Source organism: Drosophila ananassae, assembly GCF_017639315.1.
Source record: "Drosophila ananassae strain 14024-0371.13 chromosome 4 unlocalized genomic scaffold, ASM1763931v2 tig00000073, whole genome shotgun sequence".
NCBI classification, from domain to species: domain Eukaryota; kingdom Metazoa; phylum Arthropoda; class Insecta; order Diptera; family Drosophilidae; genus Drosophila; species Drosophila ananassae.
Genome location: NW_025319042.1, coordinates 1,051,024 through 1,123,112, shown reverse-complemented (window position 1 = coordinate 1,123,112; position 72,089 = coordinate 1,051,024). Strand labels below are relative to the sequence as shown.

Here is a 72,089-nt window from a genome sequence, read left to right as displayed (position 1 = left end):
CCCAGAAAATATTCCGCTGACAAATAACCACGCTGAACGGCAAATTCGGCATTATGTCGTTTATCGCAAAAACTCATATTTTACACAATCAAAGCGGGGAAATACATTCCTTGAGCGGATAATTTCATTATACTTAACTTGGAAACAAAGGGGTCTCAATCCTTTCCAAAATCTCCTATCTATTGTTTCTTAAACCACTCTCCTGAACGGATACGGTAAATTTCTTAATGTTTATGGCTAAACGACAACCGTCATCCCGCTACTTGTTAGCGCCGCGGCGGTATGACGTAGGACTGCTGTCATCCGAGTAGCTGACACTGGGATCCAGTTGAGCTATTTCAACAAAAATACTGCATTTGAGATGAACGTTCCAGACTTATTTATAAATATAACAATTAAAGTCTGGATTCCAGCGTCAAGCACTGGAATAATATCGTTTACTATGTCTATATTACAATATTTGTGCAGTTGTGTGTCAACTACTTTTGTGGCACTGTTTGTTATTCAATCTTTATGCTAGTTTTACTAAAAATTATAGTATTTTAGGTATAATTGCAATATCTAAATTTAAGGTATAGAGATGAACCCTAGGAAAGTTTTTAATATTCTTTTTATAGTATTATTTATTTCTTTTTCTCATGTTGGGAGTGCTGCCGCTGACACTAATACTGATACAACTGCTCAAGTAATATGTAACATTATTGGCTACGTTTGGGGAATAGGCGGACCGCTTATGACCGTAGTGATAATAGGTGCAGCTTTGCTTGCGATATTTGGTAGAATGCCATGGCCAGCTCTTTTTGCACTCGGTATATTTTGTGCTGTATTTTTCGGTGCTAAAACTATCGTCATAAAAGTAATGGGTGGTATAGGCAGCACTGGAAATACTTCTTTGATGGACCAATGCGGAACAGGAGACACAAAAAAGAACTATTTTTTTCTAAAACAGACCTGATGCACGGCTTCAACTATATCTTCCACTTGCGGTAATGCTTTTTTTTCTAGATTTGCAGCGTAAGGTAAGGGGATGTCCTTGCCAGTTACACGTACAACTGGAGCATCAAGGTAGTCAAATCCTTGTTCCATAACAACGGCTGACAGCTCTGCTCCTATTCCTGCAAATGGCCATCCTTCTTCTACACTAACTAACCTATTAGTCTAAAATACCTCTCTCTGACTAATAATAAAAAAACAAAAAAAAAGAGAATAATAATCATTCTACTCTGTTTGAACAGATAAGAGGAGGTACTACGTTAAAAAGAGTGAGCAGCAACAAAATTTTACAAATGAATTGAAAGCAAAATTAGAAAGTAGTGGGGGCACTGACAAAAAAGAAAGACCAGAAGAGTTTGCTGCAAGAATAGATAGGGAGCAAGCAGAGAGAAAGAAGTCGGATGATAATGATTCAGAGTGGACAAAGAGACTTAAGGAGAGAGCAGCAGTCATGCGATTCTCAGATAGTGAAAGTGAGCATTCTGATTCTATTAGCGATTCAGATTGGACTACAGGTGAAAGCAAAGACACACAGAAAGAGATAGAGCAGGAAAAAGAGGAGCAGACAAAACACACAAATCCCCCATCAAGCAAGGAAGAAAGAAGCAAAAGTTCTGACAGTGGTATAGAATCTAGAGCCACATCTCCGATACATCCTGAACAAAAGACAGAGGAGTCACCAAGTTCGTGTGTTGATTCACCACAAGTAAATAATGTTGACCCAGTGGATAATGAGGTGCAAGATCCACCTCCTCTTTCTGTTGAGGATTGCATAGCACAGTTTGGTGGAAAAGCGTTGCCATGGCAAAAACAATTTGTTGCACGAAGACAATGAGCTATATGAAATGGTCAAGACGCACTTCCCTTCTTTTTCAAAATAAGTTTACCTACAGGTCTGATTGTATTAAGATTACTTAATACAATCAGATCTATTATATGCGTTTATCCAAGTATTACTTACCAACTCTAAAGGAAAAGCCTGCCCATGCTAAAATTATCTCCCATCAATATTCTTTACGTGCAGGTTTAATAAAGCAGATAGCATCTGGCATTTATTCCTGGTTACCACTTGGTCTCTTAGTGCTTAAGAATATTGAAGACATCATCAGAGATGAAATGGATAAATCTGGCGCTATTGAAGTGTTAATGCCTTGTGTCCAACCAGCAAATCTTTGGCGAGAATCAGGGCGTTACGATGATTATGGTAAGGAAATGCTACGCATAAAGGATAGGCATGAGGAAGATATGCTTTTTGGTCCAACGCATGAGGAGGTAGCAACTGATTTAATTAGAGATGTGGTAAAAAGTTACAAAGATTTGCCACTTTGTTTATACCAAATTCAATGGAAGTTTCGTGATGAGGTAAGACCACGTTATGGTGTTATGAGGGGCAGGGAATTTTTGATGAAGGATGCATACAGTTTTGATGTAGATTACGAAGGTGCACTGAATTCATATAATTTGATGTACAAAACTTACATAAAAATCTTCAAACGCATGGGACTTACCCCAATTGGAGTGAGAGCTGATACGGGGCCAATTGGAGGAAATTTGAGCCACGAGTTTCATATATTGGCAAACACTGGTGAAAGCACTTTATATTACGACAACAAATTTTCTGAGTTGCTAGAAAGCGAAGATGTTGAAAGTTTGAAGAGTATATACGCAGTTGCAGATGATATGCATGATCCTGAGACTTGCCCTATATCACAAGAGCAGTTAAATGTTAGTAAAGGTATTGAAATAGGGCATATTTTTTATTTTGGCGACAAATACTCAAAGCCTATGAAGGCAAGTGTTACTTCTCAAGATGGAAAAAATGTCAATATACATATGGGTTCGTATGGCATTGGAGTTTCAAGGCTTGTCGGTGCAATAATAGAAGCTTTTCATGATGATAAAGGAATTATCTGGCCAGAATCGGTGGCTCCTTTCAGAATTGGTTTAATCAATTTACAAACGAAAGTAACGGAGGCTGCAGATAAAATATACAAAGCTTTGAAGAGCGATGAAGTGCTTTACGATGACACGGAAGGAAGTGTAGGAGTAAAATTTTCTAGAATGGATCTGATAGGCTTGCCGTGGCAAATAATTGTCGGAAAAAAGGCAATAGATGAAAAGATAGTTGAAGTAAAAAATAGAGCAACTGGAGAGGTAAAGGAAATGCAGATTGAGGAAGCAATAAATCACTTTAGCACAAAATGATACACGGTATCGGCACTGACATAGTATATATACCAAGAGTATCGAGGATATTACAAAAATACGGGGAAAAATTTCTCAATAGAATCTACACTGAGAAAGAAATAGAGCTAAGTAGAAAGTATAATAGTCAAGAAATGCGAGCAAGGTATTTCGCTAAGCGTTTTGCGGCAAAGGAGGCTTTTGTTAAAGCACGAGGTAGTGGTCAGGGTATTATAATGAAAGATATAGAAATATACAATGATGTAAGAGGCAAGCCATATCTTACCGTTAGCAAGGATTTTATCTCCAAAATTCATCTTTCTCTGAGTGACGATGGAGATTACGCTACTGCATTTGTTGTAATTTGCGTCTAGCAGATATTGTTTCAATTTATGCAGTTGACTTTATGCTATCTATATAGCTAAACCGACTTACAACAATTTGAAAAACCGTCATCCCGCTACGTGTTAGCGGGATCTATGCCGAGATACCGCGGCGGTATGACGGTTCGCGGTGGCATGACGATAAGCTCGTCATCCCGCTACGTGTTAGCGGATGAGATACCGCGAATGAATCGCGGTATGACGTAACGACAAATTCGTCATCCCGCTACGTGTTAGCGGGATCTATGCTAAGAGATACCGTGACGGTTCGCGGTGGCATGACGATAACCTCATATCCCGCTACTAGTTAGCGGATGAGATACCGCGAATGAATCGCGGTATGACGTAACGACAAATTCGTCATCCCGCTACGTGTTAGCGGGATCTAGAGATACCGCGGCAGTATAGCTATAGCATATGCAACAACTAAAAAAACATAGCGGTTTTTCTATGATTTTAGTATAATTCTAGCTTTACCTAAACAAAAAGATGAATTATTTAATGGACTGTGTTTTAACGTCTCTTTCCTTACCATTTTCAATTACCGAGAATTATTTATTAATTACTGCGTTGATTCCACTTTTAAGTGCGTTAGTTATTTTTTTTACTGGTAAATGGCCCAGAGTGAACAATAGTATTACTGTCACTTCTTCTGTACTTCTGTTTACGTATACGTGTCTGTGCACTTTATATTGGGTATATGGTGATCATTCTCAATTTATTCTCATGGATTTTGGTAATAATTTGCACATTAGTTTAAAGCTAGAGTCTACCGGAGTAATATTCAGTTTATTAATATCTTTTTTATGGATACTAACCAGTATATATGCAATATGTTATATGCAGAATAACTATGCTGATAGCAATCACTCAAGTTTTCTATGCTTTTTTTCAATATCGATTAGCTGTGCAATGTTTATTGCTTTTTCTGGAGACTTGCTCACTACATTTGTCTTTTATGAGCTTCTAACTATTAGTACATACCCTCTGGTTACTTACAACTCAACAAATGAATCAATGATTGCAGGACGCTATTACTTTGGCGTGCTATTTTTCTCTTCTTTGGTATTGTTTTTTCCTGCAATAGGCCTTTTATATAATGAATTTCATACTTTAGACTTTGTAAGCGGTGGAATATTCAAATTTGATACTTCACTCATCACTTTCATTGCAGTGTGTTTTGCTATGCTGATTTACGGAATAGGAAAAGCTGCATTAATGCCAATGCATTTTTGGTTACCAAAAGCAATGGTTGCACCAACTCCTGTGAGTGCACTACTGCACGCTGTTGCTGTTGTGAAATCCGGAGTTTTCATCATCATAAAAGTTATATTATACACTTTCGGCGTCGATAACATGCAACGTTTTGTGCAGCAAAATTGGTTCACTGGAGGGTGGCTTCCATACGTTGCTGGATTTACTATTATTACTGCATCATTGATTGCATTAAAGCAAAAAGAATTAAAGAAATTGCTTGCTTACTCTACCATCTCTCAATTGTCGTATATTATATTATTTGCTTCAATTTTTAGTGAGCTCAGCATGAGGGTTGCAATTTTTCAATTAGTTTGCCACGCATTTGCAAAAATCACTTTGTTTTTCATTGCCAGAGCAATAATAACGAGAGCAGGTGAGAAATATATAGATAAGATTTACGGTATAGGACGCAGTATGCCAATTAGCATGACAGCATTTGCTATAGGTGCATTGTCTATGATAGGGGTGCCGCCTGCTCCGACTTTTTGGGGTAAATTTCTCATTTTTCAAGCTGTTTTCAACTCTGGCAATGTAATACTTTCTGTGTTTGTAACTTTAGTGTTAATTGTTAGTACTATACTCAACGCTCTGTACTTTTTGCCGATAATCTACAACGCCTTTTTCTTAAAACCTTCTCAGAATTACTTTATTAAAAAAACGCCAATTCTTCTAGTTTTACCTCCAGTTATTACTGCTATGTGCACTTTGGTTATTTTTTTTAGCTACCAAGTAATATTTTAAAATCTGTATTTATAACCATTAACAATAAATTTAAATGGTATTATACCAGCCAGAGTTGCTTTTATATTCGACAAAGTGAAGCTAATCTCCACAGTATCCTCCTTATTTTGCTCGGTTGTAAAAACTACAGTAGCATTTCCAGCAAATGTAACTAAGTCCTTGGTCGATCGATCAATAGATAATGTTATTACATTTATGTTGGCGATTTTTCTTTTAGATAAAGACAAATTACCAGCTTCATTATTCGTTTTTTCCTGAAAGCCTTGATAGATTTTATGTATAGAATTGTTTCTTATAAAATTTTCTTGGTACTTCGGTTCAACGGTCTTAATGGACTCGTATATTTCAATGTATTTACTTATTAAGTACCTCGCTGTGGAAGTGTATTCATCTTCCTTTTTACTGAAACTAAGCTTATGCATTGCAGAGAACTCATCTTCTGTGTGGTTCATATACTTCACAAAATTTAAATCTTTTTTAACAGGAAATAACAGGTATATGTTTAATGTTAATAAACATAAGCATACTAGGAGAAGCGATACTATTAATGCCATCCAAGATCTTTCTGCTACACAAAACAGATACCTATGGCAGTACCATTCGACTGCTTTACTGAAATAACTTTTGTTTTTTACTGATTCAAGCAATTTATCTTCCATAACACAATGCTACCAAATCCAATTATAATAACAACAAGATTAGATACTCTAAAAAACTTTAAAATATGTCTAAATTTTCCAAAATAGGATGAATGATTATATCACCTTGTTCCGCAATAAGGTAGAATTTATCGATTTTGCTCACATCTATATTTATCATTTTTACACTGAAATTTTCAGGATCATAAGTATTACTTTCTACACTTTTGTGATAATTATAATAATGTAATTTATTTTGATCATCAAAATAACCAAATTCATCAGCAAAGGTTCCCACTTTGCTACCTTTACCACTTTTGACTAGCTCAAATAGATCAATTACATGGTTTTGGGATCCAGGCTCAATAGGCCCTTCTGCAGCAAAAAATTTAGGTGCATGACCAATGTATTCCTTAAATTTTAGATTATGAGTCTTTTTTACACTACCAAAATCCACAAATTTATATTCATCTGAAATACCAGAATATTGTGGATCATACTTTTTATATTCAAAAAACTCATTACCTAAAAAATTACAAAACGTTAATTTATAATTATCATGATCGGATTTAACGACTTTAAGGTAATGAAAATCTCCAGGAATCTTTACTTCCTCTTCCGTAATATGATTACGTACAACAAGCTCACCATTTAGCATATGATAGCCAATTTTTGGCAAAGTAGCTATATTGATTGTCTTGTTTAGCTTAAAATTTGCTTCATAAATGCCACTTAACAACTCCTTTCCTTTTTCTAGGGTTATGTCTTGATCTGAAGCTATATTCTTAATTAAGCTTAATTTTTTCTGCATGTTCAATATGGCTTTCGTCAAAACTTCTATTGATTGCCATACAGTTAATTTATTATCAGTCAAATTATATACTTCGAGTATTAAATTAACAGAATTTTATCATGAATTTATGTTAAAAGTATTATACTTTGTAAACTTATGTCATGATATTAACTACATTAGCTAAAACATGCTTTTTATCTAAGTGGAGTTGCTTTGCGGCAACGAAAAGTTCATCTATTTTTTTCCACTGACTTAGCAGAATTTCAACACCATTTACCTCTCTCTTTATGCTTTCTAAAATGAAGGCCTGAATTATATATGATGCTAGTTCTAGTTCGATTTCGCTATTAATTACTTTATTAATCATATTGGGATTCTTTAAATCATGAAGAAATTTATAAAAGCATTTGTATGCTTCATAAGCATCACTACTTATTGTATTTATTATCATTCCTGGCATTCCAGGAAATAAAGTAATCATTTCGTCAAACGTTTGATTATCAAATTTACATTGAGATGAAACAACTTGCTTTGTTTCATCATAAGTTAATGGAAGTAAATTCAGCTGAAAGCACCTACACAAGATAGTGGTTTGTATATCATATGGCTTATGGCTAATTATAAATATCTTAGAATTTTTTGGCGGCTCTTCTAATATTTTCAATATTGCGTTTTTAGCGTTATTAGTCATTGCCTCTAAGCTATCTATTATAGCTATTTTGTGTTCTGATTGAATGGGACTTAAGTGTAGAAAGTTTTTCATTTCTCTGACTTTTTCTATTCCGATAGTATCACCTTCAACAATGTGTAAGTCCAATGCTACTTCATTATAGTTTTTTATGAGTAACCAATTGGAGAAGGATTTTGCAAGTGTTGCTTTTCCTATACCTTTTTTACCACAGATCAGCCAAGACTGAACAGATAAGTTGTTCATTATTTTTTTTTTGGCTTGGTTGTGGCCTATTACTTTTTTCATTCTTTCTCCTATAGATTTTAGTTTGAAAATGCGTTGTTTACTGTTTGTAATGAAATTGCACCTTCCCTTAAAACCTTAATCTTATCTTCGGTTAAGTCAATAATAGTAGATTCTATACCAGAAACTAGTTCGTCATCTTCAATCACTACAGATAAATGTTGCTTAATGGATTGTGGTATATCGTTTGCCTTACATACACTTTCTTTTCCTGAAATATTTGTACTAGTTGCAACTATTGGAACTTTCAGTTTGTTTAGTATTGAAATTGCAATAGGATGCTCAGGAATTCTGATACCTATACTATCTTTAAAGAATTCGTTTGGCAATATGTTGTTGTTTTTAAGTGGTAAAATATAGGTAATTGGTCCAGGAGAAAAGTGGTTTATTAAATCAATATATCTTTCCTTTACCTTTGCTATTTTTGTCAAATTGTAAATATCACTAACAAATATAGACAGTGGTTTATTTTGAGAGCGTTTCTTTATCTGATATATTTTTCCTATAGATTCATTATCTAGTGCATTACAAGCAAGAGCATACACTGTTTCTGTTGGAAAACACACTAATAAATTGTTCTGTATTGCATTTATTATTTTAGATACCATATAGCTAAAAACTTATTCATAACAACTAGATCAGTTTTGTTGCACTGTATCTTATATAGTAACTGCTAGTTTTTGTAAACGTAATGCAACGCAGCTTACCATTTGTTATGCAGATTTGCTACAACCCAAACTCTTCATTGACTTTATCAATTATTGCCTGTGGTGGATCCTCTCCCCATCCTGAATACAAAATCTCTCCATAGTCTGCAACATCTATAGAGCCAGTTCTGCTTTTTGCTAGAAACATTTCTCTTTTCTCTTTATCAACTAATACATAATGCCACGCTGATTTTCCACGATCTTTACCACGGACTAAGTATATAAGATCTGACCTACTTCTTTTTGTTGCATCAGCAAAAGATCTTTCATTGACAGTTCTGCTTTTACTTTTTATGCCGCCACTTTCAGAAAAAGCTTCCTTGGATTCGGTTTTTTTGCCTGCTAATTCAGAAATTTTTCCTTTTTCCCCTAATGCCCGTTCTTTGGTGTTTTGAGACGAATACTTACTGGAAAAACCTTCCCCTGTACCGCCAGGAGTCCTGTTTGTGAAACGCTTAGTAAATGAATTATTGTCGTTGTTTTCTGCCATAAAAATCTCCAAACTTTAGATTGTAGAATCCAAACTTTTACTACACTTTATCATATGTTAATTAAATTAATATAAATGAAAAATAATATAGTAATTATTACAGGAATTACGGCCTCAGGTAAATCAGAATTATGCGATAACCTGATAGAAAAATATGGAAATATTAGTATAATAAATTGTGATTCAAAGCAGGTATATGAAGAAATTCCCATAATTACTGCTCAACCACCAAAGCAAGAAGTATTTTATAAACTATATGGTTATGTTTCAGCAAAAGAAAATTATTCCGTGGGTCTATGGTTAGAAGATTTAGAGAAAGAAGTTAATCACGCATTAGAAAATGCTCAAATACCTATCATCACTGGAGGAAGCGGGCTTTACATCAGCAGTTTAATCAAAGGCTTATCATCAATGCCACAAATAAGTCAGAAAGTGAGAAAAAACGTAAGTGAGCTCAGGAAAAATTTAAGTAAAGAGGAGTTTTACAAATTAGCGCTAAGCAAAGATCCAAGGATTCAAGGTAAAGTGTTCATGAATGACTCGCACCGCCTTTCAAGGGCACTTGAAGTTATCACTGAAACTGGCAAGTCAATTTTTGTATGGCAAGAGAATAGACAGCCTCCTTTATTCAATAATTTTAAGATATATACAATTCTGCCTAAACGTGAAGATGTATACCGAAAAATAAATTCTCGTTTCATTACAATGATTGAAAATGGAGCAATTGATGAAGTAAAAAAGCTACTTAGCATGAACCTAGCCCCACATTTGCCAGCTATGAAAGCACACGGAGTGCCAGAAATTATAAAGTACTTGAAAGGTGAGATTACTTTAGACGAAGCGATACAAATTGCTCAAACAAACACAAGACACTACGCGAAACGTCAGTATACCTGGTTTAAAAAACAATTTCTAAATGCTGAAGTGATTGATTGTGCAAACAAGCTCAAGATATTTTAATTCAGGCCGTGCTCATTACTACGAATAGGGGGTTCCATATTTTCCAGATGGTCGCTTACTTCTAGTGGATCGCCTAAACCATGCTCTATTTTTATTTTAAAAAATCCAAGCCTCTCGCAAAATTTCTGAAAACACTCTTTTATAACGTCAAACAAGTTTTTATCACCTATATTATAGTCCTTCAGTCTCTTAGGAACAGTAAGTGACAATTTACCATCTTCATATGTTACATTTTTATCACCTTGAGACTTAAGTGTGAATTCTAGCGAGCTATCCAATTTACATAATTCTTCTTCTGATTTTGCTAAAGTGCAAACTGCAATTTTTTCTTCAATTCTGATTGTTGCATGACTTGGATCACTACAATTAATATGTGTTGTATGACTAGAACCGAAAACTAACTCATATGCCATAGCTACATGAAAAAGAGGTTTATCTTCAGCGTATAATGCACCTACGTACCCTGCTTGATTACAATTGATAACCAGTTCTTCCAAAATAGAATCACTTGGAACTTGAGCTTCAGCATATTTAAATATTTCCTTAAAAACTTCTTTTGCAAACGCACGATAACTCTTATTTTCATCTTCTTCTTTCGTTAATAGGTTAGTATATCCTTTACCTATATTGTAGAATTTTTCAACTTCCTCTTTATACCGATCAGTTTCTTTATCATTAGAAACCTTCAGACCTTCGCAATACTTTTCCCAAAATTTGTCAAATTCTTCTTTATCTCTATTTATTAGTGCTTTAATCAAAATTGTGTCTATATTTTTCTTGTTAATAACAAAATTCATTCTGTCAAAATCCTCATACATCTGTTTACCAGAGTTCGCTGAGATATCCTTTTCATCAGCTCTTAACTTACTAAAATCAAACTTTTCTGCTTGAGCTCTTAGTGTAACTATTGGATTTTCCTTTTCTTCTGATATAGGGCTACTCATTATTAGTACCTCAATATAGACTACTGTATAATAATACATGAAAATGATTAATAAGTCAATAAAATACTTTATATAAACGCAAGTTCTATGACAAATATAGTTAGGGGCAAATATAGTTAGGCAAATATAGTTAGGGGTAACTTAGGCTTACCGACGATTTTAAAAACGACAAATCGTCATTCCGCTACGTGTTAGCGGAATCTATGCTGAGATACCGCGAATGAATCGCGGTATGACGTTAGAGAGCTGTGCTAGCTATAGTGCATACCTGACCATAAGGTGACAAGATTTTAAAAAGGCTCTATAACAGTTTACACATGTATGAATCTCAATGAGCAATCAGATTTTTCTAAATAGCAGGCTGGAGAATATACCTAAATTTCATTCCACAATATTACCTAAACTTTGTGGTGGAGATAGAGTAATGGACTTGCTATTTTATAGGCCACTTAGTTATGTGGATAGAAGTAAGTCACTGCCTGATGCTCAAGTTGGAGAATTTATAACTTTTATTGCAAAAGTTTATGAGCATCAGTCGCCCACTTTTAGAGGTAGACCATATAAAATAGTTGTTGAAAGTGAGAGTCAGTATATATTCATAGTCTTTTTTAATTACTCAGTTAAGTATTTATATAAGTTATTTCCAATTGGAGCTTCTGTAATCATCAGTGGTAAACTCGAAAAATTTGCTGAACATTGGCAAATTACTCATCCAGATTACGTGTCGCTTGACATCAACCAATTTAAAAAAATAGCTTGCATAGAGCCAGTTTACCAATTATGCCGTGGCATTACCAATAAGCGCATTGGGAACATAATAAGCTCTAATCTAAAGGAATTGCCTGATTTACCAGAGTGGATAGATGATACATTAATCAAGCAAAAAAAATGGTTAAGTTGGAGGGAAAGCATCATAAAGTTGCACAGACCAAGCTCATTGGCGGAAGCTGAGGTTTGTAGAAAAAGGCTTGCTTATGATGAATTGTTTGCGTATCAGCTAGCGCTGAAACTTGCAAGAAAAAATCATGTGAAAGAAAGGGGAAGAGAATTTATAATATTGAGTAAATACAAAGAGCAAGTTTTAAATGAATTGTCGTTTCAATTAACAAATGATCAAACTCGTGCAATAGATGAGATCTCAGAGAGACAAAAATCCAAGTATCGCATGATAAGCTTGCTGCAAGGTGATGTTGGTAGTGGCAAAACCGTAGTTGCACTTTTTGCGATGATAAATGTGGTAGAAAACAACATGCAGGCAGCTCTAATGGCACCGACTACTATCTTGGCGGAGCAACATTATAATTGGATTGAGGAAGTTTTATCCTGTACCGATATAAAAGTTGCGCTGCTTACTGGTAAAACTTCGCGCAAGGAAAGAAAGATTATCATGAACGAACTTGCAAGTGGTGTTTTAAATATAGTGATTGGCACTCATGCACTATTTCAAGCTAACGTTACATTTAAAAATTTAGGGCTTGCAGTCATAGACGAGCAACAGCGATTTGGAGTGATGCAGAGAAATCGCTTGGTAGGAAAAGGAGAAAATGCCGATATACTTTTCGTTACTGCAACTCCCATTCCAAGAACCTTGCAGCAAGCTATGTATGGTGATGTTGAATGTTCAATTTTGAAAGAAAAACCAAAATCCAGATTGCCAATAAAAACTGTAACTATGAACATTAGTAGGGTGCCAGATGTTATTGAAAAGCTAAAAGGTGCTATAAACAGGGGCGAAAAAGCATATTGGATTTGTCCATATATAGAAGAAAACGAAGAGACCAATATTGCTGCAGCAGAGATGCGTTTTCAGGAATTACAAAAAACATTTCTTGATAAAGTCGGGATAATACACGGAAAATTGACTCAGGAGCAGAAAGATCAAGTTATGTTTTCCTTCAAAAGGAATGAATTTTCTCTGCTTGTTGCAACCACTGTGATAGAAGTTGGTATAGATGTGCCAGATGCAACCATCATGATTATAGAAAATGCAGAGCAATTTGGGTTATCACAATTGCATCAGTTAAGAGGCAGAGTAGGGCGAGGAAACAAGCCATCTTTTTGTGTATTATTATACGATAATTTAAGTAAAAGCTCATCTTCAAAGTTAAAGATCATGTGTGAGTCACAAGATGGATTTTACATTGCTGAAAGGGATATGATGCTAAGAGGCAGTGGAGATATTTTAGGCACAAAACAATCAGGATGTATGGAATTTAAATTTGCTGATTTATATCAGGACAAAGAGCTGCTCAATCTCGCGTATAATAACGCAAAAGGCGCAATGGCTGATTTTGAATTACTGCTTGATATATTTGAATATAGGAGTAGATTACATTTTTCAAAATTTCAGTAGGAAAACCAGGTAGCCCGCAGAAACGAAAAAACTTCCTTGACAAACCTCACCAGCCCCCTTATCATGAAACTGAAGCTATTGTATTTGCTTTCGCCAATCTGCAGATTAAAAGGTAAGGATTACTTAATGTATCGGCGTCTTATGTTCAATTTTTTGCAGTATATAGATACTGTATGTCTTTACAAAACTTCATCTACATCTAGATTTTTATCTAAATAAGCTGAACGCGCTTATAAAGCGTTACAAGACATCAAAAAATGCCAATACTCGACAGAGATAGTAAAAGACTAGCTAACTCGGGGATTCTTTGTCTTTTTTTCTGCTTAGTAAACTTCTTAAACATTTGCAGCGTAAGTTAGTTGCAATTAAAAGCGGCTGAATCTCGCTTGTCAAGCGTTTAAAACATAAAAAACGCCAATATTTTAAAGCGGATAATAACCACGGGGCTTCTTTTGCCTTTTTTTTCATTTGGTAAATTTCTTAATGTTTATGGCTAAACGACAACCGTCATCCCGCTGCTTGTTAGCGGGATCTCTTGTTAGCGGCTGAGATACCGCGAATGAATCGCGGTATGACGTAGATTGCTGTCATTCCAGTGCTCCTTTTTTTGTCATCCAAGCAGCCTCCTATGGTGTCATCCCAGTGCCCAGACACTGGAATCCAGCATTTCACACAATCCCATCAAGAACGTTGTATTTTACATAACACTTTTATGCTTACCAACCCAGTGTCCAATCAAAATTCCTGGATCCCAGTGTCTGGGCACTGGGATGACATCATAGGGACACTGGGATGACACCATAGGGGCACTGCCGTCATAAAGGAACCAGTGTCAGCTACTTGAATGACATCATAGGGGCGCTGGCCTGACAACCGTCATCCCGCTGCTTGTTAGCGAGATACCGCGAATGAATCGCGGTATGACGGTGTAATGACGGTTAAGTAATTCGTTATCCCGCTGCTTGTTAGCGGAATCTGCTGTGGCGACATAAACTCAAATCATTTCAAATTTCAATCCAAAGAGGTATCATTATGTCAAACAACTTCAATTTTAAAGAATTTTTTAACCACTATGAAACAAATAGTACGTCAGATGATATACAAAGGTATTATTTGCTGTGGAAATCAGTAATAGCGCAGGCAATGATTGATGCAGCAAGTCACTGCAAAAAAACAGAAAGCTTGGTAGAAAAACGTAAGGCAATTTCTTGGTTGTCAGACTTTAGTCAAGATTTTGTGCACACATGTATATTGGCTGATTGTGATCCGGTATACGTAAAAAATAAAATACAGCCAACCTTAAAAAGCCTTACTAGATAAAGCCTTTTTATATACTTAATGAGGTTTACTCCTTTTACCGAAAAAAATATAATTCAATCTCCTATCTATAGTTGCCTCTATATCTTTGATTAATAGCTGCTTTATCATGTTTACTTTTCGCTTTGCATCTTGAGCTTGACGCTCATTGTTACCACTGCTATTGCTGTAATTATTCTTATTACTATAACTACTGCCACTTGGTTTGCTACTGTTACTGAACTCACTACCCTTTTTTCTTCTTGTGTTGAGTATCTGTATTATCTTTTCCTTTAAAAAGGACTTCCAGCCTGTGCCAAGTAATAATTTATAGAGAAAATGCGGAGTAAGAAACGCCACTAATATTCGAATAGAAATTCCGTAACCGAGATCTTCCCTATTTTCATAATACCACTTGCAATATTGAAACAAACGGTAAAACGCATTTTTGAAAGAGCAAAATTCTACAGCATACCAAAAACCATTGCTGAGAAACATGAGCACAATGCTGAATGTGTAAAGATACATTGTGAAGAGAAACAGTTTCACAATTATATCTTTTAGACTACCTAATATATAATTCAATAATCTTAATTTATAGAAAAGTGATATCATTTCACACCCACTTCAATATGGCTGGGGTGGAAGGATTCGAACCTTCGCGTGGCGGTATCAAAAACCGCTGCCTTACCACTTGGCTACACCCCAATACTACTTACATCAATAACACTATTAGCCCAATTAGTAAAAGATTTATTTGCTTTTTCTATGGGCATCACAGCAATAGCTGGCTGATCATAAGAATGCATTGCTTCGATTTTTTCTACAATTTTATCAACTTGATCATTCCTGCTCTTCATAATTGCCACTACTTCACAACCACTGTTAATTTCACCCTTCCATAAATACAGAGAATTTACTTCAGTTACACATACAATTAACTTCTCGTTTAACAATTCTTCAGAAATAGTTTTAGCCTCATTTAAATTTGAAAAAGTTGAAAACTAAATTATTCATTAGAATCTATATAAACGCATTGCTACTATACTCCACTCAGGTTTATTCATCAAGAGAAAATAACGCCAGCGCGTACTGTATGAACATTTGTTTGCAAAGGTAGTATGTTAAGTGTTATAGCTAGTTTGCCTCAAACGTAAAGGTGTCATCCCAGTGCCCCTGTGATGTCATTCCAGTGCTTGACACTGGAATCCAGTTTTCCATATAATCTCATCGAAAACGTTGTAACCACTTTCTATGCTAGTTTGCTTGTAAACAAGCAAACTTTCCTGGATCCCAGTGTCAGCTACTCGGATGACACCTTTCCTAGCAGAGAAATCACAATGTTCATACGGTTGTACGCATACCGCTGGGATCTAGGATTTTTCTATAGTTTAAAAACAAAAAAGGATGTTACTCATTGAGTAACATCCTTTTGGAGAAGGTGGATAGCTTTGTTTAGTTCGTTTTCACAGCTGTTTGTGCAGCTTGCTGTTGAACGTCAGTGTCAACAGCTACTTTCGTAGAAGGCTGTCCCACCAGTTTGTCCAGATGACCTGTCTTTCTTAAGTCAGCTTGGGTTTTTGCCTTGCCATTTTCAGTAAACATTGTATGTGTTGGAGAAGAAGTTGGTGAATTGAATCCACTATCAGAACCATTACGATTACTAAAAGAATTGTGTAATGTAGATTCAGTTTTAGCACTTAAACTAAATTCTTTTAAGTCTTTCTCCATTGCTGCCCCAACTTCATCTTTACTGAAAGATTGGAACAATCTTTCTAATGAGCTTGTTGGTGTAGAAGGACCAGATGAACCTCTTGCACTATCAAAAGAATTACTGCGAGTTAGAGTTCCTTTATTCGAATTACCAAGATATTGGTTTACTTTAGGATCACTGAGAACATCTTCACTGAAAGAACTTTGTCCATTTAAGTTAGTCAATGAGGCGCTTCTAGTTGGTACTTCTGGAGTTTCTACCCTAGTAAGGTTGCTAGTACTATTACGTCGTGCAACTCCTGGTCTTCCTCCTATTGTTGCAGTTTTATTAGTATTCTCAATTGGAGTAGGAGTATCAACGTAAAAAGTGCTATTTCCTATTTTTCTAGGCAACGTGTCTGATTCAGAAAGAACTTGATATTTAACTTCAGAAGTTTTTTCTGACTTTTTGCCACTTTTGAAAGGTGATGAAACCTTATCCCAAAGTGAAGTAGCTGTTTTCACTTCTTTATGGTTTGCAGGATTTAACAATTCCGCTTCACTGCTAATGGTACTGTCAGTACTTACAGAATTTAGAAAACTCATTGAACTGCTTCTTGATGAGCTGTTTTCAAAAGATTGCATTGAACCTTTTCTGATACCATACTTTCCTGCTACTTCATTAAGGTTCTCTATAGAGTTAGAAAGTTTATGCTCTGTTTTGCATTTTTTAATAATCTCCTTAATTTCATTATGATGTTCAGAGAAAATTTCATAAAGACTATTATTATCCTTAGACAACAAATTTTGCAACTTCTTAGCGTCTAATTTATTGACAAAATCTACTTGCTGTCTCAACCGGTTGATCAACTGGTCCTTTTTGGCACTTTGTTGACCATCAACAGAATAAGCTTTCTCTAATATTTTTTCTCCCAGCTTAGAAAATATTTCCTTAGTTAAAGCAGCGTTATTTACGGCTTTGTCTTCAAGAACTTCCTTAATAAACATCTCCTTTACACTATTGAAATTCCTTATTTTTTCTTCTGTTTTCAAAACAACAGTTTGACCTTCGTTACCTATTGAATATGGGATGCCGTCTAAACTAGACATACTTTTACTTAAATTACTTAAACTGCGCCCCATTTTTCCTAACGTAGCACCAGTTCCCTCTCTTGTTGCTCGTCCCACAGAACTTATAGCTCCTTTTACTGAATAATAACCTTCTCTTGCTTTTTCTGCAGTATATACTGACGCGTCCTTAACTTTCCCAGCAGTATATTTCGCCCCATCAACTGTTTTTTCTGCTGACCACTTGAGCCCTTTATATCCAGATTGAACTGCTTTTACAGCAACTTTTACAGCGAAATATAAAGCAAGACCAACTATAGCACCTGGTATAGCAAGTGTTGCACCAACTGCCAAAAGTGGTAGTACTGCCGTAAATAATCCACTTGCTGCACTTACTACAAGAATCTTATCTCCTTGTTTCATCTTAGAGAATTCTGTATCCCCTTTTAACAGGTCAGTAATTCTTTCTTTTAGCTTCTTGGGATCCTTAGCAGCCTCTAAATTTAATGAATCTTGCGTCGTTTTATTCAAACCAAGATCATTTCCTTGTTCAGTTACAACAGAATTTTTTTCATTAGGTGACATTTTAAACCTCACTATTAATTAAATATATTATAATTGTATTCCTTGATTCTTAAGTTAGTGTTAAATTGATTGCCAGTATTTATTTGTCTTCAAATAATTTCGCTTGACGTGTTTTTTGATAGTGTGGAAAATTAGGTCAAGAAGCTGCAGCATTTATGAGGTATAGAAAAAGAACACTCATCTTTTTGGCTGTTATAACTTTAATAATAATGGTTTTATTATTCAGCTATCATTTCCATTTTCACGAAGACGTAGTGCACTTAAAGAGTGACAATAAAGAATTCAAAAAAAAGCCAGAAAATTCCATAGAATCGACCATATTACATAGGGAAAAGGAAGTGTATGATCATGTCCTTCGCTCTGATAATTAATTTGTAAATAAAATAGTTTTGCATTTTCTTATAAGATGAGTAATATTAGCGTATTAATTATAGAATCAATCATTATGTTTGATGAGAATAATCCTTGGAATTTGGGAAAGAAACCGGTAGGGAACAAAACTCCTAATAATGAAGATATTTTAAGTAAAGCTGTATCTGATATAGGGTTCTTTCTTAATGGATTAACCAAAAACAGGGGCAAAAAACCTTATTTCATCATTTTCATTATTTTGCTACTCTATGCTTGTACAGGCTTTTACATTGTTCACCCAAGTGAAGAAGGCATAGAACTTACCTTTGGTAAATACTCTAACACAGAAATGTCCGGTTTGCGTTATCACTTCCCCTACCCTATTGGCAAGGTTTTTAAAGTGAACGTTAAGGAAGTAAATCGTGAAGAAATTGGGGTAAGTAGTTCTTATGGGCGAGATACAGATCGCGGTGAAGGCGTGATGCTAACTGGAGATGAAAATATAGTCAACGTTAACTTCGAGGTTCAATGGCGCGTTAGAGATGCTAAGGACTATTTATTCAAAGTGCGGGATTACAAACCCGGTTTCAGTGTTAAAAATGCTGCTGAAAGTGCCATGAGAGAAATAATAGGTAAAAATACGATCTCTTTTGCACTTGGTCAAGGCAGACCAGAAATTTCTAGAGATACTAGAATTCTATTGCAGCAGATTCTTGATGGATACCAAATGGGTATAGAGATTTTATCTGTTCAAATGAAAAAAATTGATCCACCAGAAAAAGTAATCAGTTCGTTTAGAGATGTACAAAGTGCTCGTGCAGACAAAGAGCGTACTATAAACGAAGCATATGCTTATAATAATGATATTATACCTCGAGCAAAGGGTGAAGCGATAAAGATAAAATTAGATGCACAAGCATATGAAAATGAAGTAATAAATGAAGCAAAAGGTAATGCAAATCGCTTTTTATCTCTTTATGAGGAATATAGACAGAATCCTTCTCTCGTTAAGAATCGTATTTATCTTGAAACTATGGAAAATATTTTCAGTAAGGTAGACAAAGTTGTTGTAACTGATGATCTGAAAGGTATGTTTTCTTATTTACCTCTTACAAATTTAGGAAAATAACCATGAGTAGTAATATTAAAATTGTTTTTGTTTCTGTATTTGTTGTTTTATTGATTGTTTTATCTAATTCAATATTTGTTGTGCAAGAAACAAAGCAAGCAATAGTTATACAACTGGGTAAAGTTGTAAGGGATGTTAGGGAAAGTGGCTTATATTTTAAGTTGCCATTCATAAATAGTGTAGAGTTTCTTGATAAAAGAGTTTTAGATTTAAGTCCTGATAAGATCCCAAGGGAAGTGATAACAGCGGATCAAAAACGTATTATAGTAGATGCGTATGCAAAATATAAAATAACAAATCCTGTTACTTTTTACCAGGCTGTGAGGAATGAATCAGGTCTGGTTAGAAGATTATATCCGGTTATAGAAGCACACATAAGAGAAAATATAGGCAGATTTTCGTTGATTAGCTTGTTGAATGAAAAAAGATCAGAGGTTATGCAATTGATTCAGCGTGGAGTTTATTCTGAAGCTGAAAAATTTGGCATAGAAATAATAGATGTAAGAATTAAGAGAGCAGATTTACCAGAAGAAAATAGTTCTGCAATATTTCGCCGTATGCAAACTGAAAGGGAAAAAGAAGCAAAAGAAATTAGAGCAGAAGGAGAGCAAGCTGGGCAGGAAGTTAGATCAAAAGCTGATAAATTAAAAAGGGAAATTATCTCCAGTGCAGTAAAAGAATCGTACGAAATAAGGGGCCGTGGTTATGCTGAAGCAACTAGAATTTATAATGAGGCATTTAAAGTTGATGAAGAGTTCTTTAACTTTTATCGCTCTATGAGCGCTTACAGTAAATCATTTGCCGAAAATAATACTAAATTTGTACTTTCACCAAACAATAACTTTTTAGATATTTTAAATAAAGGATGGAAATAATTTATGAAAAGTAAGGCATTTATTTTATCTATATTTGCATATTTTCTAATTGCGTTTTCTTCGTATGCTAATATGTTTGATTGGAATGCAAAAAAGGTCGTTGATGCTAGCACTACTGCATGCAACTGTAATCAAGGACTTGCCGATTTAGTGGAAGAACTCATTCCTGCGGTTGTAAATATTTCAAGCGAACAAATCATCAAACAAGAAAATAACAGCAGAACTAGAGTTCCATCTATGCCAGGAAATAATTTTTTTGACGATTTTAGAGAGTTTTTTGAGCATTTTGATCAGTTTTTTATGGATAGGGGCCCTAGTGTTAACAAAGAGGTGGTGTTGCTTGGTTCTGGGTTTATTATAGATAAAGGTGGAACTATAGTAACCAATTATCACGTTATTAAAAACGCCAAAGATATCACAGTTACTATGAACGATAATACTTATTTCAAAGCAGAAGTTTTAGGCTATGATGCAAGAACTGATCTTGCTGTGCTTAAGATTAATTCTGATAAAGATCTTTCTTCTGTTGCATTTGGTGATTCTGATAAAGCAAGGGTTGGTGATACGGTTATGGCAATAGGTAACCCATTTGGTTTGGGTGGCTCTGTAAGCACAGGAATTATATCTGCAAGGTCCAGGGACATTAGTATTGGCACTATGAATGAATTTATTCAAACTGATGCTGCAATTAATAGGGGTAACTCTGGAGGACCGTTATTTGATTTAAATGGAAAAGTTATAGGTATTAATACTGCTATCTATTCTCCATCTGAGTCTGGCGGCAACGTGGGTATAGGTTTTGCCATACCATCTAATTTAGCTATGTCAATTATTGACACATTAAAAAGTGGCAAAAAAATAAAACATGGTTGGCTTGGTGTGCAAGTTCAGCTTATAACGAAAGAATTTGCTGAGTCCTTGGGTTTAAAAGATATAAAAGGCGCATTGGTTGCAAGTATAGTAAAGGATAGTCCTGCAGAAAAAGGTGGGATTAAAGTAGGTGATATATTATTAGAATTTGACGGTAAAAAAATCGATAGAATGACACAATTACCTCAAATGGTTTCAAGAGCTGGACCTGAGAAAAAAGTGCAAGTTAAGTTACTTAGAAAGAGCAAAGAGGTTAATATTAAAGTTGTGATCGGGGAATCTACAAATGATGGCCAAGATAACAATCAAGAAGAAAATAAATCAACATCTGATTATGTAACCGGTTTAACTGTTTCAAATCTGCCAAAAGAATCAAAAGAAAGTAATCCTACAAAAGGTGTGATAGTTACCAATGTAGATAGTAACAGTAATGCCACGTTGCGTGGTATTAAAAAAGGAGACATTATTATCCAATTAGATGGAACCGATATAGAAAATACTAATGATTTTCAAAAACAAGTTGATTCAGCAGTAAAGAAAAACGGTAAAGATTCAATAATGTTGCTCATTTACCGCAATGGAAATCAATTCTTTACTTCGATAAAGTTGAAGAAGTAATTTTATTCACTAAATTTACAAAACAGTAGTGTTGTAAGCTCGCTACTGTAACACTTCAATCTTATAAAATAAATAAAAATCTACACTAGATTTCTTGCATAACCATATAAAAAATCAAAGGATGTCATTCCAGTGTCAGCTACTTGCATGACGCCGTCATAAAGGAACCAGTGTCGGCCACTTGGATAACACCATAGGGGTTACTTGGGTGATACTATAGGAGGTCTAACATGAACTTTCTAAAATTCATTGAACTGTGCTTTCAAACAGTAGTGCCGGGATGTGAGTATAATGATTATCAGTACATAAAAGTCATAGCAGACAGGCTGGAAGCAGCGAATGCTGGCGAAGTAAGGCGCATAATATTCAATATGCCTCCGCGTTCAATGAAGTCCATATGTATGGGTGTTGCGTGGCCCGCATGGATACTGGGCAACTGCAAGAATAATAGTTGCAAGTTATTCTAAGTTGCTTAGTGAAAAACATTCGCTTGATACCAGGTGCATAATGCAATCTGATTGGTATAAAGAACTATTTCCAGAGGTAGAACTATCCAAAGACCAGAACACTAAATATAAATTCCAAACAGTGCAGAGAGGATTTAGAATCGCAACATCAGTTGGAGGAACATTAACCGGTGAAGGTGGTGACTTTATTATTGTGGATGATCCGCTTAACCCTGCTCAAGCTTTGAGTGAAACATTTAGAAAACGTGCCACAAACTGGTTCGATCAGACTTTAGTAACGAGACTCAACGATAGAAAAAAAGGAGTAATTGTGCTTGTGATGCATAGGCTCCACCTGGAAGACTTAACTGGGCACCTCTTATCTAAGCCAAAAAACATATGGCATCACATTTGTTTGCCAATGATTTCTGAAAATAAGGAGGTTATTTATTCAATTAATAACCATACTGGTGTCATTCCAACCCCCCCTCCTGTCATCCCAGTGCCCAGACACTTGTATCTGGGATCTCGTTCCTTAACTTTATAGTGTAAATTATTTCAAATTGTGTCTAGCTGCAAGTATAATAATTTCCATTTATAGATAAAGTATGTTGCAAATGTTATGCCAAAGAGTATAATAAAATCTATATCAAATACTTTACAAGAAAAAGTGGTGATAGAGGCAAAAGCAAATATTAATAAGGATAATTTAAGAAAAGCGCATGCTAGAGTTTGAAAAAACAGCAAGAATAAAAAATATTATTGAAAGGTTAAATGGCGTATGATATAATATAGTGTAAAGATATAAATAATTTTATTGACATCTTTACATTAATAGTTCTTAAATATTTAGTACTGTAGAATTAAATTATTAAGTTTTATGAAGGAAGTAAAAATGGTGGAAAGCTTTTCAGGTAACAACAAAGGCAGTAATTTTATTGAGGAAGCAAAAATAATGGAAAATTTTTCAGATAATAACGGAAACGGTAGCTCGATCTTCCAAGGAAAACTCAGGGAGCAAGATTTCTCTGCAGAGCAGAAGTTAAATGAACTAAAAGCAGCCATAGAGGAGCTCACCAGACAAGATTTGCTCAGAAGGCTCGAGTGTGAGCGTCAGGCTTCTAGTTGTATCGATGAAATATCATCTCAAGCAGAGCTACATATCGGAGAAGGTGATGATGAGGATTACTTCACTGGTGAAAAAGGAAGAGTACTCGGAGATTTCTGGAATTTCTTTGAATCTCTCTTTACCCTTTTTGAAGTAGATGTAGATGATCCGAAAATCTACCAAATGCTCAAGGAGAAGAAAGAAAAAAACCTGATTGCTGCGATAATGAAGTTTTTGCGTGATAAGCTTAAGGAGTTAATCAAGAAGATTTTTGCACGCGATTTAAGTTTCAATCAGAGGTTGGACAAAGAGATAAAAGAATTGCAGGAGAAATTAGGCAGTGGTGAGTTATCAGAAGAAGAGTTTACAAGGGCGTTAGAAAGATTAACTGCATTGCAAGATCTGAAACTCAGGTTACAAATGGCCGTTGTCGGATGGATTGTTACAATGTTCGCAGAGATGTTTGGAGTTGAGTTGGCGGCTGCGGTAGCGGCATCTACAGAAAAAGAAGATAAAAAAGCAGAAAAAACATCATTAAAGGAAGAAAATAAAGAAGTTTGCGAAAACGTAGAAATGAAAGTGGATGAAAGAGAAAAACCTAAAGTGCCAGTTTTCCTTTTTGACGTTTCACCAGGATTTGTAAGGCCAGTCCCTCTGAGCAAACCAGAACTTGATCTTTTACCAAAGCCTATAATGCCTTCTATATTTAAGGAGGTTATAAACAATGAGAACCGCGAGGTAAAAGAAACAAAACCAAAAGTGGAAGAAGAGAAAAAAGCGAAGCAGGAGGAACCGAAGAAAACTGAACCTGCACTTAAACAGAAAGCTCCAAAGAAGGAGCCAGTAATTTTTAGAGATACAGGGCAGTCTAGTGAAAGAGGCCAATGGGAAAATGATGCCAGCAGACAAGAGATACCAACAATAGGGTCAGTTGGTGAGCAAAATATGAGAAATAGCGGTAATATTGGCAAAGAAACAATTGATATAGATAAAATTTGCGGTGAATTATTTGCTGGACAGGATCAAATTTCACCAGAATCAGAACTTAATTCTATAAATGTTCAACCTAAAGGAGGTTATAAAGGGAAATGAAAAAAAAATTTATAAAAATGCAAAAAAGTTCTTGCACTTATGATTTATTTATAATATATAGATTACATAATATTTTTATTAATGGAGGGTATTATGGATAAAAAACAACAAGCAAGCTCTAGTTCACAAGGGGATCCTCGTTTTAAGGTAGGCTCTGGTGGGTATGATTCTGCTGCTTGGATGGCAGCTAATCGTGGAACAGGGGGTGGAGGACCGGACATGCATAAAGATCCTAGTAAGTTTGATAGGTGTTATAACTATCCTTATACAGGGATGAGTGATGCTAAAGTTGAGAGTGCTCAAGGTAGTAATAAAAAAAAGTAATATTTGAATAGGGGGGAGTTATGACTAGTTTAGATTTTGTTAAGGAGCTGGTTAATGCATTTAACGTTAGTAATTACGGCTCTAAAGTCAACACTAATTTTGTTGTCGAAGGCGATAATATCGTCGTTAAGTTTAACTGTGGTCGGCGCTCTGCAAAGAGGTACTTATCACAGATGGCAAGAGACTTAGTAAGAGAATATTATTCTGATGAGTCTGTAGCGCGTTACGCTTTTGATCTTGGATCTTTTCCATTTCACTTTGATAAGCAATGGTTAAAGTATGATGGGAAAACAAGAATAACTAAGCTTACAGTTCCTATAGACTCTGGAGTAATCTTTAATCTCAAGGTGCACTTTGCTGAGGAATTCAAACTGGACGTGAAAAACCAAGTGATTAAAGCAATTGATGAAAAACATCATCTTGGTAAAAAACACATTGAAGAGATTTTAAACGCAAGTATAGGGCAGGTAGAAATAGATTCGTTCTCTGGTTATATAAAATGTCTTTTGTTTAATAGTCCAAATCTGCAAACGTATTTTATAGGAGCACTTCAAGAACAAATAAAGAAGCATGGTTATAACTACTCAGGTTTCTATGATATTGATGACAATAAAGTATATTTTAAAGACGTTGAAAATATTGGTTTTGTAAGAAGTGTAACAGAGACTTCTAAAAAGAAGACAGCGTATAATTTTAATCTTCAAGGAGTTGGTAATTTGAAAGTGAAGGCTGAGCGCTACAAGGGTGCTATGGGCGAGCTAATCTTTCGCTTAGCTGGGGTATCAATTTGTGGGTACTATCGTGATAATTTTATTAGCGAAGACAGGATAAGTAATGGAGATCACTTTGCTTTTATACCTATGGTCAAGGAAGGTAATAGTTTAAGGTACCTAAATTATATGGAGGCAAATAAGATTAATGCTAAATTTTCTCATGATCTTTTCACTAATGTTAGAGGTCAAACTAAAGATACAGAATCAAATGAATTTGATGAGGTATATGCTTTGTCCGATAGACAGATTGCTCTTTTAATTCCTGTAATTATAGAAAACTCTGTAATCAATAAAGATGGTCAAATAGAGATTGATCCTGGGCTTCCTCGAACGCTATTAGCTGAAGCATCACCGACACAGGAGTTTCCCACGCAGAGTCAGGGTGTAGTAAAGGATTCTTCCAGGCAAGGATCAGAAAGAGAGGAAGGAAAAGGGGGGCTGTTTCAGTTGGTGCCGGGGAAAATAGATTCAAGTCAATCCACTGGTGATCAATCACAGCTATCTTTATCGATTCCTTCTCCTACAGCATGGAATGATTCAACATTCTTAAATCTTGAGGGTTCTAATGAGGAACCTGAAAAACAGCAAGTTACTGATGAAAGTGATCGAAAAAGTAGTGATGAGTGTTCTGAAGCAAAGTCACAAGATAGTAAATCTCCGAAGAAACATGGGGGTGGTGTTCAAAAAATGAAAAAATGGCTCTCTTCAACTTTTAGTAAGCAATATGACGTAAACCTTAAGCGACATGATGAAGGGCGTGGTACAACGCGCAGTACTCCTGAAACTCCTGTAACTAAAAAATCATCTGTGTCTAAGCTATTTTCTTCATTCCCAGCTAGAATAAGAGCAAGAAGTAATCCATCCTCAGCGGTGACTTCTCCTACGCATGAAGGTGGACCAGAGTGGCAACAACGTCTTAATCCTGATCAGAGAGAGGAACTACGCCCATTTCTTTCTCCTGAGCTGCGAAAGAAGCTAGACTCCAACTCTCTTTCCCCTGAGGATGAGCAGCTTAAACACTTGCTGTATACTCCTAGTGGGCAAGAGAAGATGAAAAAAAATTTCGAGAGTCAAGAATTACAGTTACGGCGACTTGCAGAAGCACAATTATCGTCACCTGATAACTCTAATAGAGATAGTGGTTTTTCTTCTATGGGATCGCCTGTTTCTCCTGTTGTACAACATAAGGGAAGTGCCCCTTTAAAGGTTACAGAGTGTAGTGTGCAACAGGTAAACTCACATTCTGTAGAGCGTACGTGAGAAGCTTTGGGGAAATAAATTTAGGTTTTTAGATATATCTTAACCATCTAAATGGTTTATTAGGGTTGGGGCCAAAGTCCCTGACCCTGAAAGCACTGGTGTTAGTTTTTCTTGTCCATTGCAGATATTGCATGGTACTAAATGTTTAAAAAGTATTAATATAAAGATATCAATAAAATTATTTACATTTTTAGTATCCGTTCAGCGGAGTGGCAGAATAAGGTAGACAAGGTGATCTAAAAAGATAATCATAGAGCAAAAGTGAAATAATATGGTAAACCTTTTAGAACTTTGCAAAAATTTACAGCAAAAAATAGAAAGGTTAGAAGCAAAAATAGAAAGATTGGAAAAAGAGAATGAAAGTTTAAAAGCAGAAAATAAGGCTTTAAAGATAGAAAATGCTGAGTTAAGAGAAAGACTCGGTTTAAGCTCAAAAAATTCATCAATACCAAGTTCCAAAGAGTTGTATAAAATAAAAAAGAATAAGCCGAAAAGCGAAAGGAATATTGGCGGTCAGGTTGGTCATAAAGGAAGTTTTCGCGCCAACATGGATGCAGATAAAGTAGTAAAGATAGAGTTGCCTAATACTTGCGAATGCGGAGGAGAAATTGCAATATGTGAAAAACCATATATTCATCAGAAAGTTGATCTTCCAGAAATCAAGCCTTATGTAGTGGAATATCAGTTAGAACATGGCCGTTGTCGGAGATGCGGAAAGAGAAGAAGTAGCAAGTTACCGGAAGGTGTTACGCCAGATACATTTGGTCCAAGGGTTAAGTCAATAATTGCAGCGTTCAGCGGATTCTACAAAAATTCAAAACGCGAAATAGCGAGTGTCGTAAATGATATCTTCAATTTGAACATAAGCGTCGGTAGCATATCAAATAGTGAACATAGAGTTGCTTCAAAATGCAAAAAAATGTATGAGCAGATCGAACAAGAGATAAGTAGGAGTAAAGTTCTACATATTGATGAAACGAGCCATTATAACAAAGGTAAACTCGCTTGGTGTTGGATGTTTGCAAGCAATACGGCAAGTTTTGTAAAATTTACAGAGTCAAGAGGAATGAAAGTTTTACAAAATAGTAAATTCTGCAATCGCAATAGCTTGGTAATAACTGACAGGTATGCAGCATACAATTATTTTGCCGATAAAAACAGGCAAATCTGTTGGGCACATTTATCAAGAGATTTTGAAAGATTAGCACATAGTTGGAATATTGAAGTTAAAGTTCTGGGTTGTTACTTGAGAAACGTGGCCACTGAATTATTTGCACTAAAAAAAGCTTTACTAAAAAGTGAGATAGATGTTTTGAGGTTTGTCAGACGTGCCAGAAAATTAAGAAAACGTACAAAGTATTACTTGAAGGAGATATCTCGTTTACCTGAAGCAATTGGAGCCTCTCGAGTTGCAAAAAATGTTCTGAGATCTGAAAGAATGATGTGGAAATTTTTAGATGACCCAGAAAATATTCCGCTGACAAATAACCACGCTGAACGGCAAATTCGGCATTATGTCGTTTATCGCAAAAACTCATATTTTACACAATCAAAGCGGGGAAATACATTCCTTGAGCGGATAATTTCATTATACTTAACTTGGAAACAAAGGGGTCTCAATCCTTTCCAAAATCTCCTATCTATTGTTTCTTAAACCACTCTCCTGAACGGATACCATATTTTACACAATCAAAGCGGGGAAATACATTCCTTGAGCGGATAATTTCATGTATCCGTTCAGCGGAGTGGCAGAATAAGGTAGACAAGGTGATCTAAAAAGATAATCATAGAGCAAAAGTGAAATAATATGGTAAACCTTTTAGAACTTTGCAAAAATTTACAGCAAAAAATAGAAAGGTTAGAAGCAAAAATAGAAAGATTGGAAAAAGAGAATGAAAGTTTAAAAGCAGAAAATAAGGCTTTAAAGATAGAAAATGCTGAGTTAAGAGAAAGACTCGGTTTAAGCTCAAAAAATTCATCAATACCAAGTTCCAAAGAGTTGTATAAAATAAAAAAGAATAAGCCGAAAAGCGAAAGGAATATTGGCGGTCAGGTTGGTCATAAAGGAAGTTTTCGCGCCAACATGGATGCAGATAAAGTAGTAAAGATAGAGTTGCCTAATACTTGCGAATGCGGAGGAGAAATTGCAATATGTGAAAAACCATATATTCATCAGAAAGTTGATCTTCCAGAAATCAAGCCTTATGTAGTGGAATATCAGTTAGAACATGGCCGTTGTCGGAGATGCGGAAAGAGAAGAAGTAGCAAGTTACCGGAAGGTGTTACGCCAGATACATTTGGTCCAAGGGTTAAGTCAATAATTGCAGCGTTCAGCGGATTCTACAAAAATTCAAAACGCGAAATAGCGAGTGTCGTAAATGATATCTTCAATTTGAACATAAGCGTCGGTAGCATATCAAATAGTGAACATAGAGTTGCTTCAAAATGCAAAAAAATGTATGAGCAGATCGAACAAGAGATAAGTAGGAGTAAAGTTCTACATATTGATGAAACGAGCCATTATAACAAAGGTAAACTCGCTTGGTGTTGGATGTTTGCAAGCAATACGGCAAGTTTTGTAAAATTTACAGAGTCAAGAGGAATGAAAGTTTTACAAAATAGTAAATTCTGCAATCGCAATAGCTTGGTAATAACTGACAGGTATGCAGCATACAATTATTTTGCCGATAAAAACAGGCAAATCTGTTGGGCACATTTATCAAGAGATTTTGAAAGATTAGCACATAGTTGGAATATTGAAGTTAAAGTTCTGGGTTGTTACTTGAGAAACGTGGCCACTGAATTATTTGCACTAAAAAAAGCTTTACTAAAAAGTGAGATAGATGTTTTGAGGTTTGTCAGACGTGCCAGAAAATTAAGAAAACGTACAAAGTATTACTTGAAGGAGATATCTCGTTTACCTGAAGCAATTGGAGCCTCTCGAGTTGCAAAAAATGTTCTGAGATCTGAAAGAATGATGTGGAAATTTTTAGATGACCCAGAAAATATTCCGCTGACAAATAACCACGCTGAACGGCAAATTCGGCATTATGTCGTTTATCGCAAAAACTCATATTTTACACAATCAAAGCGGGGAAATACATTCCTTGAGCGGATAATTTCATTATACTTAACTTGGAAACAAAGGGGTCTCAATCCTTTCCAAAATCTCCTATCTATTGTTTCTTAAACCACTCTCCTGAACGGATACAATTTCATTATACTTAACTTGGAAATAAAGGGGTCTCAATCCTTTCCAAAATCTCCTATCTATTGTTTCTTAAACCACTCTCCTGAACGGATACCATTTTTATACTATGCCCATAGCATCATATATTACTTAACCTTGCAATAATTTTTTTATTCTTGCTGCTTCTTCGAACTCTAAATTTTCAGCATGCTCTATCATTTGCTTTCTCAAATCATCCTTATTAGTATTTACTTTCGGTTCTGCTATTGCCCTCTCCTGTAAGGTGTTTGATATAGGTTTTATTATAGTCTTCGGGATAATATTGTGCAATATATTATGTTCTTCTTGTTTTTTTCTTCTTCTTTCGGTCTCTCTTAATGCACGGTCCAGAGAACCAGTGATTTTATCTGCATACAAAATTACTCTACCTTCAGCATTACGCGCAGCACGACCGATCGTTTGAATTAATGAAGTTTCCGATCGCAAAAATCCTTCTTTATCAGCATCCAAAATTGCAACCAACCCACACTCTGGAATATCAAGACCTTCCCTCAGCAAGTTAACACCTACTAAAACATCGATTTCTTTAGATCTCAATTTGTATATAATTTCTATTCTCTCCAGCGCAGCAATATCAGAATGCAAATAACTCACTTTCATATTCAATTCACTCATATATTCAGCTAAATTTTCAGCCATTTTTTTCGTCAATGTAGTGATTAAAACACAAAATCCCTTCCCTATTGTCACTTGTGCCTCATGAATTACATCATCAATTTGACTCTCTATTGGTTTCACAATGCAGATTGGGTCTGTAAGCCCTGTTGGACGGATAACTTGCTCTATAAATACATTATTGGTCTTTGCCAACTCATACTTTCCTGGAGTGGCTGAAATGTAAACAGTCTGCGGCCTAACTCCCTCCCACTCTTCAAATTTTAATGGACGATTATCAAAAGCGGAAGGGAGCCTGAAGCCATAGTCAATCAATTTCTTTTTACGCGCCTCATTACCGCTGTACATCGCACCAACCTGAGGAACGGTGACATGACTCTCATCAACAAATAAAATTACGTCTTTGGGTAAATATTCAAACAAAGTAGGCGGTGGATCCCCAGCTTCCATTCCATAGAGATAACGCGAATAATTTTCAATACCTTTACATATTCCTGTTGTTCTCATCATTTCGATATCAAAATTAGTGCGTTGCTCGAGGCGCTTTGCTTCAACAATCTTATTTTGCGAGTAGTAATAATCCAAGCGTTCATGCAGCTCTTTTTTGACTAGTTCAATTGCCTGCAACAAAGCCTCACGCGGGGTTATGTAATAGCTATTTGGAAAAATGGTGATTTTATTTACGCCTTTGGTAACATTGCCCGTTATAGCATCAACTTCAGAAATTTCTTCTATTTCATCGCCAAATAACGATAAACGCCAAGCTTTATTTTCATAATGGGAAGGAAATATATCAACAATATCGCCGCGCACTCTGAAATATCCTCTCTCAAACCTGGCATCAGAGCGCTTGTATTGAAGATCAGTTAAGTTGCTCAGGAAATCATTAATACGAATTTTATTTCCAACACTAAGCGGTATGATCATGCTGCGGTAGCTCTCAGGCGAACCAAGACCGTATATGCAGGAAACACTGGCAACTACGATCGTATCCCTGCGCTCCAAAAGGGAGCAGACGGTGGAATAACGCAGCATCTCAATTCTTTCGTTAATTGCAGAATCTTTTTCGATATAAGTATCAGTTTGTGGTAAATAGGCTTCAGGTTGATAATAATCATAATAAGAAATGAAGTATTCAACAGCATTATGGGGAAACAATCCTTTCATTTCCTCATAAAGCTGTGCTGCTAAAGTTTTATTGTGTGCCATAATTAATGCAGACCTGTTTGTCCTTGCAATAACATTTGCCATAGTAAAAGTTTTCCCAGAACCAGTAACTCCAAGCAAAACCTGATCTCTTTTATTGCTATTTAGCCCTGCAATTAAGCTATCGATTGCCTGTGGTTGATCCCCAGCCGGTTGAAAATGTGTAGCGATTTGAAATTCCATAGACTTTACTTACTATCTTTGATTCATTGTATAGTAAACACTATATTGCTTTTAAGATAAGTTGTATAGCTATCGTAAAGCCATAAAACATTAACCAACAATGTCATGCAAGTAGCTGACACTGGAATCTTGTTTCAATGTTAAACAAAATACCATAGAATTCAAGAAGACAATTCCTAAAAAATCCCTACATCCAAAAAAAGGCAAAATGCTGCTTGAATAAGCTAAATTTTTTTAGATGCAAAAACAATAAAACATAGTTGATACTAAAGTTATAGTACTCCTATGACAACGTTACAAAAATTAAGGAAATAGGATAGCTCTGATCAATTGGAATAGTATTTTCAGGTACCGGTGGTCAATATGACATTTTTAAAATAAAGATTTAGAACCTGTTTAAAATCTTCTCAATAGAAGAGAAATGAAGGAAAGAACGACCATTTGTAGGCTAGTGTTAAGTTTTCGCTCGCAATTTTTCCACAATCGTCTGCATTTTTCTAACCAAGCGAAAGATCGCTCTACAACCCATCTTTGTGGCAATACAGCAAAGGAATGTAATTCACTTCGTTTTATTACTTCTACAGTTGCTCCAATAATCGTTTTTATTTGAGTTGCAAAATTTTCTCCTGTATAACCTGCATCGACCAGTATATTTTTAACTTCCGAGAGGTTTTCTTTTGCGCTTTCAACCATTCTCACAGCACTGCTAACCCCAGTTGTAAATTAGAAAAAATAGAAAAGGTAAGGAAATAGGGTAAACTCCGAGGTATTTGATATTCATTCCTAAAATAGGAGGTTACCAATGAAAGAAAAAGTAACAGAAATCTTTTGTATAGTCGATGATTTTTGCAATACAGTCGATGAAAATTTTGCAGAAAAACTTCTACCAAGTGGCAAAAAACCAACCAGGACGCCAGAGATTACGCATTCAGAGATTTTTACCATAATATTGCTATATCAAGTGCGACAATTTTAAAATTTTCTATGTGCATTATTTGAAATGATTATACGAATCAGCGTTTCCAAAATTGCCATCCTATAGTAGGTTTATCAGGCTAAAATCGCGGGTTTTATGGTATTTAGCGCTCTTAATGCAATGGTTTTGCGAACAGTCAAAAGTGACAGGGATTTCGTACATAATCTATCGCTGTTTGCCATCCAAAAAGGACCTCGAGAAACAAAGTTTTCAAAGGGTTGGCAAAGATTGGAAAGACTACTTATGGGTGGTTTTTCGGTACATCTAGTAATCAATGAAACTGGCGAAATTCAAGGGGTTACGGTGATAAAAGGCAACGTTGATACCTGTGCCAAATTTAACTAAGAAATTGACTGGATTATTGTTTGGAGATAAAGGATATATCAAAAAAGATCTTTTTCACGAATTATTCGATAGAGGGTTAAAGCTTGTAACCAGTATAAAAAAGGGTATGAAAAACTCATTAATGGCGCTAAATGAGAAGATTTTGTTAAGAAAAAGATCGATTATTGAGACAGTTTTTGGCTCTCTGAAAAACAAATTTGAGATTGAGCATACTCGCCACAGATCACCGATAAATTTTTTGCTACACATTTTTTCTACGCTTGTTTCATATTCCATGCAGCCGCTGCATTTCTAAGCTTTACTTCGTTGGCTAATCCGCAACTGGGGTATATAGGGTTGACACCAAGGCAATATTCTTCTGGAAAAGTTGATCGGCATGGCAGCATATCAAAGATGGGACCAGCGGAATGTAGAAGTATGTTATATGAAGCTGCACAAACAATGCTTACAGTTACCAAGAGGACATTTAAATTAAAAAACTGGGGTTGCGAAGAAAAAAGGAATGAAAAAAGCAATTGTAGCAGTAGCAAGAAAATTAGCTGTAATTATGCATAGGATGTTGGTTGATAAAACAGAATTTTATTATCAATAAACATCAAAAGAGCATAGGACAATAATTTTATTGAAAATAAAGATAGCAATGCCGATGGAAGGGACAAGCAAGAACTTAGTTAGACTTCGTGGTAAACATGTTGCCGTCCACTTCCGCCTAACAAGTATAATGCGGCTTGACAAGTTTATTGTCATCTCAGACCGCGGAGAGAACCATATGCTACTTTTAACTTACGTGGAATTACCAAGGATTATGGAGAAGATATGCTGTTTTGATTTGTGTGAAAATTATTGTTGACTTATGTGCAATTAGAGAACCTAAGTCACTTTAGCTATATATAAAAGGTTTAAGTGGTTGTATTGATGTATCTTTGTATTAAAAAACACCCAATAAGCAGAGTTGTAAGTGGAATAAACCACAAAATGTAAGTGCTAGATTTTATAGGCGGTACGATTATAATTGAATTGCCGTAAGAATTTTTTAACTCTGAGATTATCTCTTCATCTGTGTATCCATCATTGATTTTTTTACGAATTGCTTCTCGCATATCATACGCGATCTGAGATCCAGATTCAGACAATGATTCGCCAGAACATATTGGACACCTTATTATTTCAAATAAACTGGTTGCTCGTTTTTCCATGCTTTTATCTCTGAGTTTATTATCCAGAGTAAAAGCGTTTACGCCTGAGTGAAATATCAATATGAAAAGTAAACTAACTACTGCTCTCATCCTTGGTTAATTGGGTTATTTTACCAAGTTGGTTCATAAAATCAGTAGTGGATAACTTTCCAATAAAGCTTGACCCTACATCATCATCGTACTTTATTGAAAATTGAATGCCATCATCAGTTGTTTTTTCTGATAAGGAAGACATTAATTTTTCAAACACATCCGAAGTTTTTGAGTCACCAATCATAAACGAGATTAATTCTTTATAATTTGATATAGCCACGTTGATTTTGTCTTTAAATGAAGACGTAACCAAATTATAATTTTGCACTCCACCATCTGCAGCAAGAGAAAAATTATTACTTTGAATTAAAAATTTCTCTATGTTGAAATTAACTCTGGAAGCTGAGATGTGGTTTACAAATTCGTAATCAAATTTAGTGTCGATACTAAGGTAATTTTCAGGACTTGCAGTATTTTTATACCGATAAGTATAAAAATCAAATCCTAGTTTAGTATTTCCACTTGGTTCTTTATCGAGATGAAATTGAATGTAATTACTTTTATCATTCACTTCAGTTATAACACTTTGCTGATTTTCTGAAACATCACATTTTAATCCATAATCTTCGTAACGAAGTGTATCTATATAGTCTATCACGGTACTATTTTTGTTGAATCGCAATGAAGATGGTAAATCGTTTAGTCTAACAACAAAGTGGCTGCTATCGTTTGTGTGGCATTTTATATTCTTTTTCTCATCATCATGAACAGCAATGTTGACTTCATTGCTTGGTATGTAGATATATACTGATTTATCAAACAATCTATTTTTTATCAATAAAGCATCAGATGAGATGGTTAATTGCTCATTGGAAAATTTTGGGTTTGTCACACGGAAAATTAGGTTAGAAGGAAATCCACTAAAATCATGTGAAATATCAAATTTTTCGTCGTTAATGTATAGTATTGTTTCAGCTAAAAGATTTTTTACCTTACATGCAGAAAAATACCAAAAACCACTATACGCTACAGGAATAAACAAAAGTAAAGAGATGATAATATAGATAAAAATCTTACGCATGATTCCCCTATTTATCTAATGATATGTTTCTTGTACCCCTTGGTATGGTTACACACAAGCCGTCGATATCTTTTGTGATTTTTATTTGGCATCCAAGCCTCGACGTCTCTGTTAAGCCGAAAGCTAGGTCTAACATATCATTTTCCTCATCAGATATAGGGTTATGTATTTCTACAGCATTATAAAACTTTGGATCAACAATTACATGGCATGTAGAGCAAGCAAGAGAACCTTCACATGCACCTTCAAGCAGATCTGGATCACTTCTGTGGGCTAAATTGAGCAGAGTTTCTCCCTCTGCAGCTTCATAGCTTTTCTTACTCCCATCAGGTAAAATAAAAGTAACAGATGGCATATTATTCCTATTAAAATCCTTACTAATTTCTTTATATCCTACAGGTAATAACTAATATTTGCAAACTCTTTACAATTCCAGTACCTATATTTCTTGTTATCCAAGTAGCTCTTTGTTGTCATCCGAGTAGCTGACACTGGTTCCTTTATGACGGCAGTGCCCTCTTCTTGTCATCCCAGTGCCCTGATTACTTGGATCCAGAAAAAAGAATGGTGTCATGCAAGTAGCCTCCTTCTCCTGTCATCCGAGTAGCTGACACTGGGATGACACCCCACTTAACCGTCATACTGCCGCGGTATCTCTTAGCCGCTAACAAGCAGCGGGATGACGATTGTCGTTTAGCCATAAATATTAAGAAATTTACCAAATGAAAAAAAGGCAAAAGAATCCCCGTGGTTGGCTAATTACTTACATTATACTTTCAAGTATGGCGTTTTTTTATTCTAAACGTTTAATAACCGCGATTCAGTTGCTTTTAAGCCGCAACTAATCTAAATTATAAACATTAAGAAATTTACTAAACAGAAAAAAAGGCAAAAGAAACCCTAGGGTAGCTAATTATTCACTATCCATTTTTTAAGTTGGCGTTTTTTAATGTTTTAAATGCTTTATAAGCGTATCTCAGCTTGTGTAGGTAAAAACCTAGAAATTTGATAAAGACATAAGGTGCACATAGTGCAAAAAATTAAACATGAGACGCCAGATACGTGAGTTTTTTTGTCATTTAATCTGTACAGAGAAGACAAATAAATAGCTTCAGTTTCATGATAAGGAGGCTGGCGGAGTTTGTCAAGGAAGTTTTTTGTTTCTATTGAATGACAGTTGTAACCTACGAAAGAAGTCTGTTGTAATTTGTACGATATCTTTATAAAATGGTTCGCATAAGTTATCTAGCAGTGCAACTAAACAAATACAAAAATCAAAACGTCGCGGTTTTTGGTCTTGGTAAAACTGGTTTATCCGCCATTAACGCTCTAACAAAGAGTGGTGCAAGAATATATGCATGGGATGATCATGAAGAGCAAATAGCAAATGCAAAAATGATGTATAAAAAATGTAATTTTATTCATCCCAAGGAATACAATTGGCATGAGATCAGTGCATTGGTTTTAAGCCCTGGAGTGCCAACAGAGCCACATTGGATAGTAAAACTTGCAAGGAGATTTGATTGCAAAATAAAATCAGACATTGAGCTATTTCTTGAAGCTAAAACTACGAACCAGAAGGTAATAGGCGTCACAGGAACAAATGGTAAATCAACCACTACATCACTAATAGGGCACATATTAAAATCTGCAGGGAAAAAAGTAGCTATTGGTGGAAATTTAGGCGTTCCTGTTTTGGATCTAGAAAGAGATGCAGAAATTTATGTAATCGAACTCTCCTCTTTTCAATTGGAGTTGATGAATGAAATTAACGTGGACATTTCAGCACTGCTCAATATTACACCAGATCACATAGATAGGCATGGAAGTATGGAGAACTACATAGCAACTAAATTAAAACTGATAAACGGTAGTGAGGTTGCCGTAATAGGATGTGACAATGAGATTACTGCTGATATATTCAACAAATTCACTGGAGACAAAATTCCAATCTCAGTAACATATTCCCCGATGTCATTCCAGCGCGTGACGCTGGAATCCAGAAAAGAAAAACCATTGCCAACTACTCAGATGACAGAGGGTGGTGCAAGAGATCTAATATCATTGGCAGGTAACAATTTGCTTGATTATAGTGAACAGATTACTGGTATAGATCGAAATTATCTGGATCCCAGTGTCAGCTACTTGGATGACAAAAGGGGCACTGGGATCCAGAAGATCTCGTTAAAACTAGAGAATCATAGCTTATCAGTAAGCGACGTGAAAATAAACCTAATATCCAACGCAGAAAACATAGCAGCCACATATGCCGTATGTAAGGTACTTGGAGTAGATAGCAACACTATTATCAATGGAATCAAGTCCTTTTCAGGACTGAGGCATAGGAATGAACTGCTTGGCAAAATAAGAAATGTGTTTTTCGTGAACGATAGCAAAGCAACTAATGCAAAATCGAGCGAAAAGGCGATCTTATCTTATGAAAACATAAATTGGATCGCTGGTGGAAGAAGCAAAAAAGGTGGAATAGAATCATTAAGCAAGCATTTTACAAGGGTTAGAAAAGCTTTTCTTATTGGAGAATCAACCGAAGCTTTTGCAAATGTTATGGAGAATAAAGTAGATTATGTTAAATGTTGCAATCTAGAAGATGCATTCAGATTGGCTTTTGAAGAGGCCTTAAATAGCGCAGAAGAAGTAACAATATTACTTTCTCCCGCGTGTGCTTCTTTTGATCAATGGAAAAATTTCGAGGAACGTGGTGAAGCATTTTGTAGAATGTTTGAAAATCTCAGGTACAATCACACATGCTGTTTAGTATGATGTTGCGTGGAACAAAAGTTAATAATAGATAAGCTAATTAGGGTTATTCCATTTGAAGGGATAAGCGATGAAACCCTATTAAAGGTGTGCACTGACCTTAATCTAGCTAATAGCTTTTGCAAATTTCAGAATGGAATATATAGCGCTTTGGAGCACATAGCAGAGGACTTAAATAGCTCAATGGAAGCTGAACTAAGGAATTCTAATTTAGAAGATATAAAAGTGCGAGAGCGAGTAAAGTTAGCTATTCAAATACGCCTTTCAAACTACGCTAAGCTACCGAATTATAGAGAACTTTTAAAAAATGTTTTATCATTCTCCGTATCACCAAAAAATACATATTTTTCTAGTAAACTTTTATATAGAACTATTAGCGCGATTTGGTATGGCATTTATGATCAATCAACAGATTTTAACTACTATACAAAAAGAGCAATATTAGCTGGAGTGTACTTAAGTACGATACTTTTTTTTATCAATGATTATTCAGAAGATTTTGCGGATACTTTATCGTTTCTTGATAACCGTATCAACAATGTCATGACATTTCAAAAATTCAAAACTCGCTTAAAAGGAATCATAGGAAATTTCTTATAAGCTATTGATTGTTGGTAGAAAAGTACTTGAGCACGATCCTGAAAAGGTTTGTGAAAATAAAAATATTCATGCTGATCATAAAGAACATTTAGTTTATCGTGAGGATAATAATGGTACAACAAAATACACCAGTTACGAAGAAAAAGAAAATAAATTTATTGAAGAAGCACATGAATATTTAATAGACTCTGAATTTAATAAAAATTTTGATCTAGGGCAGTACAGAATAAGTAATTTCTCCGGAAACTTGACGAAAATAGAACTGGAACTCATCAATGAAAAGTATATGCAAGTTCAAGTTAATAGAGAAAGAAAAATTATTCTCGCTATACCGTAGGTGCGTTCCAAGATTATACTGAAGTTTTTATTGCACTCAAAATCTTCGTTTTTCCTAATCTCTAGAATTATCAATGCATCATCACTTAACCAGCCTGAGTGAGCTAGTCCATTCAACGTTGATTCAACTAGATTGCTATTGTAAGGTGGGTCTATAAAAACTATGTCACATTTTGAAATAGGTTGTGGTAAGCAGTTAGCACTGCAGCAAATTAGCGTAACATTGTCCGTAATTCCAAAATCTTTTGCTGTTTTTTTAGGCAATTGCAAATTGTAATAATCTGAATCTACCATAAATGCATGTTTAGCGCCGCGAGAAAGCGCTTCAAATGAAAAAGAACCACTACCACAGAATAAATCAAGTACATTCAAGTTATAAATAGGTTTTCTTGAGGAAAGCATATTAAATATTGCTTCTCGGACAATACTCATAGTTGGCCGTGCAGCTAAATGCTTACCTGTAGTTATTTTTCTTCCGCGATATTTGCCTGCAATGATGCGTAGCATATTAAATAAGCTCCAAAATAATTAATTATTTATACTATATGATTAATGTCAATATGGCTTTAGCAGTTTAATAGAGAGAAGCTATCGAGTCGCTTGTAAGAAAAACACAAACCAGGTTGGTTTCCCAGTATCCATGCGGGCCACGCAACACTAGCGCACAGGGATTTCATTGAACGCGGAGGCATATTGAATATTATTCGTTTCACTTCACCAGCGCTCGCTGCTTCCAGCCTGTCTGCTATGACTTTTATATACTGATAATCGTTATACTCACACCCCGGCACTACCGTTTGAAAGCATAACTCAATGAATTTTAGAAAGTTCATGATATAATGTTGAAACCAACGCGTGACGCTGGGATGACAAAAAAAGGAGCACTGGAATGACACCCTACTTAACCGTCATACCGCGATTCATTCGCGGTATCTCTTAACATAGATCCCCTACTATACCTTAACATAGATCCCGCTAACAAGCAGCGGGATGACGAATTACTTAACCATCATTACACCGTCATACCGCGATTCATTCGCGGTATCTCTTAACATAGATCCCCTACTATACCTTAACATAGATCCCGCTAACAAGCAGCGGGATGACGAATTACTTAACCATCATTACACCGTCATACCGCGATTCATTCGCGGTATCTCTTAACATAGATCCCCTACTATACCTTAACATAGATCCCGCTAACAAGCAGCGGGATGACGAATTACTTAACCATCATTACACCGTCATACCGCGATTCATTCGCGGTATCTCTTAGCCGCTAACAAGCAGCGGGATGACGAATTACTTAACCATCATCTACACCGTCATACCGCGATTCATTCGCGGTATCTCAAAGCATAGATCCCGCTAACACGTAGCGGGATGACGGTTGTTGTTTAGCTATAAATATTAAGGAATTTACTAAATGAAAAAAAAGGCAAAAGAAGCCCTGGGGTTATTATCCGCTTTAAAATATTGGCGTTTTTTATGTTTTAAACGCTTGACAAGCAAGATTAAGCTGCTTTTAATTGCAACTAACTTACGCTGCAAATGTTTAAGAAGTTTACTAAGCAGAAAAAAAGACAAAGAATCCCCGAGTTAGCTAGTCTTTTACTATCTCTGTCGAGTATTGGCATTTTTTGATGTCTTGTAACGCTTTATAAGCGCGTTCAGCTTATTTAGATAAAAATCTAGATGTAGATGAAGTTTTGTAAAGACATACAGTATCTATATACTGCAAAAAATTGAACATAAGACGCCGATACATTAAGTAATCCTTACCTTTTAATCTGCAGATTGGCGAAAGCAAATACAATAGCTTCACTATCATGATAAGGGCGCTGGCGAAGGGTGTCAAGTAAGTTTTTTCGTTTCTATTCCCAATAAAAGTTTGTTATATGGTTATGCAAGAAGTTTAATACTCATAGTTTCAAGCATATACTGAAATATTTCATTAGCTATAGCAACATCTTGGCGTGGGGCTTTGCCGTGTTCTATAAACACAGAGATTGCATAGCGCGGGTTATGGTAAGGGCCATAAGCGATAAATAACTTATGACTTTCACCCTTAGAGTTTATCTCTGGTGTACCGGTTTTACCGGCAATTTGTATACCGCTTAGCCCTTTCTTATAGGTTCCAGTTTTAGAATTCACCACATCAAACATAGCTTTTCGAACTATGCTAAGATGCTCACAATCCACATCAATATCGGGAAAATCTTGTATCGTTTCATTCATCTTAATGCGGGGAATTACCTCTTTTCCTGTTGCAATCCTCGCTGCAAGAACTGCAAGCTGTAGTGGTGTTGTAAGCATATACCCTTGTCCTATAACTAAGTTGATAGTGTCACCTAAATACCACTGCGAATATAGCTTTCGTGTACGCCAATCTCTATCTGGCAACAACCCTGGAGCTTCTTCTTTAAACGTTCCAATCAGTGGCCCACTTCCAATACCAAATTTTCTGGCCATTTCTACTAGAGAGTCTACACTTATTTTTTTCCCTATATTATAAAAGTAAGTGTTGCATGATAATGCCATTGCCTCATTTAAAGATACATACCCATGGACTTTGCTTTTCAGACAACGAAATTTCCGCTCACCTATTTTCATATAGCCCTTGCACGAGAATTTCTCTTCTGGTGTTATTATCCCGTCTTTTAAACCCGCAAGCGCAACTATTACTTTAAATATTGAACCAGGTGGAATTTGATATGATAACGCACGATTCACAAGCGGTAATGAAGGAGCATTCAAGCTCTCCCAAGTCTCATTTGATAGCCTGCTAGCAAAAAGATTATTATCGTAAGAAGGTGAATTATATAATGCTAAAATTTCTCCATTATTTACATCAATTACCACTGCGGAGCCTTGGTGATCTTTAAATACCTCTGCGGTTTTCTCTTGCAGATTAATATCAATTGTCAGTTGTACATCTTGTCCGTCTTGTTGTGGTATGCTTGATAATTCTTTTATGACGCGTTTTTTAGAATTTATTTCCTGCTCAGATTTTCCTGACTTGCCTTTCAATATATGATCATATGTATATTCAATACCGCTGATTCCTACTTCGCTTATGCCTTGCTGTCTTTTTGTATATCCGATTACATGAGAACACATTGAACCAAACGGGTAATAACGTTTATAAAGAGCAGTTATTTTTTCTGACGATTTTGCTATTTTAGACTCGACTTCTGATAATGTCTGCAAATCAACTTCCTTACCAGAACCATCAAACAAAACAACATACGAAATTTTGTTTACCGCAAGTTCAATGCTATTCCTATCTAAAATTTTGCTCCGCTTAGGCATAATAGTAGCAACTCTTATTCTATTACTATTAGATAGTGCTTCGTACTTTTGTCTGTTTCGTATTTGTAAATTATATAACCTGCAACTAAAAACCGCGGAAATGGTAAGCTGAATACCACCTAATATGAATGCTCTGCGGTTAAAGACTTTATTTTTTGTCCACATAACATTCCTTCAAAACGCACTTTTTTCCCCTCTTTTATTGTTACACTTCTGGCTTTTACCGTATTACAAACCCTTTTTTCCCACTCACTTAAGGTCACAAACTTATAACCTGATTTTTTTAGTATTTTAATAATATGAGGTAAAGCTTCAATTGTGTTTGACCTGTTATTGTGATCATGAAACAGTATAACTGCTCCATTATGTACATTACTTAAAACTCTTTCAACTAAAGTTTCTGGCTTATCACCTTGCCAATCTAGCGAATCAACTGTCCATAATATTGAATACATATTTAATTGATCAGTATTTTCAATCAGATTATCGTCATAACATCCATATGGCGGACGAAACCATTTTACATCTTGTTTTATTGCATTTTTAATTGCTGTATTTGTCTTTTCCAATTCTTGCAATTGTTCCTCACTTGAAAGTGATGTCAACTTCCTATGCGACCAAGAGTGATTGCCTAACTCATGACCTGATTCATGAATTTTCTTTACTATTTCAGACGTTTTTTCATTTATACGTTCACCAAGCACAAAAAATGTTGCTTTTGCTTCATAGCTTTCCAGAACATTAATAATATCGTTTATTCTATTGTTGGAAGGTCCATCATCAAACGTAAGCGCAACAAACTTATCGTCGTTATTCAATAATTTTTTTATATTACTTAAATTTCTATATGATAGATCTAGATTACAACTGAGCCCACAGTATGGTAAATTAAAATTACAATCACTACAAAAAGCCGTACTTGAATATAGTAAGAAAAAAGTGATTATCCTTATAAACATTTGTAATCAGCAAAGTGATAGAATACTACACTTTTTTGCTAAGTTAAGCCATCTTTAATTGCTGTAGCCTTTACTTCATCGCTTCTTTAATATATTATATTAACAATTTTATATAATATATTATGATTGCAAATATAAATACCGTTGCGCTTCAGGGAATTAGCACAGTAAATGTCAATGCACAAATTCATATGGCAAATGGTATTCCAGCTTTTAAAGCAACAAGGACAACATTGCAAATTTAGAGTTCAAAAGGGTTATTCCTCGAGAACTACTGCGTCAGAAAGCTGGCGTTGAATTTGTATATAATGTTGACCTTGGAGGTTTTTATGAATAATAGTGAGAGAAAAGAAAAATTGGAAACTCGCATTTTATCAAGTAGAGGAAGGTCTTTACTTGACCATGAGCTACTGGAACGTACTCTATCTGAATGTGAAGAAGGAAGAGAAGTGGCCAAAAAGCTAATAGAGCTCTTTAGTAGTTTAGGAAGGGTAATTAACGCTGACTTTCATGAGCTAAAAAATGTTACAGGAATGAATGATGGAGCAATAGCAAGTATCTTTTGTCTGAAAGAGATTTTCGATAGGATACTGAAAGGTAAGTTAAAAAAGCTGTCGATTCTTGATAACAGAGAAGAGCTACTAAAATACTTTAAAACAGCAATAGGGCAGTCACGAAAGGAAAGCTTGCGAGTAATATACTTAGATCGAAGTGGTCATTTGATATACGAGTATATTCAAGACTGTGGAACTATAGACAGAGTACCTCTATATGTGAGAGAAATAATCAAACAGGGATTACTGATCGATGCATCATCTATTGCAATTTCACATAATCATCCAAGTGGAGATACAGAACCATCAAAGGAGGATGAGGATAACACACTTACATTAGCTGCAACCTGCGAAAATGTAGGAATGAAATTAATAGATCACATAATCGTAACACAGAAGAGCCACTTTAGTTTTTATGATAGTGGTTTATTGTAATCTGTAGACCGGAAGGAAAGTTCTCCAACTTTCCTTCTTTTTTTCTACTTCATAAATTAAAAAATTCAATATAAGCTTGAGCAGCTAAAATTAGTAATGAAAGGTGGAATTAGGCAAAAAAATAAAAGAACTTAGATTATACTGTGGTTTAACACAAACTGAGTTGGGAAAGAAAATAGGCGTTTCGTATAGACAAATACAAAGGTACGAAAATAGTTCAAACCAAATTTTGGCCAGTAGGCTATACGACTTAGCAAAAGCACTATCGATTAATGTGGCTGATTTTTTTACTGATGTGCATGTCGACTCACATGAAACTTATGATGAAGAAATACTAAAATTAGTCAAAGGATATAATGAAATTAAAAGCAAAAGGTTACGTAGCGTAGTTTATATATTGGTAAAATCTTTTTCTCAAAGTTACAATGAGAGTTAGTATTGCTTCAATACCTCAGTTAATATATTAATAAATGATTGTACAAGATGAACAACATCCTATTGATAAACAAATAGGTGAAAGAATAAGGAAGAGAAGGTTAATATGCGGTTTTAGCCAAAGAGACTTAGGAAAAAAGCTCGGAATTTCATTTCAGCATATACAAGGATATGAAACTGGAGAGGTAAGGCTTGTAATTGATAGATTGTATAATTTGGCAGAAGCTTTGTCCGTTGATATGTCATATTTTTTTACCAAAGCTTCTGAAGACTTACACGATAAGGCCTTTTGTAGCGATGTGGGTAGTGAAGAAATATCAAGGCTAGTGAGGGAATACAGGAAAATTAAGGATGAAACGTTGCGTGATATTGTGCATTCAGTGATAAAAGCGCTTGCCAATAAATAATATTGCCTGAATATATCTTCAATCCACTTCTACAAGCAATGCTAGTTAAGGTAAATTTTTTATGGTAATTTTGATTAAATTTCAAGAACTACTTTACTTTGCAATAATTATGGCTATGTAAAAACATAGCCACCAATCAAGAACGTTCTACAGATGTCGTTTTGGTATCTTTTAATTTGCTCACCCAAGAAAAGGTCTCACTACTTTTAGAATTTTGGTCGCCCCACCTTCCACATCTAGTAAAGCTGCCTTTTTCCACTATTTCTTTAACAGACATTCCACCAAATAAACAACCCTTTCCTACGATTTCTCCTATTTCTTGCAACTCGTTCCACATTTCTTCATCTTCTACCTCAACTTGTACTTGATGATAGTCTTCTGTGTCATGATATACCATTAAATTTAGCTCTCCTAGGCTAGTGCAAAGTGTTACTGTAAAAGCGCTGTTATCGGATATATCTACGTAATTTCTTTTACCGTCTTTCCCAGTTTTGACCTCAACTTCACCATCACCTATTTTTATGATACTACCGCCAAGGTTTAAGTCTCCTTTACTTAAGCCCAAATTTTTTGCACCTTCTACAACTTTGGCAACATCAACTATGCAGCTATGTGAAAATTCAATATAGAAGGTCTTATTATCGATTTCTACATCTTCAACAGTTCCTTCTATAGTAGCGTCTTCTCCAACTTCCCTAAGTTTCTTGAGCCTACTATATATTTGTGGCTCAATTTCTTTTTGCACTTTTTGATACATTTCAGCTATTTTCTTATCAACTTGTACATTAAAATCTGCTCCATGTAAGGCTAACTTTCTGATTATATCTTCTTGTTTATTTTCTTTGAATTCATCACGATACATCTTAAACATTGTAACGTTAGTGAAGCTAAAGCCATCTTCGTTGCGAGCGTTTACTCTTATTCCTAAATCCAAAGCTTCATCGACGATTTTACTTAATTTGTCTAGATTTTCAGCTGCAATAGCTTTTTCCAAGAATTCATTTAATTTCACATTTTCATATTCACTTAGCCTTATCTTGCATAAAGCTGATCGAAATGGATTGAGCTCCTCAGGATATGTTAAGACAGGTAATTTACTAATCTTTTTATTTGCTGTTGGAGCAGCTTTTATAAAATTAGGTAATAACCCTTCTTTTGCTATTCGCTCTACCGCTTTTAACATTTTACTAGACAATTTTTTACCATTTATTTTTTTCATTGTAACCCTCATTTAATTTCATTACTATTCGATCATATCGTGATAAATATTATTTAATTGTTAATATTATACGACTTATTGATTTACTATATATTATAATAACAAGTTTTGCGGGCATCTACACTAGAAAAACACATCCTATAAAAATTATTTCAGTTTCAACAAAAATGGGGTATCGTAATCGTAAAATTGAAAAAAATGGATATCCTATCTTACTCTACTGAAAAGCTGAAAAAGCATTGTCAGCTACTTGATGATGAAGAAAAAATAGTTCTATATGAGCAGCTGCTAGACAAGGCTAAAGATATACTTGAAAACTCAAGAGATGATATTGCAAAGTTGAAAGAGGTAAGCAAAGCAGTTGTAGCAATAGAGGAAACTACCGATAAGCAGTTACTAGAAAAGTTTAATGATGATCACCCGCTAAGAGAAGTGGACATTTTAATCTACTCTCCTCAAGGAAATACTGAATATCTATTCAGCATAGATAACTCATCAGAGCTTTATGATTTAAAAGAAGATAAAGAAAAAGCTCTTTATAATGCAGTAAAGTTAAATGATGTTGAGCTTGTAAAAAAGCTGCTAATGATCCTTTCACCTACAGAAGTAAGTAATTTTGACACGAAATACTTGGAAGAATTGAAAATATTGCTGTCAGGAATTCACAAAGAATTGCAATTATCACAAGATATGAAAAATTATCTTGAGAAGACGATAAAGTTCTATAGTTTTTTATGTAGTAATTTTAACTTACTAGTTACAAATCCTACTGACGTAAAAGCCATAATTGATCTATTTGCTGCTCAACCAAATATTGATTACCAAATAGATAAGCTTCTACTTTCTTTTATTGTAAGAGATGTTGAGGAAAAAAAGCTAAACTCTGAAATTAGTCATATGATAGAACTTCTTGAGCAACACGAAAGATTTGCTGAGCTCGAATACAAGGTTAGAAGATTAAGATCAGAGTTTGCAAGTGGCAAAAGCAGATACTCGGCTGAAGTAATACGAAATAGCATTGCAGAACGAGAAAAAGAGATGAGGGAAATTGAGAAAAAATACGTAAGGCCAAACGATTTAATTAGCGAGAGGCAGAAATTATTAAAGCAATTACTTTGCTAGCTTTTTTTCCACTTCATAAAATTTGTTGTAAATTTGAATAAGAGGTGAAAAGTGCAATTAGGTAAAAAAATAAAACAACTTAGGTTAGATCGTGCTTTGACACAGACCGAATTGGGAAAGAGAATAGGTGTTTCGTATAGACAGATACAAAAGTACGAAAATGGTTCAAATTGTGTTTTGGCCAGTAGATTATATGATTTAGCAAAAGCACTATCGATAGATGTTGCTAACTTTTTTACTGATATGCACACTGACTCACATGAAGCTTATGATGAAGAAATACTAAAGTTAGTCAAAGGATATAACGAAATTAAGAGCAAAAGGTTACGTAGTGCAGTTTATATATTGGTAAAATCTTTTTCTCAAAGTGATAATACATAGTTAATATTACCTGATACGTAAAATGACTATACAACATCCTATCGATAAACAAATAGGTGAAAGAATAAGGAAAAGAAGGCTAATGTGTGGTTTTAGTCAAAGAGACTTAGGAAAAAAGCTTGAAATTTCATTTCAGCATGTACAAGGATATGAAAGCGGAGAGATTAGGCTTGTAGTTGATAGGTTATATAAATTAGCAGAAGTACTATCGGTTGATATGTCGTATTTTTTTACCAAAGCCTCTGAAGACTTACATGATAAGGCCTTCCATAGCGATGTAGGCAGCGAAGAAATATCAAGGCTAGTGAGGGAATATAGAAAAATTGAGGATGAAACTCTGCGTGACATTGTTCATTTAGTGATTAAGGCTCTTGCTAATACAGGCTTTAAAGCATAAATTCTCTCCTTGAGTCGTTGAAGAAAACTTAAACTTTCATTTTCTTCATCATTTTGCTTTTCTTTCACTTTGATGCGTGTAGTTATACCCTACACAAAGTATAATGTTTTAAAAATAAAAACCTGCACCATAAAATATTGAGATTTAGAATATTAACTTATAAAGTCTTTTCGGCAGTTTTAGTGAGGGTCTATTAGCAAGGATGTTGGAGGTTAGAAATGACTATATCTGAAGGTGTAATACAGGGTATAAGGCATAATGATAAGAACGCGATAGGGGGATGATTTTTTGGTCAAGGTGGCTGTGCACCATCCAGCTAAGTTTGATAGCTTAGAAGTAACAAAATTTTTAGTAAATAATAAAGGTGTAAGTTTTAACGCTAAAACTAATGACGAAAACAAGCCTATTCATATTGCAGCTGATTTTTGAAATATCGATATTGTAAAGTTTTCTCTTAATAAGGGAGTAGAAGTTGGTACAAAAGGTAAAAACAATTGGACTCCTTTGCATTATGCTACCAATAAAGGATATCTAGGGATTGTAAAGCTTCTAATATAAAAGCAACAACAAGAATCATTTATTAATTCTAAAACCACAGATCAGTCTACTATGCTGCCAAGGAAGGACATTTATCAGCTGTAGAGTTTCTCATAGAAAAAGGAGCAAGAATTGATATTAAAAATTCCAATAATAGATCACCATTGGAACTTGCAAATGATGGAGGACATGAAGAAGTTGAAAGTTTACTAAGAAATGAATTACTTCTTGATGCTGTCAAGAGAAAAGACCGCAGTGGAGTAGAAGCTCAACTTGATAAAGGGGCTAATGTTAATTATGTACGTCGAGAAGATGGCTGTGCACCATGCTGTCAGTTATAACCATGAAAATCTTGAGTTTGTGAAGTTCTTAATAGGGAAAGAAAAGGTGAAATTATTTAGCACCAAAGATTAAAGAAGATATAGTAAATGGGAGGCAGCCAAGAAATTTGAAATTAGTTGATTTGAGAGAAATACCGGTGTTGTGGAGTGAGCAGATGGAAAAATTGTAAGGAATGGCGTCTTAATTTACAAAAGTAACAGAAAGAGTACGTGCCAGAAGGAGCTGATACGAAGGGCCATTCCAAAAGATGTTGAGGAAGTCAAGATTGATGTAAAAAAGCAAATCAATGTTATAAAAGCTGACACTCAATTATGCAAAAATATCAATATAAATGACGAAGATTTTAGCATGCTAGATACGACAATGGCAGAAAATGTATCGAATTTTAGCTGCACATTTTAATAATAGATCTGGGGAAAAATTCTATAGAAATCGAAAAATGCAACGTACAATACTCTAAATCCCAGCATACAACTCGAGAAAGTAGTACATGTGGACTAATCTACAGCTTCCTTTGAACCTGAAAGCGTACTTGAAAATTCATAAGTGCTAAGTAAATTCTTTTTTAACCATCTAAATAAACTTCCTCCATCATTGCTGTGTAACAAGTCATATACGGAGCTATGATCCACTTACAAGTAGTGACTTATGTTGGTGAGATTCTATCTTTAACTCGTCCATACTACACCTTGGTAAGCTTGAATAGCATTTTGCCAAGATTTTATTACTATTAAACAGTGGTTCAAAATGATCATGTCCCTTATTTACTATATGTAAGACATTATTGTCATCATAATCTATCCTATTATACTCACCTGTACTTCTTGATCCTAAACTATCTATTAGTTGATGCAAGGATGGATCTTGTTGTTCATCAGTAGCATGTAATGGATTACTCTCTACAACATGCAATTTTACACCATACTTTCCGCAAAGTATTCTACCTTCAACCTCAGGATCACCCCATCTATTGTTATTTAGAATATTTTTTGCATAAAAATCTGGAGTTTCCCTACGCACCACGCCATTATTATCATGACTGTTAGTAATAGCATTTATGAACCATTCTGGTGGGTTATTTCGTGCAAACTCTTTACAATATTGTCGCAATTGCTCAACAGTAGCTTTTATCCCTAATTGTTGTTCTAGTTCTTGTCTAAACGAATCAAAAAAACAGTTTCCATCTTCAATTGCTTGTCCTAAATAGAAATTATCAGGTATGTTTGATTTTTGTTCTTTATCACCTTGTTTTTCTGCTTTTTCAATAACTCCTTTCTCTAAACCAAAAATCTTACTCCAGTTATATTTACCTTCTAACCCCAATTTTTTACTTTCCTTTTCTGCTGCTTTAGCTAAGTCTGTTTTAGAAATATCCCCTTTTTCTTCACAGAATCTAGATAAAGTTTTAAAGATTTCTACCAGGTGAGTTTTTATGTCAAAATTCTTCTCCTTTTTTACAATATTAGACTCAATATAGCGTAAATCCTGTAATAGTTGTTGCTTTTCATTTACAGTTTGAGCAGCTGAACTAACTGTTTCGGAATATTGACAAAGTTTTCCTGATCTAGTAAAGAAACCTCGTTCTATGGCTTGATCAACTGGTAACCCCCCTAGTAAGCAATTCTTACCTATTTTTTCGTTACAATTTTTTAATTCCTCCAGTAAATCTTGATCGTTCACCTCTACTCTTATTAGATCTTTATTTTGTGTATCAGGATATAACCTGACCTCTAGTTCCCCCTGAATGGTATAGAAAGTTAATACTATATCACCACCTTCTGTAAGATCTGTGTAATTCCTTACACCATCTTTTGTGATAATCTCTACTTCACTATTACCGATCTTTACTATATTTCTTCCACACTTTACATCTCCATGGGTTAGCCCTAAATCCCTTGTTCCATCTGTAATTTGTGCAACATCTATTGTACTGTCCTCTGAATATTCTAAGTAAAAAGTAGCGTTATCCATTTTTGCACGATTTAACTTGCCGTTGGTCGCATTTTTTGCGATTTTCAGGAATTTCTGAGTACAATTAACATACTTTTCATGAGCTTTTATCATATTAGCTTTGTGATCTTTAAATTCTAATTCCAGTTCGCCAATTACATCTATACTGTTTTTAGTATAGCACGCTGCTCCCCACGATACCAACTTACATACTATATCACTTGCAACTTTAGGATTCTTTTCTAATCTACTAATTTCTTTTATTACATAATCTGTAAAGTTGTACTTTTCACCTTGAGAAGATTTTTTAGCGAAATTTAACATTACTCCGAAATCTATAGCTCTATCTACAACTTTTTCCAGTTGATCCATACTTTCAACTTGAGATATGTCATTTAAAAATCCACCTAGCACTATCTGTTGGTTTGGGATACTCCATAAAGTCCTAGGTGGAAGCAAACACTTTTTCTTCTTATTGCACATATTTGCATCTTTTTTAGGATCAGTTGCTCCTGCCTTTAGAAGTAAATCCACTGCTTCTTTGCAAGTAGCTCTAGCATAACTAAGTACTTTTGACATACCTACTCTATCCTGAACAATGAAAATCATTTTGAGATCCTGACTATTCTTATGTTTATCCAGAAACTTGCCTAAATTTTCAATAGCCTGACGATTAAAAACTTCACCTATAACATGAGGTTTTTTATAATATTCAGGCGAGAGTATACCTAAAAGTATATCATACAGCTCTTTACTCAACTTTTTCTGATTGTCAGTTAAGAAGCATTCTAAAATGTGGCAGTTATTATTATCAATAGCAGTTTGTAATGGGGTTTTTCGTTTATTGTCCCGTATGTTAGGATCAGCTTTTCCCTCCAAGAGTAGATTTATAGTGAGATACCTATAGTTACTATCAGCAGCATAATGTAAAGGTGTTTTCCCTTCATTGCTTTCTATATTAGGATCAGCCCCTGCTTGTAGAAGTAAATTGACTAAAGTAGGACCGCTCTGATCATCATTGAGTCTTGAAGCAGCATGCAATAACGTTAATCCTGACTCTCCCCTTTTAAGGTTAAGAACAACTTTTAAATCTTGATCGTCCTTGTTATTTTTTAAAAAATTTTCAAGTTTTTTAGTATCGTACTCATGAAGATAAGAACCTATACCCTTAAGAGTTTTTAGTAATTCTTTATTTAACTTTTTTTGATTCTCGTTCAAATTTGTTGTATGAGCAAGCCATATACACACCAGCTCCTCAAATGAACATTGACCATCAACTAGAGATCTACCTCCATTTAATTCAGATGGAACCCATAAATATTTTTTAATTAACTCGTACTCTTCATCCAATAGTTTGTCTGTTTCTGACCACTCTTGTCCAGGACTTAATTTCTCTTCTAGCTTTTTGCTCGCTTGTTTACTTTGCCCGTTGATAGCTTCAGCAATAACCATATTTTCCTCCTAGCTTGATATATTATGTACAATATATAATATGAGTCAAGCTGATTTTAATATAATATTTTTATTATTTTGCAATTTTTGAGTTTTTGTAGTAAGTTCAGGTGTTTACATAAACTTTCTTTTAACCTAATAAAGATGCCTGATAGGATAGTAAACTTGCAACCTTGATTCAGAGTGTTAAGCAATCAACATAGCAGAATTTATAGTCTCTTTCCTTCCACATCAACTTCAACTTGACACTTCTATAAAATTCTCCGACATTGATTTTGAACTTACTACACGGATTTTTTTGCCTGCCCATCTGTAATCCACTACTCAATAAAGCCGATCTGGTTACAAAATGAAGTAGTCAATATAACACTATCAACCAATTCTAACTATAAACCTTGTATCTTGAAAAAAGCATCTAATGTTTTAAGCTTAAGCATTAGTTGGAGAAGGGAGGAACTCTGATATAAACCTTAGATATAAAATCTGTTTTGCAGATAAGAGCTCCCTCTCAAAAGTATAGGCTGGACGGCGTCTTAGAAAGACCTAAATGGTTCTAATTCTGTATTAACAAGGTTAGCCTTACTTTTCATTTTTAATGGTAACGTATGGGGTTATATATGATCAACAACTTTCTTGGCATAGATGTATCAAAAGATCGCTTTGATGTTTTTCTCTCATTTATAAGTAAAAAAGGAAAACGTGAAACTAGGAAAAGGAGCTTTAAGAACGATGATCATGGGTTTCAAGGTTTACTGAGCTTTCTACAAAAACATAATGTAGAACAAGTAAAAGCCTGCATGGAAGCTACCGGTTGTTATAGTGAAGCTTTGGCTGAATTTCTACACAATACTGGACATTTTGTTAGTGTTGTAAATCCTTATTGCATAAAATCCTACGCAAGAAGTAAGCTTACACGGCAAAAAAATGATCAGACTGATGCAGAAATTATTGCTGATTGTTGCCAAAGACAGGAACCTACTCGTTGGACACCACCTTCTCCTGAACTGAAAAAATTAAAACATCTTTATCGTTGCTCGGTTGCGTTAAAAGATGAATTGATATTAGTAAATAACCACTTAGAAAAAAAAGAGAGACTGCCCAAAGAAGTTGCAAATGCTTGGGAAGACCTTGCAATGAATATAGCTCAAAAAATAGAAACAATAAAAAACTCCGTACGTGAACTATTAAAGCAACACAAAGAGTTGTTGGAAAATTTTCAACTTCTACTGACTATTCCAGGAATAGGAGAGGAATCAGCAGTAGCTATTTTAGCTGAGGTTCCTGACATAGAAGTTTTTAGAAATGCCAGACAATTGGCAGCATATGCAGGAGTTATACCGAGAAATATAACATCAGGTTCATCTGTATATGCCAAACCCAGATTAAGTAAATCCGGTTCACAACCATTACGTAAGGCACTTTTCTTTCCTGCCATAGTAGCTAAGAATCACAATCCTATTATTATGAGCTTTTGCCAGAGATTAAAGGAAAAGGGTAAGCATAATATGGCCATAGTTGGGTCTGCAATGCGTAAGTTACTTCATATTGTTTTGGTATTTTAAGATCAAAAAAGGCTTTTGATCCTGACCATATCAAAAACTACAGGGCCAGGAGGTTAACTGAAGGTTTAGTACTTTAAAATCAAAAAATGCTTCCATTCTATCTTATGTAAAATGGCATCTTACACAAATTCATTGAATGTAATTGGTATGTTGATAAGTAAATTAGTTTTATATATACAAGACAGCAGAAATTTACTTATCAACATAACTATAATCTGTATCCGCTATACAGGATGTGAGTTGGAAGTATTTTTTAGTTTTACAATACAGCCTAGGCAATGAGACAATTTTTATAAATTTTTTGTTGACTGACAAGACGGCGTCTGCTATTTATGACAGACAATTAAACTCTCAATAATCCCTTTTATCTATAAGGAAAGTCGTCCACAGTGTCAATTCCTAAGTTATCTTTTATGCGTAGAACATTACTAACTGCTATAAGGGTATTTGGGACATTTTGTGCTGGTGCTGGCGCTTGATCATTAAATACGGCATACGAGAAAACCATTTTATCTCCATCAGTAATGCGATCAAACCCTCTACTCTGCAGATAACCCTCCACCTGTTCATCTGCTTCTTCTTCTCTATTTTGTACGTCTGCTTCAGTGGCAGCAAACTTTAGCTCTGTTCCAATCGGATAAGTACCTCCCATCCTTCCTATAGCTCGTGACAATACTAAGTCTAACTTTCCTCCTCCTCCAACCTGAAATTCACTAACTACCCTAGCAGGATTATCGCAAGTGTAAAATAATCCATGCAATGCAGCATGAAACCCAGCTTCTCTAGCATTATCTCTGTTCACTACCCATGCTAATGATTGGAGTCCTGCATTATTTGGCTGGGGTGGATTTAGCACGTTGGAAATTGCTTGGTAAAACCGTTCATGACTGTCTGGATCTTCATTTTCCCAGCCAGTATTCATCATTACATTTGCAGCGCGATGCACATTACTAACGCCACCTATTCGTAAAAGCTCACCTTGAAAAGGCTGATTACCTCTATCAAGCAGGTAGTCAGCAGGCGAGTCAAATGTTTCTACATTAACAGTTAAACCAAGATTATCATTTACTCCTCTTGTCCTTCTATTTATGGTCAAATTACACACCACTTCATGTACCATAGCATTCGGCCAACGCGATAGATCCAATCCATTGTCCGGAAAAAGTTGATTAGCCAATACGTGGCGAACATGAAATACGATCACCTCCTCCTTCTGGTCTCTACCTCGTGATACATGCAAAACCATAGTCAAAGCACGATCTCCAATATTTACTTGTGTATTGTATCTTTGCTCATCTAACATTTTTGCATTACCGTCATAGTGAAACAAGTGCTTATCTACTATTGCACGATTTCCTTCTATTGGCACAGTTCCTTTTGCAAATGCAATACTTGCGAAAGCAAATCCACTTGTATAGAGAAATATTCTTCTATCTCTAGCGTTAACACCACCCCTATTCCTAATACCTGGTACAGCAGGTACACCAAAGGCTGGATGGAGTAGATAATCCCTAACATTTTCTCCAATCTCCTCATCCTCTACAGGTTCAAATAATCTTTCCATTAAAGAAGAACCTTTTGCTAAAAAAGCCCTCACACCAAGCTGTAAACGTCCTGGGTTACCAAAATCGAAATTCACTCCAGCGGAGACAGCTCTTGGTGATAATGTTGGAATAGATATGGATGAAACGGGACATCCATTAACATAATTTCCAGCCTGCTCTAATGCACGGCCAGCATTCCTATCTGCTCTTCTGCCTGCCTTAAGTTCAGTTACACAGGGAACAGAATTAATTAACCTCTGTGTACCACGTACAATAGAAGTAATATCTGCATATCCACCACCTACAAACAGCTCAAGGTAAATATTGGCTACATTGCGATATCTAAAATGCATCAAAACACCGGAAACAAAACCATGATAGTCAGACTCTCTACCATAGAAGTCCAATGCCTGACTATATCTATCGTAGACACCAATAATATGCTGAAACACTTCCTCAGTAGTGTCGTGTACATCATCTGCATCATCACTTTCTAGCTGATTCATCAAATCCGGTAAATAATTATTTTGCAGCCCAGGTGTTCTGGTAATCTCTTGAAAACTATGTCTACGAGTTAAATAAGATGCATGATTTCCAGTAAACGGCCCTTGTCCTGCCTGAAATATCCTACATCTTACTGCTTCCTCTTCTTCATCTTCACCTTGATTATCCGCCCATATAAATGTTTTATACTCTTGCCATTCAAGCTCTTCATCTCGCAGGATACCTTCCAGCTGCTCCCTTTCCTGCTGGCTAAACCTAGAACCGTAGCTATTCTCTCTGTCAGCAATAGTATAGCACCTTACAACTCTTCTGTTATTTCCATCAGTTGTTAGAATTGCAACCTTTAGATTTCCCCTTCCAGGACTACCTGGATCATTATCAAAACGAAAGAAGATTCTTTCATCATTGTTTGCAACACCAGAATCATGTGCAGTAGCAAACATGCCAAAAAAGAACGCAGGAAAAAAGTGATCTTTGCCAACTGAATGCAGAAAAGATGGACATGAATCCAAGAAATATTCAAACTTTTCCGTGAATTCTCCACAATTTCCATTTATTAAACTTCTAACTAACCCATGCATAAAATACTCCTACTTATTGCGACCAGAAAAACTACTAACTTCAGTGCTTCCTAGTGTAGACTGTGGGTCACCAGCTCCACCAAAATCACCTCTTCCGTTAGGCACGGATACCGTATCTAATTCAGCAAACAACTTTTCTGCTAATTTACCATAGTCTATATTTTTTCTCATACCATCCCTACCAACCATTTTTAGGTTATCAACAACAGATTTTTTAAAATACATAAAACTTTCAACTGCACAAAACTCTTTGGCAAACTGTAGTACCTTTAACACCTCTTCCTTTTTTGTACAACCAAGTTGCCAATCGACAATCAATCCTGCAAGCGCACGCTTAATCGGAACCCTTCCATTAGAAAAAAATACCGCAGCTTTTTCCTCACGCCCCTCATGATTATTGAAATTACCACACTTTATAAGGTTCATTATAGCTTCCCTAGCTTGAATAGTTGACTCAGAATTTTCGAGCATCATGTCCGAAAGTGAGGAGAGAAGAAGAGTATAACTCCTAGGTGAAAGTATCTTATCCTCCAGTATTTTATCTTTAAACATCGGAAGTATAGCTTGCATCGTATCAAAAAAACCTTGATGTATCAACGCGCTAAAGAGAGAGTACACTCCTTTATCTATTTTTGATAGCTCAGAATCTTTAAACAGCTTGTTTTTTGCTTGATCGCTCATTTTACTAAGACAAAAGTCTAAAGTAACAGCACCATTATGGTCACATTGAACAGAGGATAATATAGTAACTGCATCAGTAATTTTCCTTTCTCTTTCTTTTTCATTTAGAAGGCTATAAAAATATTCTACTCCTTCGCTCCACTTAAGTTCTATAGCTTTCTTAAATCCTTCTGTTGCGCTGACATGCTTCTTAAATTCTCCAGATTTTTTATCAACCCAAAAGCTAAATACAGGGTCTTGACTCTTCATATAACCCAACAACTCACTCTTTACATATTTGTTATTGCTAGTTGCAGGCTTACCATCATCATCTATCTCTTCAGAAGAGAAGCTACTTTTGTAAGATTCAAACTGCTTCTGAAAGAGCAAAGGAATTTTATCTATCACGCAGTATCGACATGCCATATCATATATAGGAAGAGGGTTCTTTATTTCGCCTATTTTTTCTTCAGTAAACCTCTGTCCTAAGATTGTATTGTTCAATCTCGTACCTGACCAACAACTTTCATCGCGAAATATGTTGTATAAGAATTGTAGCTTATCATCTTTAAGATATTCTACCTGCCTAATGTAAGTTTTTACCCATCTTTCAATAGCTGAACGCCTTTCAGCCATGACCTTGGAATCTGTATGTTGAATAACACTCTTTAACTTACTAAGCACTGCAGCATGACGCTCCATCTTTTTTGGCATTGTACCTCCTATATAAAAATATTGAGAGTACTATGCAAAAGTTAGAATTAAATAGCAACACTAAAATCACCAAAGATAGAAAAAACTCCATGCAAAATATTTTCTATGTTCGAACAAATACAAAAATTCTATTGGAATTATAAGAAATACAAAAGAAAACATCCTTTACCGTTCAAGAAGTTAAACAAGAATCACAAGCGATAAAAGATATACTTACGTTATCATCACAGTCTAAAAATCTAGGCTATAACAATCAAAAAATAAGCGCAAAACCAAAAATAGTGGGAGCGGTTCTTAAAAAATCAGTTAAAAGTAAATCGATAGTACCATTAAGAGCTGAGAATCAAGATTATAGACAAGTAGTGCCAAAAGTGGAGGTGCCTGTTATAGTGGTTAATCGCAAGATGAAAAGTAAAGTAAAAGCAACAGTGGAAAATTTTGAGCAAAACCAAGCAAGAGAATGTGTAGGTATGCAACCCGCTAAAAGTAGTGCCATTATAGCAGCACAATCAGATGTTGGTATAAAGAAAAATCCATTAAAAGTTGCTTCCCAAGCTCAGTCATCCTTTATGAGAAATAAAAGATCTCTAGAAAATCCTGCAAAGTAGCAGTTTGATCATGAGCCTTGTGAAAGCTCTCTTAATTACACATGTAAACGTAAAGCAGTTAGTTACACAGTTTGAAAGACACCTAGAAATAGAGTGAATCCAAATAGATTCTCTAAAAATAGAGTTAAATTTGTTACTTGTTATAATTACAACTTCTATAGACCTGTTGCAAAAGGAAAGCTGCTGTTTTTTACGGTAGTTATTTTCAAAAAAAATCTGATTTACTTTACAGCAGGTCTTATATTATTTTGAAACTTGTTTTTCTACTCTAACTGCCTATTCTGTAAAACCTAAAGAGGTATGCATAAAAACTACTTGCATTGCTAATGTTATTCATTAGCATATAATCAAATCTAATATAGGTTTCTATATAAAATAGGCAGTGGAATTTATGCTCAAAGTGGAGCGTTCAATAGATTACTTAGAAAAAGAAAAAAATAATTCAGAAGCTTCCAAAATATTAGAGAAAGTACAACGTATAGGACAAGCTTATAAATCTTCTGAACTTAAACGTTATCGTAGGTTTGATAGTGATGGTGAAAGAGAGAAAAATACAGAGCTATTTTCTGCTATAAGAAATGGCAACCTGCAGAAAGTACAAGATCTTTTAAAAGCAGGAGTAAAGCTTAACATCATTGATAAAAATAATAAAGATAATACACCTTTACACTATGCTGTTGAAAGGGATAAAAAAGAAATAGTTAGAAAATTACTGCAAGAATGGAAGGCAGATGTTAACGCTAAAAACAATAAAGGTGATACACCTTTGCATATTGCTGTTTCCAGAAATAACAAAAAACTTGTATCGCTACTTCTAGATAAACAAGCAAGAAGTGATATCAAAAATAATGAGGGTAAAGAGCCATATGAATTAGCTAAAAATCAAGAGGTAAGCTATATTTTTAAACATAGGAGCTCTCATTCTTCTGACTATAATGATATTATGAGTCAAGCCAATCTTAATGAGGAGTTGATAAAAATTGTTAAGAGTAGCACCTCAGAAAAATAAAAATCAAACGACATTGAAGATCTTTTGAAGAAAGGAGCGAACATTAATTTTCAGGACGCTAATTATGAGTTAAATACACCGTTACATGCGGCTGTTCGCAAACAGGAACCTAAAGTAGTTAAGCTGCTTGTCAAAAATGGAGCAATACAAATCAAGAATAGTAAAGGTAAAATGCCACTAGATATTGCTAAAAGTCTTAATAACGAAGGTATTATTCAAGAATTAGGCAGAGCTTCACTTCTAAAAAGGGCAAATACTGGAGAAAACAAGCCAGAAATTGGTTCTTCTAAAAAGCCAAGAATTTCCGTAATCGCTCACAGAGATAAGGTGATTTACAAAGTAAATATAAAAGTGTAAAGAAATAGGAAGCTAAATATGGAATGGGTAAATGACAAAAGTGCTGCAAGAAAAGATTGTAGCAGAAAACGCTAATCTCAAGGAAGAAATAAAAGCGCTGATCAGAGAAAATGACAGCTTGAAAGCAAAAATAGTTGAATTACAAGACAAATTGGGCTTAAATTCGCAAAATTCATCGCTGCCACCATCACGAGATATATATCGTAAGAAAGCAAAAAAGAAAAGTGATAAAAAACCAGGAGGTCAGCCAGGACATAAGGGGCATAAGCGTGAATTAATGGCTGCAGACGAGGTAGTGAGCTGCACAATTGATACGATTTGTATGTGTGGAGGTAAGGTTACTTTAGAAGATGAAATTATTCATCAGAAGGCAGAATTGCCAGAAATTAAGCCAACTGTAACTGAGTACAGATTGCAAAGAGGACATTGTAGAGTATGTAATAAAAGAATTACAGCAAATTTACCCGAAGGTGTTGCAAGAGATCTTCTAGGATCTAATGCTAAAACAATTATAAGCAGCCTTAGCGGCTTTTTTATTAACTCAAAAAGAGAGGTACAGCAAATTTTAGGCAGTATTTTTAATCTAAATATAAGCCTTGGTTTAGTCTCAAATACTGAACGCAGGGCATCGAAGAAGTGTGCATCTGAATATGAGAAAATGAAGGAAGAGTTACAAGGAAGCGAATATTTGCATATAGACGAAACAGGACACAGAAATCAAGGAAAGAGAGGCTGGAGTTGGGTAATAACGAACAAAGCGTTGACACTTTTGAAGGTAAGCGAGTCTCGTGGTAAGAAGGTGTTGAAGAGTTTACTGCCAGAATATGATGGCATAGTTGTGAGCAATAGATACGCTGTATACAATTACTTCAATCGTGAAAATAGACAGATATGTTGGACACATTTGGCAAGAGATTTTGAGAGATTTGCCCATAGTAAAAATGTTGAAGTGAGCAAAACTGGCCAAGCACTAAAATCGCTCAGCAATAAGGTGTTTGTAGTAGACAAGGAAAAAAAACACAATTCGATAGATAATTTGAGATTTTATCGACTGATGCGAAAAATTCGGAAAAGGGTAAAACATTTTTTGCGTAAAATGACGAGGGTTGTAAATAGCACTCAAGCTTCAAGAATGGCCGCTAAGATGTTACGGTCTGAGGATATGATGTGGAAGTTTTTAAGAAAACCTGAAGTGATAGAAACAACCAACAACCTTGCAGAACGGCAAATTAGACGGTACGTAATTTATCGTAAAAACAGCTTTGTATCCGTTCAGGAGAGTGGTTTAAGAAACAATAGATAGGAGATTTTGGAAAGGATTGAGACCCCTTTATTTCCAAGTTAAGTATAATGAAATTATCCGCTCAAGGAATGTATTTCCCCGCTTTGATTGTGTAAAATATGGTATCCGTTCAGGAGAGTGGTTTAAGAAACAATAGATAGGAGATTTTGGAAAGGATTGAGACCCCTTTGTTTCCAAGTTAAGTATAATGAAATTATCCGCTCAAGGAATGTATTTCCCCGCTTTGATTGTGTAAAATATGAGTTTTTGCGATAAACGACATAATGCCGAATTTGCCGTTCAGCGTGGTTATTTGTCAGCGGAATATTTTCTGGGTCATCTAAAAATTTCCACATCATTCTTTCAGATCTCAGAACATTTTTTGCAACTCGAGAGGCTCCAATTGCTTCAGGTAAACGAGATATCTCCTTCAAGTAATACTTTGTACGTTTTCTTAATTTTCTGGCACGTCTGACAAACCTCAAAACATCTATCTCACTTTTTAGTAAAGCTTTTTTTAGTGCAAATAATTCAGTGGCCACGTTTCTCAAGTAACAACCCAGAACTTTAACTTCAATATTCCAACTATGTGCTAATCTTTCAAAATCTCTTGATAAATGTGCCCAACAGATTTGCCTGTTTTTATCGGCAAAATAATTGTATGCTGCATACCTGTCAGTTATTACCAAGCTATTGCGATTGCAGAATTTACTATTTTGTAAAACTTTCATTCCTCTTGACTCTGTAAATTTTACAAAACTTGCCGTATTGCTTGCAAACATCCAACACCAAGCGAGTTTACCTTTGTTATAATGGCTCGTTTCATCAATATGTAGAACTTTACTCCTACTTATCTCTTGTTCGATCTGCTCATACATTTTTTTGCATTTTGAAGCAACTCTATGTTCACTATTTGATATGCTACCGACGCTTATGTTCAAATTGAAGATATCATTTACGACACTCGCTATTTCGCGTTTTGAATTTTTGTAGAATCCGCTGAACGCTGCAATTATTGACTTAACCCTTGGACCAAATGTATCTGGCGTAACACCTTCCGGTAACTTGCTACTTCTTCTCTTTCCGCATCTCCGACAACGGCCATGTTCTAACTGATATTCCACTACATAAGGCTTGATTTCTGGAAGATCAACTTTCTGATGAATATATGGTTTTTCACATATTGCAATTTCTCCTCCGCATTCGCAAGTATTAGGCAACTCTATCTTTACTACTTTATCTGCATCCATGTTGGCGCGAAAACTTCCTTTATGACCAACCTGACCGCCAATATTCCTTTCGCTTTTCGGCTTATTCTTTTTTATTTTATACAACTCTTTGGAACTTGGTATTGATGAATTTTTTGAGCTTAAACCGAGTCTTTCTCTTAACTCAGCATTTTCTATCTTTAAAGCCTTATTTTCTGCTTTTAAACTTTCATTCTCTTTTTCCAATCTTTCTATTTTTGCTTCTAACCTTTCTATTTTTTGCTGTAAATTTTTGCAAAGTTCTAAAAGGTTTACCATATTATTTCACTTTTGCTCTATGATTATCTTTTTAGATCACCTTGTCTACCTTATTCTGCCACTCCGCTGAACGGATACAAATATGTTATAAAAGAAACAAGAGGGAACTACTCACTATAGGAATAGCGGGCGTGTGCGACCGACGCGGCGTTGACAACCGTTTATATCAAGGCTATCCCTCGATACGTTTGAATAGTTGCATGGGACATATGTATGCACCCGTTTACAATCTTAAATCAATAAACTATCGAGGTTATTAATATGGTTACATCTTATCAAAATTTTATTGGTATTGACATCGGAAAATTTAAAAATGTTATTGCGGTTCACACACAGAAGAGTGTTGTCGAATTTGATAATAATGCTTCTGGTTGGCAACAATTGTTTAAAAAGTTTTCAGATATCTTACCTAATTCTTTAGTAACTTTAGAAAATACAGGAAATTGGTTTATCGCATTTTCTTATTGACAAGAATATCGCTGTACATCGAGCTAATACCCGTAAAGTAAAAAGCTTCATCTTGTCACACGGAACTTTAGCAAAGTCCGATAAATCAGATGCAAGGGCTCTTGCTCAATATGCGTCATGGAACTCTCTCTCCCCACTTCTGAAAAACAATCAACCTTGGTTGCACTTTGTCAACGTCGTGATGACATTACGCAAATGAGAACTCAGGAAAAATGTAGACTGGAAGCACCTGAAAACGACCATATAAAAGAAAGTTGTCAAAAAACTATCGGATTCTTTAATAGTCAAATAGATGAACTCAATAATACTATACAAAAAATTATTGATGAAAGCCGTGAGTTACAACAACGTCAAAAAATCCTTAAAACAGTTCCTGGAAAAGTTATCTCAAGACTTTCTGTGTTTAATGCCAGAGCTTGGCTACTTAAACAGAAAAGAAGTAGCAAGTCTTGCTGGCGCATCCAAAAGAAAGTGGAAAAGCTATTGGTTATCGAAGAATAACAGGCGGTAGAAGCAATGTTCGTACTAACGGCTGCAATGGCTGCTCAAATCTGCACTTGGTGCATTTTATTCCAAGCTCATTGAAAGTGGTAAGAAGAAGATGGTAAGCTCTAATGCGTAAAATTATGGTTATTGCTAATGCCAGGCTTAAAGAAGCAGTTAATATGAATTAAAAAAATCTGCATAGGAAATAAGTTAACGAATATGTGCGTCCACACACACTTAAAGCACAAACCATAAAATCTAAGCAGTAACTGTTGTTTGATATAAAATTTTTCTATGATAAATTAGGGTGTTTATTGTCAAAAATGCATTTTCTAATTGAATAAAAATACAAAATTATAAACAAGAGTTGTAATAAAACTAAATTCAAAAAATTTAAAAAAAACATAGTTGATATGACGGTTCGTGGCGGTATGACGGTTCGCGGTGATCCCAGTGTCAGCTACTCGGATGACACCATTTACAACCACTCTCCTACCCTTTCTAGCTGTTTATAGCTGTTAAATCTCAGGAATTTATCAAAATATGGAGAGGCAATAAAGGGTGTGGAATTACTTAAATAATTAGATAAAAAATCTGGCAGATCATTCTGAAATTCTTGCATTTTTTGTCTATAATCTCGCAAAGAAATAACTTTTATTTTATCATAATCAAGTTTCCAATAAGCAAGTTCTGAGACTTCCCTTCCGGTCACATACTCTACCGCTAAAGCTTGCAAAATTAATTGCGGAAAAAACCCCGACATCACTTCTTCATTGGAAGGTGGTGAACCAAGTTTATAGTCTATAATTGCTACTTGCCCACTTGGTAGATACTCAACTCTATCACATCTTGCTGTCAGTAAGATTTCTTGTGGCCTATTTGTCATCCAAGCAGTTTCATACTGATCACAAGAACCAGTGTCACGCGCTGGAATATGAAATATCGGACAGGAAAAGTTCTTTTCCAACTCAACATAATTGCTTCGAGTTTCATCAAATTCGACAAAAGATTGAATTATCTTTTGTAGTCTTACCCACCACATATTTGAAAAATTAAACTGACTAGTCGAAAATGCTTCTCGTGCAATGCTCATTGGAGATTTTTTGTTGCGTAAATATCTTGCAAGAATGTTGTGTACCATAGTGCTAAATTCCAATATCGATGGCTTAAAATTCAAGTCTCTTAATTGTTTAAGGCCCAGTATATATTCAACGTAAAATGAATAAGGGTTGCGGATTAGCTTTTCTATTGCACTGCAAGACATCACCTGCATTTTTTCTTTTCTAACTTCGGTTTGAGGTTTTGGCATAGGCTGAGTACATGGAACAGTACATTCAGGCGTATTTAATACCCTCAGCCAATCACGATACGGCTGTTTCCCCTCCTTAAGCAGAATTTCCAAACGCTGCAATAGAATTGGTTTTCTATGGCTTAGCGATCTTGTAATATAAACCTTACTTGCACAAAACAAATTGTGTAAAGTATAAAAAAAATACCCCTGCTCTTCTTGCGCAGAAGGAAGGTTAAATTTTTCTCTCGTAAGTGCATTCAAAAGCGGACTTTGAAAGCTTGGCGCTTCATTAAATCCAGCGAGTATTACAACTTTGTTGTGATATAAGCTGAATTTATTCAAGTCACTTGCTACAGAGAAAAACTCTTTCTCTAAAAATAAGGTCAGAATTTGGCTATATAACTCTAAGGAGCACTTAATTTCTATACCCTCACATGCATTCAAGAAATTACAGGTGAAATTACCTATTTCACTATTTAGCTCTGAAAAATTTATACCAGATAGCACATTAATACACTGCAAATGAGTTGCCACCACATCAGAAATAGGGCAATTTATAATGTTAAGTAAAGGATTAAATATAATCTCTAACTTACTGATAATAAGTAATATATCTTCTTTATGTTTTAGCTTTTTATGAGCATTGATAGCATTTATAATATCGCTCAGGCCATTTGTACTAAAGTTGCGTAATATCTCTATTTCAAATTCAGATAAAATCCGAGAGTACTCTTCTTGAGTGTAACCAAAAGTCACTAGCCTATGTTTAAGGAGCGAAAGTAATGCCACACTGCTCCAATTTGAGGTCAAAACTTCGATACTATAAAGTAGAAGCGTTATATAAGGATAATTTTCCGGTATGGCACTGTGTTGCCTTGATAAACATGCTATACGAGCTGCAAGTAATTTATCAAAGACAACCAAAGAAACGTTTTCATAACCTTCATTTTCTATAATTAATGATGTCACTTGTGCTTCTTCCTCTCTGGAATCACAAGTGATGACTTCAATATTGCCAATATGTCCACTACTAACTTTGCTTAGATCGGCAGTTGTATCAAAGACATAATCTAGCTCAGGACTTCCTGTCATCCCAGCCCTCTGATTTTTAGTGTACGAACATTGTAATTTGCAGGTAATTTGAGTAGTAGATGGTGTCATTCCAGTGCTTGACACTGGAATCCAGTTTCTATTGTACAGCCACCTGGTGCGTTCATTTAAAGTTAAGTTTTCTGGATCCCAGTGTCGGAGCACTGGAGAACACGCTTCTGGCAGAAAACTCACATCCCTTCTATCTACATTTAAATAATCGAGCAGATCTTTCAAACAATATTGATAGTGTTTTTTATCAAGCAATTTCCAGTCTTTCTCTTTAATTTTCAAATTCAGGTTAGGCAAAATTATTTCTCCAAACGGCAGGTCATATATAGCCTTAATTAACGACTTATCCTTTCCGATTCCAACAAAGATTATATGTTGGTCTTTTTGTAAAGAGGTTATCATACTGTTTATGTAATCACTCTTATGTTCTAATATATCTACTACTCCTAAATCTTTTAAAATTTTATTCCATGTTTCAATAAGTAAATTTATGAAACTTTCTATTTTTTTTGAATGTTCATCGAACTCTGCCATTTGGGTATACTGAATTTTATCAAGCAATGATGGCAGGCTATAAGCTAAATCAATTGGGAAATTATCATTATTTTTTCTATTCCATTCCAATATGAATTGAATGAGTAGCAGCGTCCTTTTTATTGGACTTATAACTTTAACTCTATCAAGATTTAATATTAAATCTTCCTCATCAATGTTCTCTAGCGAAACTATCTCTGGCAAAATTATGCATTTTTCAGCGTTATAATTCTTGAATGCATTGAGTAGCGCTATCACATCCCTCTTGCAAGGAAGTATGACCTTTATCTCGGGAATTTTTTCTCTTTCATATTCAGAAAATATGTGCTGAACCAGCACATCAAAAAGGGATTCATCCACATTAACAGTAAAAACTCTTCCCACTAACAGTAACAATTAATACAATACTTTTATTGTATAGAAATTATTTAAAATATAAATGTGCTCGCAGTTTCTTATGCTATGATATATTAAAGTCTTTCACAATATTACATGGCAAACATCAGAATAGAAGTTTTAAATAAATGTGAACAAGTTGGCCGCAGAAGGGTAGTTCTTTATATGACATCCCATATCAAGCATTCCCGCTTGAAAAGCAGTGAATATTCCAACAGGTCCTGCACCTATTATTACTATATCGGTTTTCATATTCAGATGGTGATCTATTTATAGATATTAGCTTTCTTTGCTAACAAGGTCAATTTACAAAGGGATGTATTTTTAAAAGATGTGGCTAGATTAGACAAGATTTCCAGCGTTATGAACCACATAGTCCAAATAAGCTCTAAAAATCAGCTAGCATAGCGAGATGCTGTGCGGACGGAATGGGATTCGAACCCATGGTACGCTCATCACGTACGTCAGTTTTCAAGACTGGTGCCTTAAACCGCTCGGCCATCCGTCCATTTCTTTTCTATCACAACATTTGATTTTAAGCAATCTATAAAAGCTTTACTTGCCCACGCAAAAGTTGCTAAACACACTACTCAATATTTCCTCAACATCAATAATTCCAATCACCGCACCAAGTTCAAATGCAGCAAGCCTCAAATCTTCAGATATCAACTCAATTGGATTATCGATATTAAAACGTTGTAAATGTTCCAGTGCTTTCTGCATGTGATTCCTATGTCTTTGCCGAGTAATCACAGGAGTGTCTCTATCATGCCCAAATTTTTCCTCTGCCTTCTCTTTTATGAGAGAGATCAATTTGTTTGTACCTATTCCCTTTAGAATAGAAACGGGTAAAAGATCTATGCCATTAATTTTTATATCGTGATTATTGATAACATCGTCAGCTTTGCTCAATACATAAATAGTATCGCTATTTACAACGTTGCAATTGATATTAGGACGCTGTTCAAAAGGAAATAGTTCTATTCTTAAATCAGCTTCAAAAGACCTCTTTTTCGCTCGACTTATACCTTCTAATTCTATTGGATCTGAACTTTCACGAATTCCAGCAGTATCAGAGAGAATGATTGGGTATCCGCCAATGTCAATATGAGCTTCAAGTATATCTCTTGTTGTGCCTGCATATTCAGAAACAATAGCAATATCACGCTTGGCTAAGAAATTAAACAGAGTTGATTTACCGACATTTGGTTCACCAGTTATTACAATATGTAAACCCTCACGCAACCTTTCGCCCCGTCTATTATCATTTAAATGCTCTTGTATCAATCGCACGAGAGATTGCACTTCATTATTAATTTTTTCCAACTCACTTTTTTCTGCCCAAATGTCCTCTGGAAAGTCTATATATGCTTCGATTTTGGATTGTATCGTTATCAATCTTTGCCTCCAATTGCTGTATAGTCTCTCCAATTCTCCTGATATCTGCTTAATCGCTTGTTTAGCTTGCATTTTCGTCTCAGCATCAATTAAGTCTGCAATCCCTTCTATTTGCGTTAAGTCAAATTTACCATTTAGAAAAGCCCTAAGTGAGAATTCTCCAGGCTTGGCCATAACGAAAACTTTTGATAATTCCTCCAAGATGATTTTTATAACTGCCTTGCTTCCATGCACTTGTAACTCTATAACATCCTCGCCAGTGAAACTGTTTGGAGCAGGGAAATAGATGATTATTCCATTATCTATCAATTGACTGGAATCATCATATAGATCAACTAAAGTAGCAAATCTTGGTTTAATTTCTTTCTTAATATGAAAATGATTTAAAGCTTTAAGCGCGTAATTGCCTGAAATTCTGATTACTGCAACTCCTGACTTACCAAATACGGTCGATAAAGCGAAAATAGTTTCATTTGTGTTTGTCATTATTTATATAAACTACTTAGCAATGTTATACTTAAGGAACCAAAATACCTAAAAAGTCACCCAGGTGAAAATATTTATTTTGAAAACTGATAATATGATTTATAATGACTGACACAAGTTTTAAATATTTTATGCTCAAGAAATTAGCTTGGTACTGGTCTTTTGTAGAGTTAATTAAAGGGTTTGTTATTACATTAAAATATATGTTTAAGCCAAAGGTTACTTTGAGGTATCCTATGGAGAAGGGCCCTTTAAGTCCAAGGTTTCGTGGTGAGCATGCGTTGCGTAGGTATCCAAACGGTGAAGAACGATGCATAGCTTGTAAATTATGTGAAGTTATCTGCCCTGCTCAAGCAATAGTTATTGAAGCAGAGGAAAGAGAAGACGGTAGTCGCCGCACCACGCGCTATGATATTGATATGACAAAATGCATATACTGCGGACTTTGCCAAGAGGCATGTCCAGTTGATGCAATTGTTGAAGGTCCTAACTTTGAATTTGCTACTGAAACAAGAGAGGAGCTAATGTACAATAAAGAAAAGTTATTGCGTAATGGTGAAGTTTGGGAAGACGCAATTGCACTCAGGTTAAAGAAGAATAGGCCTTATTATTAATGTTCAGAGCTTATAACCCTGTTATCCATTATGATTTAGGGGCAGTGCCCACTAGGGGTGGTGTCATCCCAGTAGCTGATACACAACTGTACGAACATTTGTTTGCGAGGGCAGTATGTTAAATGTTATAGCCTGTTTTGCCTCAAACACAAAGGTGTCATCCCAGTGCTTGACACTGGGATCCAGTAAAATTGATTGTGAACAAGCACACTATACAACATTTTCAATGAAATTACAAAAAAGCTGGATTCCAGTGTCAAGCACTGGGATGACAAAGAGAGGGTTAGACAAAAGGGTCGATAAATGATTAGGATTACTTTTTCAGCCGAACAAAAAGTAAAAGAATACAGTGGTAAAGTTACTGGCTTTGATATATTACAACCGGATGTTTTGAAAGAAGCAATTGCCTTTAAGGTAAATGGTGAGTTGCATGATCTCTCACGTGAAATTGAAGCTGATGCAGAGATAGAGGTGATACAACTGAGTGACGAAGCGGGTTTAGATATAATAAGGCATGATGCTGCTCACATAATGGCACAGGCAGTGAAAGAGCTATTTCCTAATACTCAGATTACTATCGGCCCAACAATTCAGGACGGTTTTTACTATGATTTTGCTACAGGTCGTACCTTCACTACGGACGATCTTACCGCAATAGAAAAGAAAATGAAAGAGATTGTAAAAAGTAACCACAGATTTGTTCGAGAAGTTTGGACTCGCAAGCAGGCAATTGATTTCTTTAGTGATATAGGCGAAAAATATAAGGTTGATATTATCTCATCCATACCAGAGGGTGAAAACCTAACTGTTTATAGGCAAGGTGATTTTATTGACCTATGTCGTGGTCCGCACTCACCATCAACCGGCAGAGTTAAAGCGTTTAAACTTATGAAAGTAGCGGGTGCATACTGGCGAGGTGATGCAAAGGGCCCAATGTTGCAGCGAATATATGGTACAGCATGGAGAAATAAGGATGAATTAAACGCTTACCTTGAGTGCCTCAAAGAAGCAGAAAAACGTGATCACCGCAAAATTGCTAAGGATATGGATTTATTTCACATTCAAGAGGAAGCTGTTGGGCAGGTTTTTTGGCATGAACAAGGATATATTCTATATAATGTTCTTGAGTCTTACATCAGAAAGAAGCTAATAAATAATGGCTATTTTGAGGTAAAAACTCCTATTTTAGTAAGCAAAGAGCTGTGGGAAAAATCTGGACATTGGGATAAGTTTCGTGAAAATATGTTTATTGTTGATGAATCTGAAAGCAAAAAGCTAGCAATAAAACCCATGAATTGCCCCTGTCATGTGCAGATTTTTAATTCTCACACCAGAAGCTATCGTGATTTACCGATACGTATGGCAGAATTTGGTACGTGTCATAGGAATGAAAGCTCAGGCTCATTGCACGGACTGATGCGAGTGCGTGGTTTTACGCAAGACGATGCACACATTTTTTGTATGGAAGAACAAGTGAATTCTGAGACTATAAAGTTTTGTGACCTTTTAAAAGAAGTATATTCAGAGCTTGGGTTCAATGAAATTTCTGTGAAATTTTCAGACCGTCCAGATGTTAGGGCAGGAGATGATGAAGTGTGGGATAGAGCTGAAAAAGCGCTGCTTGAAGCCGTTAAAGAAGCGGGCTTGAGTTATGAACTGAGCCCTGGTGAAGGTGCATTTTATGGTCCAAAGCTAGAGTTTGTTTTGAAAGATGCAATAGGCAGAAGCTGGCAATGTGGAACATTGCAAGTTGATTTCATTTTACCAGAACGTCTGGGAGCTTTTTATATAGGAGCAGATGGGCACAAGCATCACCCTGTCATGTTACATAGGGCAATTCTTGGGACTTTTGAGCGTTTTATTGGAATTTTGATAGAAAATTACGCAGGAAAATTTCCAGTTTGGCTTGCTCCAACGCAACTTGCTATTCTGACCATTACAAATGAGGCTGACGGTTACGCCAC

The 72,089-nt window shown here is 35.3% G+C and overlaps 1 protein-coding gene and 1 non-coding gene across 2 annotated transcripts; one reads left to right on the top strand and one right to left on the bottom strand.

Moving 5' to 3' along the window:
• Positions 1 to 36,943: 36,943 nt before the first annotated feature.
• Positions 36,944 to 38,641, top strand: LOC123257888 (UDP-N-acetylmuramoylalanine--D-glutamate ligase). The gene has a single exon (XM_044717857.1). It carries the CDS (start codon positions 37,016 to 37,018, stop codon positions 38,567 to 38,569), a length of 1,554 nt encoding a protein of 517 aa, XP_044573792.1. The 5' UTR covers positions 36,944 to 37,015; the 3' UTR covers positions 38,570 to 38,641.
• A 29,406-nt stretch (positions 38,642 to 68,047) lies between these two features.
• Positions 68,048 to 68,135, bottom strand: Trnas-uga. The gene has a single exon. It is a non-coding gene; the product is annotated as a tRNA-Ser (tRNA).
• Positions 68,136 to 72,089: the final 3,954 nt, after the last annotated feature.

Bases quoted from the DNA above. Each gene is read 5' to 3' on its own strand.
- LOC123257888 (XM_044717857.1), top strand. From the start codon at position 37,016: ATGGTTCGCATAAGTTATCTAGCAGTGCAACTAAACAAATACAAAAAT.